This window comes from Scardinius erythrophthalmus, assembly GCF_964197995.2.
Source record: "Scardinius erythrophthalmus genome assembly, chromosome: 8".
NCBI classification, from domain to species: domain Eukaryota; kingdom Metazoa; phylum Chordata; class Actinopteri; order Cypriniformes; family Leuciscidae; genus Scardinius; species Scardinius erythrophthalmus.
This window is the reverse complement of record NC_138228.1, coordinates 16,912,567-16,983,464: the sequence shown is the minus strand read 5'-3', so window position 1 is coordinate 16,983,464 and position 70,898 is coordinate 16,912,567. Positions and strand designations below refer to the sequence as shown.

The following is a 70,898-nucleotide window of genomic DNA, read 5'->3' as shown; positions in this document are numbered from 1 at the left end:
TGTGTGTGTGTGTGTGTGTGTGTGTGTGTGTGTGTGTGTGTGTGTGTGTGTGTGTGTGTGTGTGTGTGTGTGTGTGTGTGTGTGTGTGTGTGTGTTGGATTTTTAAATGTTTTTGAAACAAGTCCCTTATGCTCACCCCACCCAGCCTGCATTTATTTGATTAAAATATATAGCCTGGGCTATAAACAACAGTAATAGGCCTACTGTGATATATTATTACAATTTTAAATAACAGTTTCTATTTGGACATATATTAAAAGTAGCCTACTTGTTTGTTTGTTTTTTTCTCCTGATTTCTAATTTTAACGATCTCATAGCTTTATTTATGCAATTGTAAATGCAGTGAAAATATATTAATGCCAGATCTGATGCCACTTCTGTGTCACCTATATATATGCACTGCAAAGATGGATTTTCATTTAATGATTTAATTTGACTGGTAACAGTGGTATTGTGTAATTATTCTAATAGAATTTAGTCTTTTCTCTCTGTTTTGCGTGCGTCATCATAATCATTGGTGTTGTTATTATTATTATTATTATTATTTATTTATTTATTTATTTATTTATTTAATTAATTAATTAATTTTTTGCCTCTGTCACAGTGTATTCTTAACCTGAATTAGCACTGTTCATAGAGGTACGGTAGGCAACACCAGTAGGTATCATGTAACACAAAATAAACATATTTTTTCTTCATGGATACATCATCTTAGTTTGGTTTTTATTTTGTTACCATTAGATCTGCAGACATCACTGGGTTTTAATTTGAGGTATAAAAACCTGACGATACCACATATTGAAACATACAAATTCATATAACATAAATTGCCTGTCATTTTCTTAATTTCTAAGTCAATAAAGTTAAATGAATAAATGTAGTGTAATGAAACAAACTATACCATTCAAAAGTATGGGGTCAGTAGTTTTTCAAAACAAATTAATACTTTCATTCAACAAGGAAGCATTAAATTGATCAAAACTGACAGTAAAGACTTTAACATTGTAACAACAACAACAACAACAACAACAACAACAACAACAACAACAACAACAAAAATCTATTTAAAAAATGTATATGAATATGAACTTTCTGTTCAAAGAATCCTTTAAAAAATGATCACAGTTTCCCCAAAAATATGAAGCAGCACAACTGATTTCAACATTGATAATAATAATAATAGGCCTAATAATGATTGTTTCTTGAGCAGCAAGTCAGCATATAAAGAATGATTTCTAAGGATCACGTGACACTGAAGATTGGAGTAATGATGCTGAAAATGCATCTTTGCATCACAGAAAAAAAAAACAAAAAAAAAAAAAACCCTTTTATGTCCAAATAGAAACTGTTATTTAAAATTGTAATAATACATAACAATACTGTTGTTTATACTACATTTTAATCATCAAATAAATGCAGGCTGGGTAAGCATAAGAGACTTATTTCAAAAAACATTAAAAAAATCCAACTGACCGCAGGGTAATAACGCGCGGTCAAGATCTACGGGTAATAACGGAGAAATTTGGATGCTTCTCACTAGATCTCGCAGCGAAGTTATAATTTCTGTGGCGAATTCACATGCTTTCTTTAGCCTATATCTTTGTGTAGTAACAGTGTCGCTTGATCAAGATCGGCTCGCGCTGCACTGACGTTGGTCCAAACTGATAAACTGTCAGTGAAGCAGAAGCGCAAATGATTATCGCATGCATGATTGAGTTTGCCATTTGATGTTGGGCAGCGTTTGTTGTGTTCCCGCCAGCGCGACTGCTATCTAAACTTTGGTCGGCAGGACCGAGCCGAAAGCCAACAACGGTTCAATACGAATATATAATTATAATTTATTTCTGTGATCAAAGCTGAATTTTCAGCATCATTAGTCCAGTCTTCAGTGTCACGTGATCCTTCAGAAATCATTCTAATATGATATATGAATAATGGTCAAAAAGCATTCGTTCCTATTATCAATGTTGAAAACAGTTATTTACATTTTTTTAGGATTCTTTGATGAATAGAAAGATCTTTTTATTTATTTTTTTGTAGAAAGCCATTCTTTAAAGTGAATTTCGTTTTGTATAAATTGTATCTTAATTTTAATCAGTGTTTCATCAACCAGTTGCCTGGATTTAATAAATTAGAAGGCAAATATAGCAGATAATCTAATCATGGAGGCGCCAGCGCGATTGCATTGCTTGTGAACTGAAGAACTGAAGCTCGTGCACTGAAGCTCGCGTCTCGACGTGCAGATTCTAAATATTTTAAATGATTGAGTGGTTTTATTGTGTTTTAATGTTATATGAAATGTTACCAATAGTTATTTTCTCATTTTATGTCATTATCATGAAAAAAAAAAAAAAAAAAAAAGAAAGATTCGAATTCAGGCTGTTAGAAGGTGCTCGGCGGGCGACTGAGACTCCATGCGGGCTAGCAGGTGCCCGCGGGCACCCACCATGTTGGAGACCACTGGTGTTGTACAGTATAAATTTCTTGGACTATTTAAATAAACCAAAAAGGTCATCGAGCTGCGATGGCAGCACACTCAACCCAGATCAGCCGACCCATCTAGCGATCAATGGGGAGACGCCAGCCTGCCCGCTCTCAACGACAAATACTGAGAGCGCGCGGCGGCTATTTATATGGCAGACTCGACCTGTCTTTCTCTTCGACGGTAACTGGAAATTCAAACTGCGATTTTTCTCACGTTTTAATATACTCGCGCGATCAAATATAGATGTGTTAAACACGATAAGAACACAAATTCTACGTTTATTCGTTAAAACAGTCGGTATTTCCCACATAATGCTTCTGCTTTGCAGCTGCTATTGGCGCACGTCACGATTTCTAAGCGCTGCTATTGGCGTACGTAATGTTTAGGTCACGATTATTAAGTATGTAAGGCGAACGGAACGGAACAGTTAAATTAACAATAAATTAACATTGTGAGTTACATTTAATAAACAATATTGTCAATATTGTTTGTTTTCCCTCTATTTTGCTGACGAGAATTTCAAAATAAAGCCATACCAGAGTCTCAATGCAACAGACAGCGGTTGAACCGAACCGTGAATTTTCTGAACCGTCGCATAATCCTATATAGTTCTACACTCAATTGTTATAATATTTCACAACATTGCTATTGGTTGTTGTATTTTTCAAAACTTGAAACGTATGCGTGTGTGTGTGTGTGTGTGTGTGTGTGTGTGTGTGTGTGTGTGTGTGTGTGTGTGTGTGTGTGTGTGTGTGTGTGTGTGTGTGTGTGTGTGTGTGTGTGTGTGTGTGTGTGTGTTGGATTTTTAAATGTTTTTGAAACAAGTCCCTTATGCTCACCCCACCCAGCCTGCATTTATTTGATTAAAATATATAGCCTGGGCTATAAACAACAGTAATAGGCCTACTGTGATATATTATTACAATTTTAAATAACAGTTTCTATTTGGACATATATTAAAAGTAGCCTACTTGTTTGTTTGTTTTTTTCTCCTGATTTCTAATTTTAACGATCTCATAGCTTTATTTATGCAATTGTAAATGCAGTGAAAATATATTAATGCCAGATCTGATGCCACTTCTGTGTCACCTATATATATGCACTGCAAAGATGGATTTTCATTTAATGATTTAATTTGACTGGTAACAGTGGTATTGTGTAATTATTCTAATAGAATTTAGTCTTTTCTCTCTGTTTTGCGTGCGTCATCATAATCATTGGTGTTGTTATTATTATTATTATTATTATTTATTTATTTATTTATTTATTTATTTAATTAATTAATTAATTTTTTGCCTCTGTCACAGTGTATTCTTAACCTGAATTAGCACTGTTCATAGAGGTACGGTAGGCAACACCAGTAGGTATCATGTAACACAAAATAAACATATTTTTTCTTCATGGATACATCATCTTAGTTTGGTTTTTATTTTGTTACCATTAGATCTGCAGACATCACTGGGTTTTAATTTGAGGTATAAAAACCTGACGATACCACATATTGAAACATACAAATTCATATAACATAAATTGCCTGTCATTTTCTTAATTTCTAAGTCAATAAAGTTAAATGAATAAATGTAGTGTAATGAAACAAACTATACCATTCAAAAGTATGGGGTCAGTAGTTTTTCAAAACAAATTAATACTTTCATTCAACAAGGAAGCATTAAATTGATCAAAACTGACAGTAAAGACTTTAACATTGTAACAACAACAACAACAACAACAACAACAACAACAACAACAACAAAAATCTATTTAAAAAATGTATATGAATATGAACTTTCTGTTCAAAGAATCCTTTAAAAAATGATCACAGTTTCCCCAAAAATATGAAGCAGCACAACTGATTTCAACATTGATAATAATAATAATAGGCCTAATAATGATTGTTTCTTGAGCAGCAAGTCAGCATATAAAGAATGATTTCTAAGGATCACGTGACACTGAAGATTGGAGTAATGATGCTGAAAATGCATCTTTGCATCACAGAAAAAAAAAACAAAAAAAAAAAAAACCCTTTTATGTCCAAATAGAAACTGTTATTTAAAATTGTAATAATACATAACAATACTGTTGTTTATACTACATTTTAATCATCAAATAAATGCAGGCTGGGTAAGCATAAGAGACTTATTTCAAAAAACATTAAAAAAATCCAACTGACCGCAGGGTAATAACGCGCGGTCAAGATCTACGGGTAATAACGGAGAAATTTGGATGCTTCTCACTAGATCTCGCAGCGAAGTTATAATTTCTGTGGCGAATTCACATGCTTTCTTTAGCCTATATCTTTGTGTAGTAACAGTGTCGCTTGATCAAGATCGGCTCGCGCTGCACTGACGTTGGTCCAAACTGATAAACTGTCAGTGAAGCAGAAGCGCAAATGATTATCGCATGCATGATTGAGTTTGCCATTTGATGTTGGGCAGCGTTTGTTGTGTTCCCGCCAGCGCGACTGCTATCTAAACTTTGGTCGGCAGGACCGAGCCGAAAGCCAACAACGGTTCAATACGAATATATAATTATAATTTATTTCTGTGATCAAAGCTGAATTTTCAGCATCATTAGTCCAGTCTTCAGTGTCACGTGATCCTTCAGAAATCATTCTAATATGATATATGAATAATGGTCAAAAAGCATTCGTTCCTATTATCAATGTTGAAAACAGTTATTTACATTTTTTTAGGATTCTTTGATGAATAGAAAGATCTTTTTATTTATTTTTTTGTAGAAAGCCATTCTTTAAAGTGAATTTCGTTTTGTATAAATTGTATCTTAATTTTAATCAGTGTTTCATCAACCAGTTGCCTGGATTTAATAAATTAGAAGGCAAATATAGCAGATAATCTAATCATGGAGGCGCCAGCGCGATTGCATTGCTTGTGAACTGAAGAACTGAAGCTCGTGCACTGAAGCTCGCGTCTCGACGTGCAGATTCTAAATATTTTAAATGATTGAGTGGTTTTATTGTGTTTTAATGTTATATGAAATGTTACCAATAGTTATTTTCTCATTTTATGTCATTATCATGAAAAAAAAAAAAAAAAAAAAAGAAAGATTCGAATTCAGGCTGTTAGAAGGTGCTCGGCGGGCGACTGAGACTCCATGCGGGCTAGCAGGTGCCCGCGGGCACCCACCATGTTGGAGACCACTGGTGTTGTACAGTATAAATTTCTTGGACTATTTAAATAAACCAAAAAGGTCATCGAGCTGCGATGGCAGCACACTCAACCCAGATCAGCCGACCCATCTAGCGATCAATGGGGAGACGCCAGCCTGCCCGCTCTCAACGACAAATACTGAGAGCGCGCGGCGGCTATTTATATGGCAGACTCGACCTGTCTTTCTCTTCGACGGTAACTGGAAATTCAAACTGCGATTTTTCTCACGTTTTAATATACTCGCGCGATCAAATATAGATGTGTTAAACACGATAAGAACACAAATTCTACGTTTATTCGTTAAAACAGTCGGTATTTCCCACATAATGCTTCTGCTTTGCAGCTGCTATTGGCGCACGTCACGATTTCTAAGCGCTGCTATTGGCGTACGTAATGTTTAGGTCACGATTATTAAGTATGTAAGGCGAACGGAACGGAACAGTTAAATTAACAATAAATTAACATTGTGAGTTACATTTAATAAACAATATTGTCAATATTGTTTGTTTTCCCTCTATTTTGCTGACGAGAATTTCAAAATAAAGCCATACCAGAGTCTCAATGCAACAGACAGCGGTTGAACCGAACCGTGAATTTTCTGAACCGTCGCATAATCCTATATAGTTCTACACTCAATTGTTATAATATTTCACAACATTGCTATTGGTTGTTGTATTTTTCAAAACTTGAAACGTATGCGTGTGTGTGTGTGTGTGTGTTGGATTTTTAAATGTTTTTGAAACAAGTCCCTTATGCTCACCCCACCCAGCCTGCATTTATTTGATTAAAATATATAGCCTGGGCTATAAACAACAGTAATAGGCCTACTGTGATATATTATTACAATTTTAAATAACAGTTTCTATTTGGACATATATTAAAAGTAGCCTACTTGTTTGTTTGTTTTTTTCTCCTGATTTCTAATTTTAACGATCTCATAGCTTTATTTATGCAATTGTAAATGCAGTGAAAATATATTAATGCCAGATCTGATGCCACTTCTGTGTCACCTATATATATGCACTGCAAAGATGGATTTTCATTTAATGATTTAATTTGACTGGTAACAGTGGTATTGTGTAATTATTCTAATAGAATTTAGTCTTTTCTCTCTGTTTTGCGTGCGTCATCATAATCATTGGTGTTGTTATTATTATTATTATTATTATTTATTTATTTATTTATTTATTTATTTAATTAATTAATTAATTTTTTGCCTCTGTCACAGTGTATTCTTAACCTGAATTAGCACTGTTCATAGAGGTACGGTAGGCAACACCAGTAGGTATCATGTGACACAAAATAAACATATTTTTTCTTCATGGATACATCATCTTAGTTTGGTTTTTATTTTGTTACCATTAGATCTGCAGACATCACTGGGTTTTAATTTGAGGTATAAAAACCTGACGATACCACATATTGAAACATACAAATTCATATAACATAAATTGCCTGTCATTTTCTTAATTTCTAAGTCAATAAAGTTAAATGAATAAATGTAGTGTAATGAAACAAACTATACCATTCAAAAGTATGGGGTCAGTAGTTTTTCAAAACAAATTAATACTTTCATTCAACAAGGAAGCATTAAATTGATCAAAACTGACAGTAAAGACTTTAACATTGTAACAACAACAACAACAACAACAACAACAACAAAAATCTATTTAAAAAATGTATATGAATATGAACTTTCTGTTCAAAGAATCCTTTAAAAAATGATCACAGTTTCCCCAAAAATATGAAGCAGCACAACTGATTTCAACATTGATAATAATAATAATAGGCCTAATAATGATTGTTTCTTGAGCAGCAAGTCAGCATATAAAGAATGATTTCTAAGGATCACGTGACACTGAAGATTGGAGTAATGATGCTGAAAATGCATCTTTGCATCACAGAAAAAAAAAAAAAAAAAAAAAAAAACCTTTTATGTCCAAATAGAAACTGTTATTTAAAATTGTAATAATACATAACAATACTGTTGTTTATACTACATTTTAATCATCAAATAAATGCAGGCTGGGTAAGCATAAGAGACTTATTTCAAAAAACATTAAAAAAATCCAACTGACCGCAGGGTAATAACGCGCGGTCAAGATCTACGGGTAATAACGGAGAAATTTGGATGCTTCTCACTAGATCTCGCAGCGAAGTTATAATTTCTGTGGCGAATTCACATGCTTTCTTTAGCCTATATCTTTGTGTAGTAACAGTGTCGCTTGATCAAGATCGGCTCGCGCTGCACTGACGTTGGTCCAAACTGATAAACTGTCAGTGAAGCAGAAGCGCAAATGATTATCGCATGCATGATTGAGTTTGCCATTTGATGTTGGGCAGCGTTTGTTGTGTTCCCGCCAGCGCGACTGCTATCTAAACTTTGGTCGGCAGGACCGAGCCGAAAGCCAACAACGGTTCAATACGAATATATAATTATAATTTATTTCTGTGATCAAAGCTGAATTTTCAGCATCATTAGTCCAGTCTTCAGTGTCACGTGATCCTTCAGAAATCATTCTAATATGATATATGAATAATGGTCAAAAAGCATTCGTTCCTATTATCAATGTTGAAAACAGTTATTTACATTTTTTTAGGATTCTTTGATGAATAGAAAGATCTTTTTATTTATTTTTTTGTAGAAAGCCATTCTTTAAAGTGAATTTCGTTTTGTATAAATTGTATCTTAATTTTAATCAGTGTTTCATCAACCAGTTGCCTGGATTTAATAAATTAGAAGGCAAATATAGCAGATAATCTAATCATGGAGGCGCCAGCGCGATTGCATTGCTTGTGAACTGAAGAACTGAAGCTCGTGCACTGAAGCTCGCGTCTCGACGTGCAGATTCTAAATATTTTAAATGATTGAGTGGTTTTATTGTGTTTTAATGTTATATGAAATGTTACCAATAGTTATTTTCTCATTTTATGTCATTATCATGAAAAAAAAAAAAAAAAAAAAAAGAAAGATTCGAATTCAGGCTGTTAGAAGGTGCTCGGCGGGCGACTGAGACTCCATGCGGGCTAGCAGGTGCCCGCGGGCACCCACCATGTTGGAGACCACTGGTGTTGTACAGTATAAATTTCTTGGACTATTTAAATAAACCAAAAAGGTCATCGAGCTGCGATGGCAGCACACTCAACCCAGATCAGCCGACCCATCTAGCGATCAATGGGGAGACGCCAGCCTGCCCGCTCTCAACGACAAATACTGAGAGCGCGCGGCGGCTATTTATATGGCAGACTCGACCTGTCTTTCTCTTCGACGGTAACTGGAAATTCAAACTGCGATTTTTCTCACGTTTTAATATACTCGCGCGATCAAATATAGATGTGTTAAACACGATAAGAACACAAATTCTACGTTTATTCGTTAAAACAGTCGGTATTTCCCACATAATGCTTCTGCTTTGCAGCTGCTATTGGCGCACGTCACGATTTCTAAGCGCTGCTATTGGCGTACGTAATGTTTAGGTCACGATTATTAAGTATGTAAGGCGAACGGAACGGAACAGTTAAATTAACAATAAATTAACATTGTGAGTTACATTTAATAAACAATATTGTCAATATTGTTTGTTTTCCCTCTATTTTGCTGACGAGAATTTCAAAATAAAGCCATACCAGAGTCTCAATGCAACAGACAGCGGTTGAACCGAACCGTGAATTTTCTGAACCGTCGCATAATCCTATATAGTTCTACACTCAATTGTTATAATATTTCACAACATTGCTATTGGTTGTTGTATTTTTCAAAACTTGAAACGTATGCGTGTGTGTGTGTGTGTGTGTTGGATTTTTAAATGTTTTTGAAACAAGTCCCTTATGCTCACCCCACCCAGCCTGCATTTATTTGATTAAAATATATAGCCTGGGCTATAAACAACAGTAATAGGCCTACTGTGATATATTATTACAATTTTAAATAACAGTTTCTATTTGGACATATATTAAAAGTAGCCTACTTGTTTGTTTGTTTTTTTCTCCTGATTTCTAATTTTAACGATCTCATAGCTTTATTTATGCAATTGTAAATGCAGTGAAAATATATTAATGCCAGATCTGATGCCACTTCTGTGTCACCTATATATATGCACTGCAAAGATGGATTTTCATTTAATGATTTAATTTGACTGGTAACAGTGGTATTGTGTAATTATTCTAATAGAATTTAGTCTTTTCTCTCTGTTTTGCGTGCGTCATCATAATCATTGGTGTTGTTATTATTATTATTATTATTATTTATTTATTTATTTATTTATTTATTTAATTAATTAATTAATTTTTTGCCTCTGTCACAGTGTATTCTTAACCTGAATTAGCACTGTTCATAGAGGTACGGTAGGCAACACCAGTAGGTATCATGTGACACAAAATAAACATATTTTTTCTTCATGGATACATCATCTTAGTTTGGTTTTTATTTTGTTACCATTAGATCTGCAGACATCACTGGGTTTTAATTTGAGGTATAAAAACCTGACGATACCACATATTGAAACATACAAATTCATATAACATAAATTGCCTGTCATTTTCTTAATTTCTAAGTCAATAAAGTTAAATGAATAAATGTAGTGTAATGAAACAAACTATACCATTCAAAAGTATGGGGTCAGTAGTTTTTCAAAACAAATTAATACTTTCATTCAACAAGGAAGCATTAAATTGATCAAAACTGACAGTAAAGACTTTAACATTGTAACAACAACAACAACAACAACAACAACAACAACAAAAATCTATTTAAAAAATGTATATGAATATGAACTTTCTGTTCAAAGAATCCTTTAAAAAATGATCACAGTTTCCCCAAAAATATGAAGCAGCACAACTGATTTCAACATTGATAATAATAATAATAGGCCTAATAATGATTGTTTCTTGAGCAGCAAGTCAGCATATAAAGAATGATTTCTAAGGATCACGTGACACTGAAGATTGGAGTAATGATGCTGAAAATGCATCTTTGCATCACAGAAAAAAAAAAAAAAAAAAAAAAAAACCTTTTATGTCCAAATAGAAACTGTTATTTAAAATTGTAATAATACATAACAATACTGTTGTTTATACTACATTTTAATCATCAAATAAATGCAGGCTGGGTAAGCATAAGAGACTTATTTCAAAAAACATTAAAAAAATCCAACTGACCGCAGGGTAATAACGCGCGGTCAAGATCTACGGGTAATAACGGAGAAATTTGGATGCTTCTCACTAGATCTCGCAGCGAAGTTATAATTTCTGTGGCGAATTCACATGCTTTCTTTAGCCTATATCTTTGTGTAGTAACAGTGTCGCTTGATCAAGATCGGCTCGCGCTGCACTGACGTTGGTCCAAACTGATAAACTGTCAGTGAAGCAGAAGCGCAAATGATTATCGCATGCATGATTGAGTTTGCCATTTGATGTTGGGCAGCGTTTGTTGTGTTCCCGCCAGCGCGACTGCTATCTAAACTTTGGTCGGCAGGACCGAGCCGAAAGCCAACAACGGTTCAATACGAATATATAATTATAATTTATTTCTGTGATCAAAGCTGAATTTTCAGCATCATTAGTCCAGTCTTCAGTGTCACGTGATCCTTCAGAAATCATTCTAATATGATATATGAATAATGGTCAAAAAGCATTCGTTCCTATTATCAATGTTGAAAACAGTTATTTACATTTTTTTAGGATTCTTTGATGAATAGAAAGATCTTTTTATTTATTTTTTTGTAGAAAGCCATTCTTTAAAGTGAATTTCGTTTTGTATAAATTGTATCTTAATTTTAATCAGTGTTTCATCAACCAGTTGCCTGGATTTAATAAATTAGAAGGCAAATATAGCAGATAATCTAATCATGGAGGCGCCAGCGCGATTGCATTGCTTGTGAACTGAAGAACTGAAGCTCGTGCACTGAAGCTCGCGTCTCGACGTGCAGATTCTAAATATTTTAAATGATTGAGTGGTTTTATTGTGTTTTAATGTTATATGAAATGTTACCAATAGTTATTTTCTCATTTTATGTCATTATCATGAAAAAAAAAAAAAAAAAAAAAAGAAAGATTCGAATTCAGGCTGTTAGAAGGTGCTCGGCGGGCGACTGAGACTCCATGCGGGCTAGCAGGTGCCCGCGGGCACCCACCATGTTGGAGACCACTGGTGTTGTACAGTATAAATTTCTTGGACTATTTAAATAAACCAAAAAGGTCATCGAGCTGCGATGGCAGCACACTCAACCCAGATCAGCCGACCCATCTAGCGATCAATGGGGAGACGCCAGCCTGCCCGCTCTCAACGACAAATACTGAGAGCGCGCGGCGGCTATTTATATGGCAGACTCGACCTGTCTTTCTCTTCGACGGTAACTGGAAATTCAAACTGCGATTTTTCTCACGTTTTAATATACTCGCGCGATCAAATATAGATGTGTTAAACACGATAAGAACACAAATTCTACGTTTATTCGTTAAAACAGTCGGTATTTCCCACATAATGCTTCTGCTTTGCAGCTGCTATTGGCGCACGTCACGATTTCTAAGCGCTGCTATTGGCGTACGTAATGTTTAGGTCACGATTATTAAGTATGTAAGGCGAACGGAACGGAACAGTTAAATTAACAATAAATTAACATTGTGAGTTACATTTAATAAACAATATTGTCAATATTGTTTGTTTTCCCTCTATTTTGCTGACGAGAATTTCAAAATAAAGCCATACCAGAGTCTCAATGCAACAGACAGCGGTTGAACCGAACCGTGAATTTTCTGAACCGTCGCATAATCCTATATAGTTCTACACTCAATTGTTATAATATTTCACAACATTGCTATTGGTTGTTGTATTTTTCAAAACTTGAAACGTATGCGTGTGTGTGTGTGTGTGTGTGTGTGTGTTGGATTTTTAAATGTTTTTGAAACAAGTCCCTTATGCTCACCCCACCCAGCCTGCATTTATTTGATTAAAATATATAGCCTGGGCTATAAACAACAGTAATAGGCCTACTGTGATATATTATTACAATTTTAAATAACAGTTTCTATTTGGACATATATTAAAAGTAGCCTACTTGTTTGTTTGTTTTTTTCTCCTGATTTCTAATTTTAACGATCTCATAGCTTTATTTATGCAATTGTAAATGCAGTGAAAATATATTAATGCCAGATCTGATGCCACTTCTGTGTCACCTATATATATGCACTGCAAAGATGGATTTTCATTTAATGATTTAATTTGACTGGTAACAGTGGTATTGTGTAATTATTCTAATAGAATTTAGTCTTTTCTCTCTGTTTTGCGTGCGTCATCATAATCATTAGTGTTGTTATTATTATTATTATTATTATTTATTTATTTATTTATTTATTTAATTAATTAATTAATTTTTTGCCTCTGTCACAGTGTATTCTTAACCTGAATTAGCACTGTTCATAGAGGTACGGTAGGCAACACCAGTAGGTATCATGTAACACAAAATAAACATATTTTTTCTTCATGGATACATCATCTTAGTTTGGTTTTTATTTTGTTACCATTAGATCTGCAGACATCACTGGGTTTTAATTTGAGGTATAAAAACCTGACGATACCACATATTGAAACATACAAATTCATATAACATAAATTGCCTGTCATTTTCTTAATTTCTAAGTCAATAAAGTTAAATGAATAAATGTAGTGTAATGAAACAAACTATACCATTCAAAAGTATGGGGTCAGTAGTTTTTCAAAACAAATTAATACTTTCATTCAACAAGGAAGCATTAAATTGATCAAAACTGACAGTAAAGACTTTAACATTGTAACAACAACAACAACAACAACAACAACAACAACAAAAATCTATTTAAAAAATGTATATGAATATGAACTTTCTGTTCAAAGAATCCTTTAAAAAATGATCACAGTTTCCCCAAAAATATGAAGCAGCACAACTGATTTCAACATTGATAATAATAATAATAGGCCTAATAATGATTGTTTCTTGAGCAGCAAGTCAGCATATAAAGAATGATTTCTAAGGATCACGTGACACTGAAGATTGGAGTAATGATGCTGAAAATGCATCTTTGCATCACAGAAAAAAAAAAAAAAAAAAAAAAAAAAAACCTTTTATGTCCAAATAGAAACTGTTATTTAAAATTGTAATAATACATAACAATACTGTTGTTTATACTATATTTTAATCATCAAATAAATGCAGGCTGGGTAAGCATAAGAGACTTATTTCAAAAAACATTAAAAAAATCCAACTGACCGCAGGGTAATAACGCGCGGTCAAGATCTACGGGTAATAACGGAGAAATTTGGATGCTTCTCACTAGATCTCGCAGCGAAGTTATAATTTCTGTGGCGAATTCACATGCTTTCTTTAGCCTATATCTTTGTGTAGTAACAGAGTGTCGCTTGATCAAGATCGGCTCGCGCTGCACTGACGTTGGTCCAAACTGATAAACTGTCAGTGAAGCAGAAGCGCAAATGATTATCGCATGCATGATTGAGTTTGCCATTTGATGTTGGGCAGCGTTTGTTGTGTTCCCGCCAGCGCGACTGCTATCTAAACTTTGGTCGGCAGGACCGAGCCGAAAGCCAACAACGGTTCAATACGAATATATAATTATAATTTATTTCTGTGATCAAAGCTGAATTTTCAGCATCATTAGTCCAGTCTTCAGTGTCACGTGATCCTTCAGAAATCATTCTAATATGATATATGAATAATGGTCAAAAAGCATTCGTTGCTATTATCAATGTTGAAAACAGTTATTTACATTTTTTTAGGATTCTTTGATGAATAGAAAGATCTTTTTATTTATTTTTTTGTAGAAAGCCATTCTTTAAAGTGAATTTCGTTTTGTATAAATTGTATCTTAATTTTAATCAGTGTTTCATCAACCAGTTGCCTGGATTTAATAAATTAGAGGGCAAATATAGCAGATAATCTAATCATGGAGGCGCCGGCGCGATTGCATTGCTTGTGAACTGAAGAACTGAAGCTCGTGCACTGAAGCTCGCGTCTCGACGTGCAGATTCTAAATATTTTAAATGATTGAGTGGTTTTATTGTGTTTTAATGTTATATGAAATGTTACCAATAGTTATTTTCTCATTTTATGTCATTATCATGAAAAAAAAAAAAAAAAAAAAAAAGAAAGATTCGAATTCAGGCTGTTTATAGAAGGTGCTCGGCGGGCGACTGAGACTCCATGCGGGCTAGCAGGTGCCCGCGGGCACCCACCATGTTGGAGACCACTGGTGTTGTACAGTATAAATTTCTTGGACTATTTAAATAAACAAAAAAATAAACCAAAAAGGTCATCGAGCTGCGATGGCAGCACACTCTACCCAGATCAGCCGACCCATCTAGCGATCAATGGGGAGACGCCAGCCTGCCCGCTCTCAACGACAAATACTGAGAGCGCGCGGCGGCTATTTATATGGCAGACTCGACCTGTCTTTCTCTTCGACGGTAACTGGAAATTCAAACTGCGATTTTTCTCACGTTTTAATATACTCGCGCGATCAAATATAGATGTGTTAAACACGATAAGAACACAAATTCTACGTTTATTCGTTAAAACAGTCGGTATTTCCCACATAATGCTTCTGCTTTGCAGCTGCTATTGGCGCACGTCACGATTTCTAAGCGCTGCTATTGGCGTACGTAATGTTTAGGTCACGATTATTAAGTATGTAAGGCGAACGGAACGGAACAGTTAAATTAACAATAAATTAACATTGTGAGTTACATTTAATAAACAATATTGTCAATATTGTTTGTTTTCCCTCTATTTTGCTGACGAGAATTTCAAAATAAAGCCATACCAGAGTCTCAATGCAACAGACAGCGGTTGAACCGAACCGTGAATTTTCTGAACCGTCGCATAATCCTATATAGTTCTACACTCAATTGTTATAATATTTCACAACATTGCTATTGGTTGTTGTATTTTTCAAAACTTGAAACGTATGCGTGTGTGTGTGTGTGTGTGTGTGTTGGATTTTTAAATGTTTTTGAAACAAGTCCCTTATGCTCACCCCACCCAGCCTGCATTTATTTGATTAAAATATATAGCCTGGGCTATAAACAACAGTAATAGGCCTACTGTGATATATTATTACAATTTTAAATAACAGTTTCTATTTGGACATATATTAAAAGTAGCCTACTTGTTTGTTTGTTTTTTCTCCTGATTTCTAATTTTAACGATCTCATAGCTTTATTTATGCAATTGTAAATGCAGTGAAAATATATTAATGCCAGATCTGATGCCACTTCTGTGTCACCTATATATATGCACTGCAAAGATGGATTTTCATTTAATGATTTAATTTGACTGGTAACAGTGGTATTGTGTAATTATTCTAATAGAATTTAGTCTTTTCTCTCTGTTTTGCGTGCGTCATCATAATCATTAGTGTTGTTATTATTATTATTATTATTATTATTATTTATTTATTTATTTATTTAATTAATTAATTATTTTTTTGCCTCTGTCACAGTGTATTCTTAACCTGAATTAGCACTGTTCATAGAGGTACGGTAGGCAACACCAGTAGGTATCATGTAACACAAAATAAACATATTTTTTCTTCATGGATACATCATCTTAGTTTGGTTTTTATTTTGTTACCATTAGATCTGCAGACATCACTGGGTTTTAATTTGAGGTATAAAAACCTGACGATACCACATATTGAAACATACAAATTCATATAACATAAATTGCCTGTCATTTTCTTAATTTCTAAGTCAATAAAGTTAAATGAATAGTGTAATGAAACAAACTATACCATTCAAAAGTATGGGGTCAGTAGTTTTTCAAAACAAATTAATACTTTCATTCAACAAGGAAGCATTAAATTGATTAAAACTGACAGTAAAGACTTTAACATTGTAACAACAACAACAACAACAACAACAACAAAAATCTATTTAAAAAATGTATATGAATATGAACTTTCTGTTCAAAGAATCCTTTAAAAAATGATCACAGTTTCCCCAAAAATATGAAGCAGCACAACTGATTTCAACATTGATAATAATAATAATAGGCCTAATAATGATTGTTTCTTGAGCAGCAAGTCAGCATATAAAGAATGATTTCTAAGGATCACGTGACACTGAAGATTGGAGTAATGATGCTGAAAATGCATCTTTGCATCACAGAAAAAAAAAAAAAAAAAAAAAAAAAAAAGAAAAAAAAACCTTTTATGTCCAAATAGAAACTGTTATTTAAAATTGTAATAATACATAACAATACTGTTGTTTATACTATATTTTAATCATCAAATAAATGCAGGCTGGGTAAGCATAAGAGACTTATTTCAAAAAACATTAAAAAAATCCAACTGACCGCAGGGTAATAACGCGCGGTCAAGATCTACGGGTAATAACGGAGAAATTTGGATGCTTCTCACTAGATCTCGCAGCGAAGTTATAATTTCTGTGGCGAATTCACATGCTTTCTTTAGCCTATATCTTTGTGTAGTAACAGAGTGTCGCTTGATCAAGATCGGCTCGCGCTGCACTGACGTTGGTCCAAACTGATAAACTGTCAGTGAAGCAGAAGCGCAAATGATTATCGCATGCATGATTGAGTTTGCCATTTGATGTTGGGCAGCGTTTGTTGTGTTCCCGCCAGCGCGACTGCTATCTAAACTTTGGTCGGCAGGACCGAGCCGAAAGCCAACAACGGTTCAATACGAATATATAATTATAATTTATTTCTGTGATCAAAGCTGAATTTTCAGCATCATTAGTCCAGTCTTCAGTGTCACGTGATCCTTCAGAAATCATTCTAATATGATATATGAATAATGGTCAAAAAGCATTCGTTGCTATTATCAATGTTGAAAACAGTTATTTACATTTTTTTAGGATTCTTTGATGAATAGAAAGATCTTTTTATTTATTTTTTTGTAGAAAGCCATTCTTTAAAGTGAATTTCGTTTTGTATAAATTGTATCTTAATTTTAATCAGTGTTTCATCAACCAGTTGCCTGGATTTAATAAATTAGAAGGCAAATATAGCAGATAATCTAATCATGGAGGCGCCGATGTTGTGCCGAATTTCGACTCCCTGCCAAATTATTACCCCCCTCGTTGAAGTCAGTAGCCTACCTGATTGCCTAATCCTAACCCCTCCCCTAATTCTAACCCCTCCCCCACAACTAATCCTAAACCTACCAATACTAGGGGGGTAATAATTTTGGTGGGGGTCGAAATTCGGCACAACACCGGCAGATTTGAAATAATACGGCCACCATAGGAGTTAAAACGCCCTCGGAATGGGAGGGGCTAGAAAGGTAATATTCAGATATACAATTTCACCGCTAGATGGGAGAAAATCCTACACAGTGTAGCTTTAAGGCTGTCAGTATCCAGATCTAAGCTTTTAAAACACTTCAGGTTACATGGACACGGACACTCATATCCATATATATATTTCCTTACTGCCCATGCACTTTTAAAACACGGAATGCGTTGTGGTCCCTCGAAACTTGTGGCCACCCTTGGCCACCCTTGGCCGACTCCTGGCCACCCCACTGGCCACCCCGCTGGCCAGTATAAATTTTAGTAGCATCAGTTATGCATTTCATCCCTAATGCACAGCCAGGCAGGCCGCTCTAGACCTTCGATCACACACAGTAGCCAGTACTCCCCCGGGACCCCCGCCCATAGACTGTAAAAAAATAGCCCCCGCCCCTCCGTCAATGCCGCTGTTGCGCGCTCAGACAGCAACAGCTCAGTGCGTGCCCGTCAGTCAACAATTTCAAAAGAAGTTAAGAAGACGAAGAAGACTACCGCGTCAGTTTGGGTGACAAAGTCATCTGAAGTCATTCCATAGCTTAATGTGAGGGACTGAAGTCTATTTACATCATTTAAGTTTATGGAAACTCGTTTTCCCTCCTCTGTGGCGGTCAATCATTCTCCATTCAGTATTCAAACAGCGCGCGCGCCTCTGCCGGTTGGATGCACGGTAAAACTCTCTCCATTATGATATATTCACATTATAATGCATTATCTGTAGATAAAAGGTTGTGGATTTGCATAAAATGACTTTATTTTGTTGGGGTTTGTTGCTGTTTTTAAACGACTTACTACCGTGTGCTTGTTAGATCACACACATCACAAGGACTATGAATCGGCATCAAACGCACAATAACTGGAATTTAAAACTGTGAAACAAATGATCAATAAACTGTTGGATAGATAGACACTAGGATTTGTGTGCTCGACATTTCTTTGCTTTGTGCCGTGAACTTTTAAATGCTCACTTGTTCAGCGCAGCGCTGCACACTGTGACTCCATGTTGCTTTGAGCACATCATTCTGCACCCGCGATGCGCATACACGCTTTGTGCGCTCTGTTTTGAAGCATTTCATATTATCATGGTTTTGCGCACTGAAAGATTATTAAAAGCCTATATTTTATATACCTAGCCTGCTCAATACATTTAAAATAAGCGTCATTTAATTGTATATTATTTCTTTGTAGTGTAGGCTATATAAATATATACACTTCTGAATTCTTGACATTAATATATAAATATAATATATTTGTATCTGCTTTTCCCCAGTAACTGTTTTGTTTGCAATAAATGTACACCTTATGCCAAATATAATTGCAAAATAAAACAGAATTGTTGTGTAACTCAAAATGTTAACTGTACTGTTATTAGTCTAAGCATATTATATCATTAGTAACATTAAATATAACACAATAAACCATCATATAGTATATCAGTAGGAGTTTCCTTAAGTCTTTCTGATAGTTTTCTACAGGCAGGTTTACTACAACAGTAGAAAAAAATTCTGAAATTATGGTTTATAGTTTTGGTGTGCCACCCCAAGATTTTAAGTGGCCCCATCTGGCCACCCCTATGAAAAATTTCTGGAGGCGCCACTGCTTATCGGGGTCAGCCCGATGTTCCCACAGCCCTGTGTTCCCACATTTCTAAGATTTTTTTTTTTTCGATTTGTCTAAATCCCAGTTACGAGTAGGGGTGGGGTCAGCTTATCGAAGATTTGCGGTTCATGTTCGTTTGTAATAATTTTTTATGTCTGTAAGTGCTGTTAAAGAAATACTGTAAGTGTTGGTGTATGATAATATTGTAAAGACTGTCACAAATTTAACAGCAACCAACCTGATTTGTCCTTTTTGATCATTTCTGAACCCAGCTCCTCAAAATTTTAAAAAAGACAGGAGGAACAACGGCACAGAAGATCAGAAGCATCAGTTATGGATGTAAATTCATCATCAGTTTAAATCTGACAATAATTCACTATAGATTCAAAGAATTTTCACCCAAAGATGAAAATTCAGTCATTATTTACTCAGCTTCATGTCACTGAATCTCTTTTGTTTTTTGCTTTTCTGAATTAAAAAGGTGAATTATGGCCAGTTTGTCCTGCTCATTTCTTCCCATTCAATAAAAGTCAATGGTCAGTTCTTGTTCTGAAGCTTCAAAAGTCACATGGAATTGTTTGATGCTATATTGAACCTTCAGAAGAAGAACTTTGACTGTCATTGTAATGACAGAAACGAGCAGGAAAAACAGGTCAACATTCTATTTCCTAGGAAGAAAAAAAGACTTTGGGAGTTTGAATAACATAAGGATAACTTAGTTTACTTGTACTGGTTCTCTGAATTTTGGGGCCTTCACAGATGCAGATAATACATTTTTTGGCTCTTGTAGAAATAACAGTGGGATAATTTGTTAATTCTTCTGGACACTGCTATTTGTCTCATTGTTCAGAATGACACCACTGGAAAAAGGACGTGAATGTATCCTGAAAGCACTTGCCGTTAACTGGATGAGGGCCCCTCAAACCTTGTGAAAGGAGTGCATGGTACATTTTTTACATTATTATTTACTATAAAAACTATTGTATGTTTCTCTAAAACCGCAACTCCCCCTTTCACACCTGATCTGTTGTTAATTGTTTCTTTTTGTATTTGACTTTTTTAGGATGTTGAACATGATGAAACCCTAACCTCGATTTGCAAGACCAGGAATCTATGTGGTCAGACATGAGAAGGGGCAGAGGCTACAGATCCTAACAAAGATCTTGGCATCATGATTTAAGGCATCTAAATACAGGAAAACTTGAACAATGTGTGTTCTTCGATGCTTGGTCTTATTTACGCCTGAAAAATAAACTCCTGTAATCTGAGGTCAGGACCATTTCTCCTTTTTCCATAACGTTGAACTGGCTGTTACAGTAGGCTATTCAATATCAACCATGTTACTATACGTTCAGTAAAACACCGAAATCAATAGCAAGTAAAAAGGATGTTTATTGATAATCAAGTCGGCAGAATAGTCATGAGTGGCCAGGTGATGCAAGTGCCCGGGAATAGTAGCTCTTGGCAGCGCAGGGACACCGATGAACAACCCGATCCTCCGTGTGGTAGAAAGTATAATGAATGTCCAACACGATCTCCGAAGCCGACTCAGGAACTAGAAGATAATCCTCCGTGGAAGAAGGCAGAACATGCCGAAAACGTGCCGAATTTCGACCCCCGCCAAATTATTTCCCCCCTAGTATTGGTAGGTTTAGGATTAGTTATGGGGGAGGGGTTAGGATTAGGCAATCAGGTAGCCTTGCTGACTTTAACGAGGGGGGTAATAATTTGGCAGGGGATCGAAACTCGGCATAACACCTGTTCTGGTCCACATAATCCAGGGTGCAAACACGGGGACCTCGGAGACATCCACAACGATCTGACAAACACAAGACGAAAACTGTGAGTATAAATAGGCGCCGCTGATAAGATGCCGCTGGTCAGCAGAAGTGATCAGCGACCATGCCCATACGCACACACAACACACAGTGCGAGAAAGAGTCAGTGAATTCAAGAACGGTGACAGACACATATTGAACTAAAATAATGCTATAAACATTAACTAAACAGAATATGATGTAACACACCAATGTAAAATACATAGTCTTTAATAAATAAACATAACCTAGATAAATATTCTAGAAAAGAATATTCGTTTTTAAATAAAATGTAAGCAAATATAATGGTAGCAAAAATAATATAATTTTCAGGCGTAGCCTACTTCTAAAAAAAACACTTCTTCGGATAGCCTACTTAAAGTGAAATCACATAAAGGCTATATTACAAATATTATTTTTATTGTATATAGTCCAGTTACTTTAGTTAACTAATTATTAGATTTTACTGTAACATTGTACTTTTCAACATATAATATATTGTGCTTTTTTGTACTGTGTGTTAAATTAACTACACTTCCCACTTATTGTAGTTGTGTGTTAGAACTGACCATTCAGCGCCCTGGCTTTAAGGGGGCGGTACTTAGAAATGGGTCGCGTTGCCGCAGTATCCAAATCTGATTGGTTAAAAAAAATTGTCAATCTTCTAAAGTCTCTCTGCATTCTGCAATGTCTACGCTAACGGCTGACTTCAGAAGGAAGTAGTGGAAGTTATAGTGCGGAGATATTTAATTAACAGCCTTTACAGTTTGTTACTACGTCTGTGTAGTTAATGTAACATTTAAGGAATGGTAAAGTGGAAAAATAGCTATTGATTTTTCTGATATTTTTAATCCAACGGCTGTTTCTCTTGCCGTAAACGCAGTTCTGATATCGCGAGCGATTATATGTTTCATTGTGCGCTCGTGACAGTGGTGCATGTGCATTTATCAAGCTCAATGAATGCTGCTTCTGGGGCGGTTCGGTGTCCTTGGTTATAACGTTAGCGGTTCGGTTCTCTCACTCTCTTTAAGGAGCATTGGGTTTCTAGCACGTAAGACTATGAATTCGGGCCAAAAAGTGAAATGCATGAGTGATGGTGCTGGCAATGTAGGCAGATGCGTTAAAGATGACGCGGATTCGGACAGACCTGCTGGCGCAGACTTTCTGATGGTGGCCGAAGAGAGACATCCGAGAACCGGCAGTCCGCGCGGCACTAACGGGGATGATGACTCTGAAGCGGAGTCACACATGGACGGGCGTAACGTGGATGTGGACCCGGATACTAAAAGGAGGGCGTTCACCTGGTGCCGAGACTTTCTGTCCGGGTCTTGGAAGGCTATATCAGAACATGACTTTCGGATCAAAATAGTAAGGTAATAAACCTGTTATGAAAGTTCATATAGCCTAAGTATTTAAGATTCTAAATAATCATATGTCCTAAGCAAGAGCATTTCATATTTACCCTTGCCTATATTTATAATACATATGTGTATTATCTTTTGATCCATGAAATCAGTAGTGATCCACTATTTATTCTTATTAAATATCGACCTTATATAAACTGTGTGAATAGGAATAAAGTATGATACTGCTTTTGTTTGTGCCTGCAGTGGAGGACTCAGTAACCTGCTGTATATGTGCAGTTTACCAAACGATGTTCAGCCTGCCGGGACTGAACCTGGAAGAGTTCTGCTCCGGATCTATGGGGCCATTCTGCAGGTGGGCCACCCTGATCACATTCAGTAGACCAAAAATACAGTTGCAAAAGCAAGCTGATAGGAGTCTATATCTTAGGGAAGATCTTTATTGCCCAATGTTGTCGATTCACTCTTATATAACTAATGGATATCTAATTAATTGTTCATATGCACACACAGGGAGTGGATTCTCTTGTTTTGGAAAGTGTGATGTTTGCCATTTTAGCAGAGAGAGAGTTGGGCCCACGGCTCTATGGCATTTTCCCAGAAGGCCGTCTTGAGCAGTACTTGCCTGTGAGTCTTACACCAAAATCCCAGATCCTACATGCATGTTTTAAAATGAATCTTTAAACACAGCAACTCTTGAATAATGCAGTCATTCTATGGAGTGATTTTCAAACCTTAATCATAGATCAAACATTTTACATTCTACATATTTCTGCATTGTAAGAGTGATAAGTCAGATCTGCTTCTTTTCCACAGAGTGATCGTTTGCGTACGGAGCAGTTGGGGTTCCCAGAGATCTCAGCTGAAATAGCCAGTAAGGTGGCACGATTCCACGGCATGGAGATGCCATTCAACAAGGAACCCAAATGGCTGTTTGGAACCATTGACAGGTAAAAGTCTTAAGGCCTGGTGTACTTAATTTTCCGCATTCCGCTCCAAGTATACTCCTTTGGCCGTGAGCGCAGAGAGACACATTCAGCACTGTCTAGTGCACTTTGTTTTCACGCGCTCAAGCTTAACTATCTGTTTGGCTGATTCGGGAAAGATGTTTTAAACAGACACATTTTGTTGAAATTTTAACACTGAAAATGAACACTTTAAATTCTTAGTTTACCTGAAGAATAACAAAAAAATGCCCTAGAAAATTTAATTAAGCTAATGGAAGAAATTTGTCTTAAAGGGCTCTGTTTAAGTTTTGGTTCTTTAAAACCTGCCTTCCACAAAGCATTGACTTCTTTGATTGGTCAGCCAGACACAGTCTGTTGTAATTGTTATAGCAGTAACATATAATCATAAAAGTTCAAGCCCAAGTCACCTTTGCAAGCAAATACTTTATTTTAGGTATTTTTAGGTAATTCTTTATTTTAAATAAATACTGTAACATTTCAGATGTGATATTATGACTGTCATTTCTCTACATCACAGTGAAAACTGAATGTCCATATAACACACTGACCTGCTTCAAACTGCATGGGTTGTTAGAAAAATGGTGAAAACACAACAAAAGGTTGTGGTTGTACTGCTGAGGAATAGTGTCATAAATTTATTTTAACCACTGATTCTTTAATTCCTTTGCCTTTTAGAAGTCCATGTGATGATGTTTTGCCCTCGTAGTGAACATTTTTTTCTTTTCTTGGCATAGTGATAAACTATTCCTGGCCTTATAACTACCTTTGTTTGAGGGCGAGCCAAAGCAGGCAAGCGCATTCAATTGCGTTACATAGTGACGTCACCACGTTATGGAAATAATAGCAGACTATTATAATTGTTTAACTGCTATATTACACACTAAAGGAAAGGTAAAAATGAAAAAAAAAAGCATAATATTTTACAAATTATGTTTAAATTAAACAGATTGTGGTTTATTATGTTTGCTGTGTACTGTATGTTTAAATTGGCATCAGTTTTAAATGACTGTTTATGTTAAATTATTGTTTTTGTCCCTCTGAACAGGTACATGGAGCAAGTTAAAACAATACAATTTGTGCGTGAAGCTCACATTAAGAAATTTAAAAAGCTGATGAAGTATGATCTTCCTGCAGAACTGGAGAGTCTGAGGTAAGAAATATGACATGTGAATAGAAAGAGCAGAGAGGTTGAATGAAAAGCATTTTGTGATATTAAACTTCCAGTTAACAGTAAACGTTCAAAGTCATTGAATGCATGAAGCAGCTAAAAGTTTTCCGTTCTAAAAGTTTGAATTTCTTATTATTATCAATGTTGAAAACAGCCATTCTGCTTAATATGTTTGTGGAAACATTTATAATAAAAAATCTGGATTTTTAGTGAATAGAGAGTTCAAAAGAACAGCATTTATTTGAAATGGAAATCTTTTGTATAATTATAAATATCTTTACTATCACTTTTGATCAATTAAATGCATCCTTGCTGAACAAAAGTATTAATTTCTTTCAAAGAAAAAAAAAACCGTACTGACCCCAAACATTTGAACGGCTTTGTTGTATGCCAGCACCCTTAGCCCAGTTCCAGGCATCACTGATTAGGCACTCTTACAGGAAGCTGCATTCTGTGCATACTCAGCTTGCTTTGTCAATCACACACACACGCACACTTGATTGTGTAACTTTTATCTGAATGAAATGCTTACCTACTGCTCTGTATGTGTGTGTGTGTGTGTGTTCCTGCCCATTGCTGCACATTTTGTTCAATGGGCTTTTAAACACCGAAAACAATCATTTTAAAAGCAGGTTTATAAGAGCAATGTGAAAAAATAGCACTTAATCATGTGCCGTCTCTCTCTCTCTGTCAGGTCACTGCTGGCAGCTACTCCTTCTCCTGTTGTGTTCTGCCATAATGATGTACAGGAAGGTAAAAGATCACACATTTGCATTCATACACGCATACTAGTGTTTAATCTGGTAATCTGATACGGGTCTATCAGTCACTGTTACGCTGTACCATTATGTAACATCTGCCCTTTCACCTATAAAATCATACTCTGTTTTTCAGGGAATATCCTCATGCTGGATGGGCGAGAGAATTCATCTGACAAACTAATGCTTATTGATTTTGAATACAGCAGCTATAACTACAGGTAAATCTACCATATATAGCACACATCTGCATACTACTTTATAGTTTATGATAAATGCAGCTCTAAAGAACTCTGATTTTGATCTGTTCTGAGTGCAGAGGCTTTGATTTTGGGAATCATTTCTGTGAATGGATATATGACTACACATATGACCAGTGGCCCTTCTTCAAGGCAAAGGTTGAGAATTACCCTGACAGACAACAGCAGGTGAGTCACTAACTGCCCACCCACACGTTACAGCCTAATCATTATTTGTCTTGATATTACAAAAGATTAGACGAGCAAAAAACACAAAAAAGGTTGACTTGTAGACTGACAAGCTGTCAGCTGAAAAACAAAATTACAATTTCATTTTCATTTTCTTTAGATGTTGCGTACAATCACTCCAAAGCATCTATACGAGTAGTAAAAGTAAAATTAAGAACATTATAAAATAACTAGGTACAGCATTTAAAAAAAAAAAACATGCTTTGTATCAAGCATTTTGATTAAAGGAAAAGATGAAGAAACATGAGTTAAATGTTAATTGTTATATTCACTTAATTGTGAATAAAAGTTGTGAATGTAATGTTATCCAGTATATTAAGGAATAATTTATGGGGACATAAAAGTGTAAAAAAAAAAAAAACTGAAACCTTAGAATGATTCTATGCCAGATTTATTGTTGTTGTTTTTTTTCCGCTGTTTTTGTTGCACACACAGTACAGCATCATCATAAATTATATAATTGACATTATTTTGCTGCTTGATATTTGTCCATCTTTGTCAAGTAGTTGTAAGAAATCATTTGTGTTGGACATGATTTGGATATTATTTTGTGACTCTACCATCTAGTGGAATGTTTTGGAACTGATGTGACATAAAAAGTGTGTCAAAGGTTATCACAATAACTTTTACATGCAGAGGTCAGCAGCCTGACTCGCACAATATTAATATTTAACAGCATAATATTTAATTGTCCAAGATTTTAATCCTGACTCAAAGTCATTCGAAATTAGGTAAATTGTGTCATGAAGCAGGGGACAATGTCAATCCTTTTAAAATATCTGTAACACAATAAAAAATAAATAAAATAAAAGATATTCCTATAGATAGTATTTTAAGAGTCTTTGTTTTTCAGTTACATTTTATCAGACACTATCTGTCAGAAAGAGGAGGAACTGCACCTGCAGACCAAGCCAGGATAGAGGAGGACATGATCATTGAGGCGAACCGGTATGAAACGCATTTACTATCAAACTTTTATTGACATAACCTGGAAAGAACATCACTGTGTACTGTTTGATGAATTTTCCCCTCCACCTAGTAACCTTTCTATCTGGTTGTCTTCCAATCTCTCAAAAACAATCACACGCGCACAAACAGGTTTGCCCTTGCGTCTCATTTCCTCTGGGGTCTGTGGTCCATTATTCAAGCCAAGATCTCCAAAATCGAGTTTGGATACATGGTAAAATATACAAACTGTATCACAACACACAGGTTATAAACCTCATAAACATTTTTCTAATCCTTGTACAATCCTTGATTTATTTAGGACTGTCAGTGTATTTAAATTGTAATGGAATTGCTTGATGCCCTAACTGATCACGTTAATTGCATTATCAGTGGTGACCAGTACATCACCTGAAAATATAAATATTCACTTATAATTCATTTTAAGATTGTAGTTCATGTACCGTAAATGGATAAGTAATCCTTGATTCTGAGAGCTCAAACAGCATCATAGTTATGTATACAGTAAACATAGCAGTGTGTACAGAACAAATCCCCTCTGTTTGTCACTGATCTGAAGCCATGTGAAACTTCACCTCATTTCTGTCTCTATCTCTTTCTGTTTCTGTTTTTCTCTAAAGGACTACGCACAGCACAGGTTTGACACATACTTCAAACAGAAGAAGCTCATTTCCTAAATGGCACTCACAGAGTGTGCTTCAGGATATCATTTTGCATCACCTACTGTTTAGGTATTGATTTATTTTTTTCAACCATTCAAGGAAGGGCACAGTACAAAACGATTAAGACTGTTAAAGAACGGTTAAACCTGGGGAACATACTAATTATTATATTATGAAAAAGTCCAAAGATATCCTGCCTTAAACTCATTTTGTAGGGCTTTATAGTTGTTTGGTCCCTTCCAAAAATATGAAGTTACAAATGATCTGCAACTTATTGGAAAAAAATGGTTTGATTAAATCCTAGATATAATTCATTCACTGTTGGTGCCACTTCATTATACAAGGCAAACTGTAAATTCATTTGGTCAGTTTATTTATAATCTAGCTGCATTTTTAATATATTTTATGTGTTTACATTTTATCTAACATATATGTGGTCAACATTATCTATTAAGAATCAATCTGTCCATCATTAATACTGTGTAAACTACAGGGTCCAAATTATGTCTGTGTCCTCGTCTCATATTGTTTGTCCTGTCATCTTAAGAAACGGTTTAGTAGCTTGTTTATTTTTCCTCCTCCAGAATTTAAAAATATTACAAAATGATGTTGCATCCTTATTTATATACTGTGAAATACATTGCACATCTTTTTTTAAGCAAGCTCAGGAGTCCATGATAATTTCTGAATGTCACATAAGCTGGCTGCTACTGCTTCTTTGTCATGATTTTGAATGGCTGTATTTCATATAACAATTTCAGCTAATAATAATAATAATTGGAAATAATTGTTTTGAGCTCTGCTTTTTTGTTTTACTTTTAATTGTCACTTTTTAATTGTTAAATCTCTGCTTTTCCATATTAATATGTAGCAATAGCTATACAACCATCTTGTATACATTTCTGAACTGCACTTTAAGGAATAAGGAAGTGTAAGTACTAAACTGACAAATGCCGTTGTCATGTTTCTAAACACAAAGTTCTTGTAACTGTTGATGTGTTTTTCTGTTTTAATTGTTTTATGCCTATTTATGATTTACATGTCCAAAGCAAGTATACTTTGTTCAGTTCAACCAAATGGGAAATTTATCTCTGTTTGAGTCTTCAATCAAAAATTGGTGGCAGAGAAACAACACAAATGCAGTATAGTACTATTATACAGTGAATTGGAGGGATCATCATCATCGTAATAGCTTTGTTAGAATCATATTGGGAGTGTTTATATGGACACACTTATGCTGTTGTTTTTGTCATTGTCCATAAATTAATTTATCTGTATCATTTTCACTTATGTAGTAAACTTATGCAAACATCGAGGGACCATGAGAGTATTGGGCTTGGCCACTTTCACATGCTCCTTATATCATTGTTAATATTGAATCTGTAATTTGTAATATTGAGTTGAGAAGCAATAGCACTGTAAGAACAAATGTTTAATTCTACAATTGCTTTGGCTAATCTAAGTTACATTTTAGACTTGTCTCTCTATTTCTGTTTGTTCCTTCGCACTGCAGTTATCCATACATTTTTCTCATAAAAAAAAAAACATGCAGACATTGGTGTGATTGTCGTATTCAAAATTGGTGGCGGTATCTTAAAGGTTAAAAGATCAGAGCTGTTAGCATAAGGGTTATGGATACAATTTCAAGTACTGGTGAGCAATGAATTGTAGAGATGTTTTGGATTTGTTAATGTCTGCCATAATATGTCATATCTTTCATACAATATATTGATAAAAAAAAATGCACTATTCAAAATACATATACACTATATACAACTTTGAGAAATGTACCAGTAAAAAAAAAAAACTGCGTTTTAATAAAAAAACATGAATATATACTGTACATTCTATTGTAATCAAGCATCAGCAGTTCCCAACATGGTTCAAGTGTTGTGTAATTCAGTAGACTGAACAGAGTGGCCCACCAGATTTTGTTTCCTGATCCAGCGATTCCTTAAAATAGCTCTACTGCTTTTGCTCTGGCACACGGGCGCCATATTGAGCCTTGAAGACAACCATGCATGTTCTACCAAAAAAAGCAGGCTGGATTTATCCTCCATCCACCATGGAATGACATGTCCTTGGCTGGGATTGTGAGTCATATTTTCTTTAGAATCATAGACTAGAATAGTTCCAAATACAATATTTTAATTCAAATTGCAGCTGAAGAGGTATACAAAATCTGTAAATCCTACAAATATCAAAGAGTATTCTACCTAAATGGGAACATGGCTAATCTATGGCAGATTATAGTTGTGGCCTTGATGTATTTTTGCACATGGATAAAAAGACGTTTAGAACAGATACAGAGGTTTTTGTGCTTCAAAAATAGTTTAAACTGGGTTCAGTTTGGACAAGCAGATTCTCATGTTGTTGAAGAGAAGTCTGATAACCTACTGTCAGATGTCTGGAGAACAAATCAAGACTACAGAACCTATCGGCACCAGAGCAACGGGCCAATGGTGATGGTGCAAACCAGCACACATACTTTCCATGTGAGTATCTACATAAGCAAACATAAACCACAGACTGTAAAAATCTTGGCCCACAAATGCAAGATGTCATGCTTCTTGGCACTTCCAGGTGGATCTGGAGAAGCTTGCAGATTGCAGTGAGTATTTCAAGGCTCTGTCCCACTCCTCCATGAGAGAGACATCTGAATGGCTGGTGCACCTTGAACATGTTCCCTCTCCAGTCTTCCACAACCTTCTAGAATTTTGCTTTCGACAGTGGTTTTGTGTTCCTGAAGATCTCCTTGGGGAACACCTACGGGTAAGCACATACCTGTTGGCTTCTGGGTTCACAGATCGTCTACTGATGGCCCTCTCTCAGGCCCTGACGGAGTGCACCTGCTTGGGCTATCTACAGCTGGCTGAGGAACTCTGCTGTGTGGAGCTCCAAGAGACTGTCCTAACCTACCTAAGCAAGTATCTGCTGGAGCTTCCACACCTGAGCAAGGGATTGGAACCACACCATAAAGTGGAGCTTCTCACATTAAGGTCAAAGGGAAGTCCACGCTTATGCTGCTTGAGAAAAGAGAACTTGACCTCAAGGAATGACCTGGAAACCGAGGCTGCTCGAAGTCTCTTTAGGCTTGAGGGAGACGGGGATGATGGGAAATGGAGTTCTCCCACAGATTTGCCTTTTTGTGCTGATAAGTGGTGCTTCACCACAGCGGTTCTCTATAATTACCTCTATCTCATAGGGGGTTATAGACACCGTGTAAAGAAGGGTTATGAATTCAAGATGGCTTCTTTCCGGTACAACCCTTTTACCAATCAATGGGTATCAACAGCTCCTCTGATTAAGGTATGAACTTTAGAACATTCGCGTTCCATAGGATACTCATCAAACTCATCTATAAGGTTTCAAGGTGGCTTAAGTAGTTGACCTGCTGAATTTCAAGCTGGTTAGGTCCAACAGACTAACTTTGACCAGCAACAAACCGGTTTACCATGTTCCAACTTTATATCTTAAAGATAGTATAGCGAAGCATGGGCAGATTTCTGTCTGGAACTGATTGTCCTTAAAGATCTCATTCCCAAAACCCAAGTTTCACTTTTAAGTATCAGAAATACATGAATAAATGTCAAATTTCAAATGTGACTATCCATGATCCCTCTCAGCACAGGCGTCACTTCAGTGCAGCAGTGTGTGAAGGGAGAATCTTTGCTGTGGGCGGCTGGTATCTGGATTCCCTTGTGACTCCCGACTCCAGCACAAGTGTCTACACTGCTGTTGAGAGGTATGATCCATGGACGGACACCTGGGCATTCGTTTCCTCTCTCCCTCTGACGGACTTCCAGTTCAGTCTGTCTCTTTCCCATGATTCCCCACTCACAACCAGCCTGGGACACTGCGTCTATGTACTGGGGAACATCCAGAGAACCGGAGAGAAACTGGTGCTGCGCTACGATTCAAGACAAGGTACAACTGTAGCCTAGAGATTAAAGATAGGTTTGGAAACATTCAGGGTTCATCTATGAGCTGTTGCCAGTGAGATGCATTTAGAAAGTAGACTCTTTCTCTTCCTCTCAGATTGCTGGTGTGAACTGCTCCCCACTCTAACCCGCACCAATGCAGAGCTCCCCATCTTGCACTTCCTGGGTGCTAACAAAAGTCATTTGGTTGTAATTGGTGGGAACAATTCTAAAACCATGGTGACATCTTTCTGCGTGGACTCTCAGAAGTGGGGCCGTGTCAGGGCAATGGAAAAGACCACTTTAATCGGCCAGGGCACCATTCTGCATAACGAGGTCTACATGTCTGGGACGAAGGACAATTCTGTTGTTAAACTGAACCTGGATTCCCTGTCTCTCTGTCCTCTTCCTTCACTTCCTTTCTCTACCAGCTATGAGAGCATTTTCCACCTCTACATCTGACCTTAAAATTGCAATAATATATAACAACATTTCTCAAATTCACAAAATGTATCAACTTGTCTGAATGTTGAGAAAACCTGTTATTGTGGCATAACCTTTCTGTAATAATAACACATTTAGTGCTGCTTGCTAAGACAAGACCATTAGTTTTGTACATATTTTGGATTAAAGTTGTTCAGAATGTTTTTTTTTTGTTTGTTTTTTTGCATGTAAATTGTCCTTAACTGTTTATGCTGTGGACATAACAGCTCAACATTCCTCAAATCTTGCAGCTTGTTGAGGAGAGGCATGCCATTACTTTTCTAGGTAATCAAAATTATGATTTTCACTGGATAGTCAATAATCTGGGAAGAAGAAAAAAAACCTATAGATTTACATTTGAGGAACCAATGAGCATAGAAACTTTTGGGGTGGACTTGACTCAGAAAGCTACATTAAAATACACTAAAAACACTCAGAACACCTTAGCAATCACATTACAACAGCTGGCATCGTGGCAGCACAGGTTTCGGACAGGTAAGCACCATTCACTTTTCACAAAAGTACTTTACAAATGTACAGTGCTATTGTGAAAAAGTTCCTTTTCAATATTAAAGAAGCGTGCGTTTTAAATGCCTGACCTATTATATAACACATTCGCAAGCCTCATTTCATGGATATTTTACAAATACACATCCCTACATGTACATAAGGTCTCTCTCTGTCTCTGACTGTCGTCAGAGTGTTCTGGCATGCTGCCGTGGGATATTTCCAGCTGCACAAGATTTGGGCCTGAGATTGATAATATAGTGTGTACTTAGTGTACATCCACCAGTTTAACTCTGCCTCAGAGGATCCGGTTACACATACACAGAAGGAAAGAGAGCATTTATGCGGGCTATTAGTAACAGGTAGTTTAGAGCATACTAGAAGAAAGCAAACACTCACAGAAAACAGGCAACTCGCAAAATAAACGAAAACAGAGAGGGAGGGCGAGGAGAAAGTTTGAGTAGAAGAGGAGATAACTAGTCACTGAGCTACAGACTTCCAGAGTGCACGAGGAGTCGACTGAAGGGCACAAGAGTTAAGAACAGACTTCCATCGAGGACATTCCAGCCCTACTGAGAGACAATTGGATCTTTTTATCCACTGAATTTCATCTGACTCACTCTGTTTTGCTGTCACATTGCATTGCAGGTAATGTAAATCCAGTATATTTCTTATTAAAACTTTAGAGACACTCTGAATCATTCTGTTTGATAATGCCTCAAACTGAGTTTTGTGTAGTTGTATCAGAGTCTGTCTAATTGTCTCTATAAAATATTACAGCTTTACTAGATTTTTGATCACTTCCAAGTATGATTTGTTATTTTGGTGATAACATAAATATTTTATATGTAGTAAATATTTAGGCACTGTTAAAAGTTAACTAAGGTACACCTTTTTAAACATGCTTTTTATTGTTATAATATGCTTGTGTTAAAAAATTACATATTGTTTATATTATCATATTATGTCTTGGACAAAATTTACTGTTCACAAAAATAGCAAAGTATTGGTTGAAAAGTTCTGTCAAATTTAATATCAAAACATATTTTTATAATATAACATGCTGCATATTCTATAAAAAAAATCTCATCATCTACTCAGTCATGCGTCAGATGTCACGTGTGTTTTGGCCAGTGTCACTGAAGCCCTCTCAGATGTCCTACTATGTTATTTCTGACTATTCAACTTTGCCCCACTTCTTCTGGCTGAAGTCATATGACATGGAAAAAGAAACATAAGCTTGACAGTGTCACAGCATAACTGAACTCTGTGACTTCACAGCGATACATGTCCTTTATAAGTTTCTATAGGTTCTAATAAACCCATTTTTGTCGTTTATCAGAATCTTTGAGGAAACTTATTAAAGGCACATTCTCCCTGTAGCAACATGAGGTGAAATGGCACAGTGGTGATGGATTTTAATAATTATCCAGTTCATAAATTCCCCTGCCAGGTTTCAACCTCAGGCCCTCAAGGACATACATTTATAATTTAATGAGTTTAAGAAGTTATTTTGAACTATTATTAAGTTATATGTTTGTTTCCACAGTGACTTACATCCTGAGGTCAAGTGTCACAGTGGTGATAATACATCGGTCACCCTTAGCTTAACCTTTCCCTTAGTAGCCCAGATCTTTCCACTAGACTACTACACCATCCGAGCTAAAATAGCACATAAACATTGCAGTGTTTGCAAAATATATTTGAATAGGGCCTGTCTTGTTCCTCAGGCTGTGCTTTAAGCCTGTATAATGGCAGAGGCTCATCAGGCGGTGGCATTTCAGTTTACCGTCACACCAGATGGCATCGACCTACAGTTGAGCCGTGAGGTGCTCAAACACATCTACATATCTGGAGTGACATCATGGAAGAAGCGTGCAATCCGCTTCAAGGTAAATCAATCAATCAATCAATCAATCAATCAATCAATCAATCAATCAATCAATCAATCAGTCAGTCAGTCAGTCAGTCAGTCAGTCAGTCAGTCAGTCAGTCAGTCAGTCAGTCTGTCTATCTATCTATCTATCTATCTATCTATCTATCTATCTATCTATCTATCTATCTATCTATCTATCTATCTATCTATCTATCTATCTATCTATCTATCTATCTATCTATCTATCTATCTATCTATCTATCTATCTATCTATCTATCTAATAAAAGTTATATTTTTCTTTGTCTCGAGTAGAACGGTGTTCTCACAGGTGTGTACCCCGCCAGTCCTTCCAGCTGGCTAATCGTAGTCATTGCGATTATGAGCACCATGTATGCCAGGATTGACCCATCCATGGGTATGATTGACAGGATCAAGACATCTCTACCAGTGAGGTAACATACTAACACATTTGTGGAAACTTCAGGTATGGTTATATATAAACACAGATGCATAAATCGAAGCCGCATGACTAAAGCAGCTTAAAGCAACAGTCATGAAGAAATACTTGCCCTGTGTAGATGGTACGCAAATGATCTTTTTGGTTTTGAATATAACATTTCCTGATGATGTGAAAGCATTTTGGTATTAGCAGTGTTTTACCAATGCACAATTTAATCAAATCAAATCTTGCTCCACAGAATGTTGTCTGATAAGGCTGAACAAAAACAGAATATTCATTAAATATACAGTATATATATATATATATATATATATATATATATATATATATATATATATATATATATATATATATTCTTAAAATGTACATTAATATTCCAAACTTTCCCTTGTAGTGAATTTATGACCGTTCAGACTCAGATGGTGTTGAGTGCCATCCTGTTTGCCACCGGCCTGTGGTTATCCTTCATCTTCCTTCTGCGGTACATCCTGAAAGCTCTCCTGTCCTATCATGGCTGGATCTTTGAGTCTCATGGCAAAATGAGCTTCTCTACTAAAGTCTGGCTGGTGCGTCTCTCATGACATAAAATTTAAATATAGTACAGTTTAAAAAGCGGTTCGATTAATGAATTATTCGGTCTGTTTTAGAGTCTTGTAAAGCTGTTGTCTGGTCGACGGCCGTTGCTCTACAGCTTTCAGGGATCTCTGCCCCATCTGCCAGTACCGAGCATTGAGGACACAATCAGCAGGGTAAAATATCATTAGATGTCATGAGTCTAGTAAATATAATGTTATCAAGAGTTAATGCTGGTTTTTACTTTTAACTTATGCTTATTTTAAATTAAATATATATATATCATTGTGCATAAATTAAACCAGTAAAACAAATATTATTATTTTGGAATATTACATGATTTCTTTGAGCTTCACTTGTCCATGTTCTGTGTATAATTAAACATTGCACTCTGTTTTGGCTATTTTCCTTTATATGATTGGTTCTCTTCATTGTTTTAGTATCTAGAATCAGTTCGACCTCTTCTGGATGATGATCAATATAAACAGATGGAGATTGTTGCTAATGACTTCAAAAAGGACCCTGCCCCCAAATTCCAAAAACACCTTAAACTCAAATCCTGGTGGGCCACAAATTACGTAAGTAAACGAAGATAGAGATCTTCTACATGAGTGGACTATAAATCAGAGGAAAACCCTCTTATAAATGCTGGCTAACTAACAGATATGGCATTGTGTGTATTAACAGGTGAGTGACTGGTGGGAGGAGTATATCTACCTGAGAGGACGCGACCCCATCATGGTCAATAGCAACTTTTACACAATGGTGAGTATGCAATGAAATCGCCCTTGAAATGGCTTGGACGAGTACAGTTTTCTTTCCTGTGTTGACGTAGGTCTACTTCCTAATGAAACAGGAAGTTGGGGTGGTACATATCAAAAGACAACTTTCTTTATTTTTATTTAATAACCTTTCATTTACATCAAGGCCGTGAAGCATGATTTGCTACATGCCATTACCAGTCAGACACAGGTGGGTTTAATTGGACATAATCATTTAATTGGACTGAAATTGGTATTATTTTTATTTGTTTTCCTAGAAAAGAAAAACTGTTCATTTTGAATCATTATAAGTTTGTTAAAAGTTTATTTTGTCAATTTAAGGAGTACACCAGCATACAAGACATAAAAGACCCACAAAAAGTTCATGTGATTTTTTTTAAGGTGACAAAATAAATGGCAACTCAAACAGGTACTTATACATTTTGGTTACACTTTATTTTGATGGTCCAGTTATACCAACTATACCAACATTATACCAACTATAAGTAACTTTGCAACAACATGTCAACTAACTCTCATTAGAGTATTAGTAGTTAGAGGTTTAGGTGTTAGGGTTCATGTTAGTAGAATAAGTTGACGTACTTGCAAAGTTACTTAGTAGAATGTCTGTTGGGGACCATCAAAATAAAGTGTTAGCAGATATTAAAGCCACACAGTCTACTAATGAGAGTTGCAAAGTTACTTGTAGTTAGTAGAATGTATAAAGTGTACAATCGAAGTACAAATTTCAAGTATAAACTAAACATTCGACTGTTGAAATTCATATCAAATTAAATACAATGGCACCACCTACTGACTAACTATGAAAAAAATGGAGCGTTATAAACATTAAAGTTGTTTGTTTGCGGTTGAGTTTTGTTGTTTTTTATAGCCTTATTTAATAAAACTGTCTATATCCATTACTCTCACTCTCCGTCCGTCAGGATTTCCTCTATGTGATCCCAACACACAGACAGGCTGCACGAGCTGGAAATGTAGTTCATGCCATGCTGCAGTATCGCCGGAAACTGGAGCGAGGAGAACTTACCCCGGTACACACACATACAACACATACAAATAGTTTTTCCATCCACTACATTGCATGAATACATGCAAAAATAAATATAAGAAAGGTTCCCATCATGCCCGCTGTTCTCCCTTCTCAGCTGAGAGCTCTTGGGATTGTCCCAATGTGCTCTTTTCAGTATGAGAGGATGTTCAACACCACTCGTATCCCTGGCATTGAGACTGGTAAGGACATTTATCATTTATGTTTTAAATACTATTTGACTATAGATGATAGGCGTAAAGATTCATGGATGCCTGTTTCAAACCGTCTCATGATGGTTGCTCACCCGCCTTTGTTTATGCTCAGATTTTGTGCAGCATCTGAAGGACAGGAAGCACTTGGTGGTGTACCATCGAGGCCGTTTCTTTAAGGTGTGGTTGTACTATGGTGGTCGCCACCTTTGGCCCTCAGAGCTCGAGTTGCAGTTTCAACGTATCCTGGATGACAAATCTGAACCACAACCTGGAGAGTTCAAGCTCCCTTCACTGACTGCTGGAAACAGGTGAAAAAGACCTCATAATGTAGTCTTAAGGCTGTGTGCTAAACCAGGGGTTTTCAAACAGTTCAAAGAAAAATATTTAATAATAAAAAAACATTTAAATAATAATAATAGTTTATAATAACATTGTAAGAACATGACAATTATTGTAAATCAAATTAAATTAAATAAAAAAACAGGAAAAAAAAGATAGAAATCTTTTAAAAACTTAATAGAAACCTTCCCCTTTAACACACACATGCAGGGTTCCTTGGGCCAGGGCACGTTTAAAGTACTTCAGGGAGGGTGTCAACCGGGCGTCTCTGGAGGCCATTGAGACAGCTGCGTTTTTCCTGACCCTGGACGATGAGGCGCATGGATATGATCCTGAGAACTTAAGATCCCTGGACCTCTACGCTAAATCTCTACTGCATGGAAAGTGCTATGACAGGTAGAAACCAGTGTTATTTCAGTATCATTTAATATATTTTTAGTTTAAGTTTTAGTAATTTTGTAATGTGCTTTTGGCATTTTTTGTATTTTAGATTTCATTTATTGGGCCAGTTTTTATTTTTATTTTAGCTTTAGTTTAAGTAATTTTAGTACTTCAACTTCAACTTATTTCAGTTAGTTGCCAACTACATTCAATTGTTTTTGTTTTAGTTAACAATAACACTTCTGTCATGACAACTGTTAATGTATTTGGTCTGGGTGGAATAGATCTGCTGCTGTTGATTATTGCTGCTGCTAATGCAGAGCAACATTGCTGTTACAGTGAGCATGTAAGACATGCTGCTGCTGCTCCACATATAGGATATATGAAATAACCCCTTTAGCAGATCTATACAGGTGGAGCTGGGGAAGAAGGACGGTTTCTGAAAGTGCGCTGCAGACTGCTATCAGCAAACAATGCCAAGTATTTGAAATGTTAAGCAGCAAGCTCATTGGCTGCTGATGCAATAGCAACCAATCAGCTGTGCTATTTGGCTAAAGATGTGATCGCTAACAAATTGAGTTACCTATCAGCCTGCGCCATCTAGAGTTTCAATACAAAGTTTGTATTTGTAGCAACACTTTTTTTGTCTTATTACCAGGTAGTTCTTATTGGTGGTGACCATGACCAGGACATCTGCACACATTCAAACCACATAAACTCATACAAATGTACATTAACTGATTTATCTTCTTACACCTGTCAGGTGGTTTGATAAATCCTTCACTTTGATCGTCTACAAGAACGGTAAAATGGGCGTCAACACTGAGCATTCATGGGCGGACTCCCCTATCATTGGACATATGTGGGAGGTAAACAAAGAATAATAGTAATTCTAAATATATTTATTTTTAAATGACACACTAATCAGCTGTAATAAATAACATCCATTACAACTTTCTGTTTAGTATGTTTCGGCCACAGATTGTTTCCACCTGGGATATACTGCAGAGGGACATTGCAAAGGAGACATCAACAAAAGCCTGGCGCCCCCTACCAGACTACAGTGGGATATCCCAAAAGCGGTATGAATTACCCTTCCATCTTAGGTCTTGACATGGCTTTTCATTTTAAAGATGAATAGATTGAACAAATTTTAATTTTATGCAAGATGATTCATTATACATCCTGATAATTATATTTCTACATTGATAACTGATTACAGCTCCTTGTGTCTCTCTCAGTGCCAGGAGATTATTAAAGGTTCTTATATGATTGCAAAGGGAATTGCTGACGATGTGGATTTCCACGACTGCTTATTTAATGAGTTTGGAAAGGGCCTGATAAAGAAATGCAGAACAAGTCCGGATGCTTTTATCCAGCTAGCACTGCAACTAGCTCAATACAGGGTACAAGCCACACTTATATGTCCCTCTGCAAAAATGTGTCTGTATATTGTGAACAAACCGTTTAATGAAGTTTATTTTTGTTTTTGTTGGTGTAGGACAAGGGTGAATTCTGTCTGACTTATGAATCATCCATGACGCGCATGTTCCGCGAGGGCCGGACGGAAACCGTTCGCTCATGCACCTGCGAGTCTACAGCGTTTGTAAAAGCAATGGACGACGAGAGCAAAACGGTGAGAGCAATATATTTACAGACCCAACCCAGGGGTCATATTTAGTAAGTAACAGGGCCATTTTAAAAGTTAAAATTAACATTTCTGTAACTGAAAACATTTGTTTTTGTGTCATGCCAGCCCGATCTCATGAAAGTGCGTATCTACTGTATACCACAAATTTTATTTCTCGTGCCATTTATATGCCAAAAATAGTTTTTGCGTGTATATGATACGCAGTTTTCAACCCCAACCCCAAGGGGTTTACAGTGCGTAGCATATGCACACGAAAACCATTTTTGCCGTATAAATGGCACGAGAAATTAAATTTGTGGTATAGATACGCACTTTCATGAGATCGTGTTGCTAATGCTGCATCCACACTTTGTCAGTCCACTGTTGAAACATCCGGTGGAACTTAAAAAATGACTTTTACATCAGCACATATAAGCTTTGATTTGGAAAAAGAAATCTGCTTTTGTTTTAATCTTCCTAAAGATATTGTTATTAACATGTCTGACCTTTTCTTGTTTACCAGAATGAGCAGAGGTTAGCGCTCTTCAAAAAAGCTGCTGAGAAACATCAGAACATGTACCGTCTGGCAATGACAGGAGCCGGGATCGACCGGCATCTCTTCTGCCTCTACATTGTGTCCAAAGTAATGGGAATAGACTCACCCTTCCTCAAACAGGTGAGTGCAAGTCTGTTTCATGATCATAAAATATGACCTACCTGTTTAATTTAGCTAAAGTCTCAAGGACACCTTCTTTTGAAAGGTTTTGTCTGAGCCCTGGCGTCTCTCCACCAGTCAGACCCCTCAACAGCAGCTCAATCTCATCGACATTCAGAAGTTTCCCAAATATGTGGGTGCAGGAGGCGGCTTTGGGCCTGTGAGTGTCTCCTCCTACTGCACACGTCTTTGCAGCGAGTTTAGTAAATGAATATACCCATATATTTGACCAGTTTTTATTTACATTTCTTTATATGCAGGTTGCTGATGACGGTTATGGTGTTTCTTACATCATTGTCGGCGAGAATCTCATTACATTCCACATTTCCAGCAAGTTCTCCAGCCCTGAGACGGTAAGAAATTTTAAAACTCTTAAAAAAAAAAATCTGAACTCATTTTACAACCACTTTGAGAACAGATACATAAAGGCCACACACTATTCAGATAAAGACCCTTGTTATGGCTTCGTTCACACCAAGAATCATAACTATATCAATAAATATTAGCTTCCACACACCAATGGACGATAACCTTGTTTATGTAAGCGCAAGCAAGTTTCTGTTACGTGCTGGCAGCGCATGCGTCAAAATAGAAAGGATTTTTTTTGATTGACTGTCAATGTCTCAGAAAGAGAAGAAATATCACTTTAAAAGTCACTATCGTTCGTCTTTGTTGTTATCGTTATATTTGGGTTATGAACTCTGCTAATCTCTTTTTAAAACTACAGTTCTTTATAATTCCCGTTATATTTTGTTTGATTTGAGCATTTGATTCATCAGTTGGAATTGTTTAAACTTTGTTATTTGAACACTGAAATATATTTAAAATTTTGACAGGGTTATATTGTATTGATAATGAAAATAAAATATATATAAAATCTATTTCATTTCATTTTTGTTATAGTTTATACTTAAAGGTGCTCTAAGCGATGTTGGGTGACGTCATTTCTTGTTGACGTTCGAAGTATTGTCAAACAAAACGACCCTCCCCCTCCCTTCCGTGCTTCCTGAAACAGTCATGAACCATTTAGAAAAAACAAACTGGATTTACCCACCTCTCCAGCAAAAACAGAGCCACCTGAATGTCGGATTGGAAGCCCTTCTGCCGGCGGTGTTCTCGCCATCTTTTGAACGCTTTTCCGATGTAAATTCGGGACTTCGCGTTCCTTCTCCTTTTCCCTATTCTTTGTTATTTCTTCATCGGAACGTCGTCTCTTTGGTCGTGTGTCGGCCATATCAAAATTCTCAAGAATATAAAATTTTAACGTTAGTTGTTGTTAGGGCATCTCTCTTCTAGCTAACTTCCCTCTTCATGCTTCTCTCTCTTCCACTCCCCAGTCCCACACCCCCCTTCATGTGCACGCGCACTAACCCCCATCCCCAAATCATTCTTGTCGGTTATTGGCTGGAACACTGTTATGTTTCGTGGTCCAGGCTGGGACAGTTTGTTTTTGTTGCTATTTGTGGAGCCTGGGCTGTCTATAGAGACCGCGTTTTTTTACAGTGTGTTCAGGGGACAGGCAGCTAGCGGATAGTGAGGAGATGTTTGCTGTATGTGACAAAAATGTTTTGGCCTAAAAAACGTGTGACATTGCTTAGAGCACCTTTAATCAACTGAGAAAATAATGCATTGAGCATTTGATTTGATCTGCCATTCTGAGAATTTGATTTATCATTTTAAGTTAGGAAAAAACTTCCAGTTTTTTGAGTGAACAGGCCTTAATGTAATAACCAAAAGTTCAGATGTGGACCAAATGGGTAAAAAAAATTAAAATAAAATTACAGTGATCCAGTTTATCTGAAAATTCATTAAAAAATTGTTTCAAAAAAATGAAAATTCAGTCATTTTTTCATCCTCATCACTTTCTAAACCCAAGCAATTTTTTGTATATATAATTCTTTAAAAAGCAATATTCTGAATGGTACATCTGATGATTTACTTTCACTATATCACACTTCTGACTTGTGCTCCTTATCTTCTCCTCCCTGTCCTCAGGACTCGTTCCGCTTTGGCCAGAATATCAGACAGGCCATGCTGGACATAAGAGCTCTATTCAACCAGAAAGAGAAGATGTGACTCCTAAAAACAGGAATTTCAACTTCCTGACCCAAGTTGAAAGCACCAGTTTTACAATAATCTGAACAAACATCACTACAAGCAAATATTAGGTTACGTTAATATGAAATAAACTTGTAAATATATTGTAGTTATTTATAGCAAGAACATGTTTAGTGAAATAGTGCACCTAGATATTTAGAGCAGAAGGGATTAATGATGGGTGAAAAAATAATTGTACAAATTTCTATTGTATTTAATTGTAAATATTTTAGTATGTAGTCTTTGGCAAATGACTGTAAATATTAAATTGGTGCATATTTACTTTTAAAATATTGAATTTACCCTGCACTTGATTAAACAGAAAAGCTGTACACAAAAAAATCCCGGTCTTTCCATCCAACACACACACAATCAGATACACGTCTTTTCAAGAATTTAAAAAAAGATCTGAGATTTATTGGAGGGGTTTCAAGGCATATATATGATGAATAGCAAATATGAGAGACGGCAAGAAATTATGACCTTTGTACAGAATATAAAAACATCTCTACCACAGAACAGAACTAATGATGTTCATGTGAAACAGGAAATATCATACAATTCAAACTGCATCTCCAACGTTTAGCACATTCTTTGAGGAAAGACAGCGGTGCGTTTCCCAGAATACGAGGTCTTGATTTATCAGAGAGGTATTACCTTTGATTCCTTCAGTCCAACAATGTTTCCACCGAACAGTGAGGGAGGGTTATTTTATCCGACGCACGAGGGATAATACAAAAGTAAAAAAAGAAATCCTTCCCGGACACGCCCTTCCTCGTCACTGCAGCTTCATTAACTATTGTTCGAGGCAAAGATTATGATGTGAACTACCGCATGGGTTGTGCATACTAACAGGAAAGGCTAAAACACACCATAGCTATGTATGAGACCGCAGGTGATGTGCGAGCAGAAGATATTTGGAAGTAATCAACAGTATCAGATAAGAATTATACTATTAATTATACGTTCTACTTGGAAGCTGCCTCACAATCAGGTGCATGGCCAGTTAATGTAACAGAAAACTATAGACATAAAAAGGCAATTGAATTTTCTTCGTTAAATGTTCTTCTGCTTTATAACCGTGTCCATGTAGAATCTGCCTGAAGGCCAAGGTGGGCAGATGTTGTATATATCATTACTGATATATATTCAGGTGAGGCTAGAGTACGCTAGCTGTTTGGGCCGCTCAGATTTAAGATGTGGCTCCTGGGGTGGTGTTGACATTCTGTGTGGCCACCTGCGGCGCGACTTCGATGATGCGGGGTTTGTCGATGATGCGTGCTGTGCGGTTGCCTTTCTCTACAATGCCGATGATCCACGCCTGGTGACCTTCGCCGTATTTAGGAGATTTGATCTCGGCACAAAAACGGGCAGCTTGCTCGCGTGGAAGACAGATCAGCAAACCTCCTACAGAAAAATAAGAGAGATAAATGCAAGATTCAGATTGCTGCTTTTTGCAAGGCTAAATAAGTGAAATATGTAATAATAGCGTATTAAGTAGACTAAAATACAGGGAGTTATAAAAATAAACATACTCTAAATACTTAATAGCTCTAAACATCAGAGACCATATTGAAAACTTGGAAATAAACATTGAAAACATTTTCCCATTTTAGCTTAAACATAATTCTGAAAGGAAAAAGAAAGGTTATGACATGAAGAAACAACTATTTAAAATGCTGTTGTTTTGAACTTTCTATTAATTAAAGAATCCTGAAATTATCATCATGGTTTCCTGAAATAGCAAAAATCTGAAATGTTTCTTGAGCACCAAATCAGCATATTAGAATGATTTCTGAAGGGTCATGTGACACTGAAAACTGAAGTAATGATCCTGAAAATTCAGCTTTGAATCACAGGAATAAATGACATTTTAAAATATATTCAAATAAAAAACGGCCCTTTTAAATTGTAATAATATTTCACAATATTAGTTTTTACTGTATTTTTTTTATCAAATAAATGCAGTCTTGGTGAGCATAAGACTTATTTTAAAAACATTTTTTTTTTTAAATCTCCCTGACCCCAAACTTTTGAATAGAGGTGTATTACTAAATTTTCTATAATTTCTACATTATTTTTTATTAATATATTTTAGATTTGTTTTTTACCTATTTGATTGATTCCATTTTTATTATTATTACTTTTTCATATTTAAAATGCAGATGATTTATATAAAATTAGTAGTTAAATTATATTATTATTACATTTTCTTCACATGTAAAATGGTAATAATTGTAAATAATTGTAAAAAAAAAAAAAAAAGTCAGAATTTTAGACACCTCAGAACACTTTCCTGACACAAGGGGGGAAAAAGTGCACTGCAGATCAGATCTTATACCTGAGGTCTCTGGGCAGGTGCCGTGCATAAGGCCGAACATGTTCCCACAAGCTTTGCTGACGGCAGCCATTTTGGCGAGAACTGGCAAGTTGTGAATGACGAAAGACACCTCTGTGCGCTGCTGCCGTGCCAGGTTCTGAGCATGGCCCAGGATCCCAAACCCTGTGATGTCAGTCGCTGCATGTGCGTTGAAGGTGTGCATCAGCCCGGCAGCTGGACGGAGAGAAACAGATAAGTGTCAAACGTCTGCTGCAAACTTACTTATGAGCCGCACTCATGTGACATGCACTGACCTGTTCGGTTGAGTCGAGCCATGTTTAACATGGCCTCCTGATACGCCAGTTCAACATCCTCCTGAGTGACGACCAACTTTATCTTATTCCATTTCTCTGGCTGAGACAGAAAGAAAGATAGCAAGCAGTTAAACCCTGTTCAAGCTATAATACAAAGTTACAAAATGTCTAAAACACTCACAATGTCCAGCCACTGGTGCACTGCGACCGCCACTTGTGTTCCTAGTGGTTTGGTAAGAACCAGCACATCCCCTGGTACTGCATTATCTGGCCTAGAACATGCATAAACACACATGCACAAAATTACAGAAATGGACAGACCTATTAGCTGAGCATGTAACAATAACTCCAAGAGTACATCAAATTAGAGATACTTACATAATGAACTCATTCGGTTGGCACACTGTTGTGGCCACGCCTCCCAGGACTATCCAAGGATTTATAACAGTCTGACCACCTGTAACGGAGGTTCCCGCCTCCTCGGATGCATCCTTAAACCCCTGGATGACCAGTGGCATGACCTTATCACGCTCCTACAAAACCATACAACCATATTTATTAATCCTGAATTTTTCTGAAATAGAAGTTTATTGAACTTTAGACCAAATCTAAAAAATAAACTAATGAAAAAAGGCTTTTCATATGATACATCAGGCTTTTATGGCTTATATAGTATGATATAGCAGAATATGGCACTCACATTTGAGGAGGAAAAAAGTTTATTCAGAGTCCCAATCTGAACCAAAATATTCAATTTGGTGCTGATATTTAATATGGCCAAACTGTTAGATTTAATTCTGATAGATTGTAATGTAATCAATGTGGATTTTAATAACACTATAGAAGACAACTTACATAAAAGGCATTTAAATATCAGTTGTAATTCTAAATATGATATTTAAATGCTTAGTTTGATCAAAGCTCTCTAGTTTTCATTGTGGGGGGCAAATCATATAATGCAATACAATACAATGATGATTATTAAGGCAAGAGTTGTACAAGTAAATGTTCCTCAAAAGCCTGATGTATATTTGTAACATGATTTTTCTAAAAAAATGAAGTATGGTAATCAAGCAAACCTAAGTTGCTTCAGTCTAGTAAGTGTTCATCTTAAAATATTACTAACAAAGTAAAAGCTATTCTTAAAGTTATTCACAGGTTTCAGGTTTTTAGAATTATATAGAATAAACAGATTATGTACAACAGGTTTTTTATCAAAGTTTTGATTCTGTTGATCATTTAGAGGCCTTAGAAATATGCTTATCAAATATTATACAGTTATTAAAGTATATCTACCCCAAAACTATAATTTACTCACAGGAGAAATGATGACTTAGTATTTTTAGGCAAACCATTCCTTAAAATAACTACACCCTGCCTGAACATTTACAGATCAGTTTCACATCTCAGTAACACAAAAGGCTTTTTCCTCAGCCTCACCTTCTCTGTGAGTTTGTTGCTGACACCAAGAAGCATCAGCATGTTATCGCATTCTGTTACACCCATGGCGTACAGGTCACTCAGCACATTGGCACAAGCAATTCTCCCCTAGAAGACAAGAGAATTCATACAGAAAAACACATTTTCAGTCTGTGATGCATGACATCTTTAATGTTATTTTAAAGTGAGTATTACCATCATATATGGATCGTCCACTATGGGGTAGATATAATCTGTGGTCTGCACAAGTGACAAGCCTCCATGTCTCAGCGGAATCACACAAGTGTCCATACCAATGCCTATTGGAAGTAAATTGTTATTTCAAACAGGGTTAATGATTTTCCTGAAGTTTTAAGAAGTGTTGAAAGTTAAAAAAAATAATAGCTCATGCAAAAATGAAAATTCTGTTTTGTCATTTAAGATTTAGAAACTATGAAAGTCTCAATAAAGAGTATATAATGACAAATGTTCCTCTTTTTTGAGAACCATTCCTTTAAGATTTTTTTTTTCTCTGAGCAGACTAATAAAATCATTTCTAGCTATACGTGTGAGTGGTCCAGGTAAACTGTACGTTATGGGGACAAAATGTCCACACAAAGATGGCAATATCCAAAATCCTTGTCAGGACATGTTTAGTCCCCATAAGGGAAAACAGCTTATAAATCATACTAAGTGAAGTTTTTTGAAAATGTAAAAATGCAGAAAGCTTTCTGTGATGGGTAGGTTTAGGGGTTGGGTTTAGTGAAGGGGGATAGCATATACAGTTTGTACAGTATAAAAATCATTCTATATATGAAAAGTCCCCACAAAACATGTGTGTGTGTGTGTGTCTACCTAGTCTGGGCATTACAGCCCCAAGGAACTGCTCATCTTCTTGATAATGGTTTTCCTGCAAGGATTCCAGCAGTTTCTGGAGCACATCTTGAGGGACTTTACAACCTGTTCCCTTAAGCTCTGTGAAGCGTGTTAGTCTGAAGTTCTTGTCCAGATCATAACTCTCTGGGTTAAAAGATTCCCGCACCGACATGTTTAAAAAACAAAACGTTACTCGCACGCACAATGGCTTACAAACCTCCTTTAAACTATGGCAAATGCAATCTGAAAAAGAAAGAAACAAATATTAAAATGTGTAAAGATACAAAATTAAGACATTAAAAGAGATCATTCAAACAAGCAAACAACTAATGATAATAATAAATATTGCATTTTACTGTTTCACCCCAAATATGAAACAAAATAATGCAACAGTTTTGTACAAATGTATTTGCACTGATGCTCTGAGGTGATCCTCCCCTTTAAATACATCAGCTCTTTTTAAAACTCTTGCTGAGCTGAAATATACTGTCCATCCTCCTTTGTTTACATGGCAACATTTTTCTCTCCCTCTGAATTGCTGTCCAACAGCCCCGCTCATAACAAAAAAAAAAAAAAAACACTCAACCTTACGGACTTAACACATTCTGCACTTTATTTAGACTTTATTTCCTGTGATAAATAATTGGTTCTTTAAAATCAGACCATGCAAGGCATTTTATGTACAGATATATGGGTGCATGCTGATGTTGTGATCTCTTGGATCCGATAGTTCGAACTGCACTGATGTATGTGGCGCGCACTCTCTGTCCAAGACTGATTCATTTAGTGATTCGATTCGTTCGAAGGGTTCTTTTCAATGAACCAGCGGAAACATGATTTGACTCGTTTTTATTCATCACCCAAATATTCCCAAAGTTCTCCGCGCAACTTTTTTTTTTAGCACAACAAATATATTACATTTATAATGTCGATTCAGACACCAACTAATACAGTAAAGACAGCAAACAGATACCAATAGTACAATTTAGTTGCGCAAACAAATTAAAGATATATATTTTTTAAAAAATCAGTTTGCTGAATTGTTACTCTTTAATTTTTTTACTTAAGCTAGATAATTACCAATATAGTCTTTAAAGCAGCGGAAATAAGATTTTGCCTTCATAGGTTTCCATTTATAAATTCAAAGATGTTAAAGAATCAACAATAAAAGATACAGGCGCTTGCAAACGGCTTGAATGAGTCATTTAAAAAAAAAAAGAATCATGTCAACCGAACAATTCGCTCATGAATCACTAATACAGCTGCACGCGCTGATCCAATGCAACGCCTCTCGCTGCTTGATCACATTTCATAGCATCTAATATACAGTATAACTTATGCACGCTAAGAAAACGTTTAAAAAGTCAGATGATCCACACTTATAACAGAAGCAAGCCGGCCGAAATGTTTCTAAAAATGTCGGCGGTGGAAAAAATTAACCCTTAAAGCGCCCGCGCCATGATTGCAGTGTGCACAACAGAGAAATAATAAAGAATTAAAATTATTTGACCCACTTTACACAAATTCCGCTGAATATGCCTTCTACTGGAATAAATTAGATAGCTCTCCTCACACTTAATGCATTGTGGCACAGTTATATTCGTGCCCCATTTCCCCTTTAATTGTGCTGTTCAGTTTGTGCTTACCGGTTTCGCTCGATACAAGAGACGCGACGCTCCCGCAATGCACCGCGCGCAGAAAGGGCGCCTCGAAAATGTGCCTGAAAAGACTGACACTGAATTCAATACTCTATTTCTCGGCGAACAGTGCCATATTCTTGATGTGTACAAGATTATTTTAACTGTTCAGGTGATGATACATTAATCCCGAACATCAATTCAAGCTAATAAGTGTTCTGAGGAGATATTTTAATTAAAAAGTCGAAGTTCTACAAGGGTCCTTCTTTCCCGCGTGACGTAATCACCTCCCCTTTAAAGGAGATCGGAGTGCGGCAACAAAAAATGTCCACATTAGTTTGTACCTTTAAACTTACTGTGGTCTTGCCAGTTTATGAGTATTTACAGATTTTTGTCTTTGCTTTATATATGTATTCTTTTTGGTTACAAAATAAACTATAATTTCAAAGATGATAATTGTTTTATTAGACATTTAATATTGTTTTTGTAAATTCTACATCCACAAATGCAAATATAGCCTACCAATTTTAATCTTCACAGTTTTATGAAATAAATATATATACGATTGCAACAAAAGCATTACAAACATTTTAAATATATGCTTTTTATGTCCTTTAAGTGTTGCGGTTTTGTTTCTTCAGTGTGACAGAAATTTTACTTGATGAATTTTTGAATATGGACACATGACTGTATGGTGGGGGAAAACAAGCATATTTTAAACAGGTTTAGATCAACCATTTAGGACACAGCCATAGTATTTATTTGACGCCAAACAACTTTCCACTAATAAACGTAAAATTGAGCTTTTTTTTTTTTTTTACAACAGGCATATTAAAAAAGAGAAACAGACATAATATCTGTGCGCTTAAAGGAATAGTCACGCTTAAGCGTTTTCAACCGCATCTGCAGCATTCATTTTGAGTTATATCTCAGTTTGGGAAAGCAAACATCAGTCTGAGGTGACAGTTGTGCACTTACAGTGGACGTCTAAGGGACAAATGTGCAATGTAACTGCATTTCTGTGCATTTAAAACTGCTTTTAAAAACAGACATGACTCGAGCCACAGATGCTGTCCAAAAAGCTTAACTAGTATTTAAACCAGATATTAGTTATTCAAGCATTTGACCATGAGGTAAAAACCCTTTGTTACACAGACGCAGGACAATGTTCATATTCACTCATTTGTACACATTCAAAAGACACTAAATCCTCTTACACAGGAAGTCAAACAGTTACATTTCTACATAACCAGTCTGCCAGATTATATAACCAACGACACATTAGTAAGACTATGTGCAGCAAATGTGACATTAAGTACAATTAATATAGAAACTGCAACATATTTCACCAGAAAGTGTCAATAAACAGCACAACCGTGAAATGACATCAGTTTGTTGCTTGGCATGGCAGAGTGAATTAAAGGCACAGTCATGTTTTTTCAGCAGTTCTGCTGATATCTGTTGGTGAAGCATTTGGATGAAGCTGAAAAACTACAAACACTTCCATATATTAATTGAACACAACTAGTGACATCTGGGACGACCCACTTTAAAATGATTAAGTGAGAGTACTTGAGTTACAAAAGTGTGTCCGTAGTTGTCGGGAGGGGTCCTACTGATCAGCCAAATGTTGCCCTTTCTTTCCACACAAACATTCTGTCTGTTACACAGCTGACCATGAGAATTTCAAAGCCATATCTGTCGACACGTGCTACAGTCTATATGGACAAAACTATTAAAAATGACTCCTTTGTGGGGGTAGGAGATTGCATTTTGTTGAAAACAATCTCTTCTCAGGCAGTGTCCATAGCAACTAGACATTCTGTTCTCTCATAAACAGCACCTGCGGTACAAAAGAAAGTGTTACTTAAGAATAATGGCACTTTTTGAAAGTGATATGTTAAAGGTGTGTATTGCTGTACCATTTTGCATCACAGTTTCCACCTTATCAACAGTTTTCTCTGAAAAATAACATACAAAAAGGAATAAAGATGACACAATACTAGTGGGAATAGTATTCCAATGGATTTTTCCCTCTAAAGTTATTTAAGAAAAGTTGTTATCTTTAACTCGTGGACATAACCAGTCTAATAAATCATTTGGTATTGCAAAGAATGCTGGGATATTGTGAGGTGAAGGACACTCATCAATCTGAAGTGCTTTCATTCATGCAGTGTGTGTGGGTTTGGGTCAGTGTCTGAGTACCTGTTTTGTGCTGAATATCACTACTGTCTGAGGTTGTCTCTGCTGCAAATCATTAAAAATAAATCAAATAAATGATACCATTTGATAAATTCACTTTTTAATGATCAATTCATTATTTTAATAGGACTCAACTAGCAAACATCAATCATGAAGCAGCAGCATTGTTACAACAGCATTGCTCTCTCTCTTTCTTTTTCCCTTGCCCTGTCTTTTTAATGTCTCATGCCATCTATTTCTCTTTCTCACGTTCTCACCTCTTTTTAAGCGTCGACGGGCAAGTTTAATCTGGTCTTGCAGAATCTGGACCCAGTCTCTAGGGCCGGGAAGCTTCTCAATTCCATTGGCAGTGCAATACTTTTCTGTGAACACTAGATTCATACACACAGAAAAAAATTACAGATTAAAAACATCATATATACATTTTATTACAGATTTTATTTACATATACATACATACACATACACTCATAGGCCACTTTATTAGGTACACCTGTTCAACCGCTCGTTAATGCAAATATCTACTCAGCCAATCACGTGGCAAAAACATTAATGTAGACATGGTCAAGACAATCTGCTGAGCTGATAGAAATTCAAGTATACAACCGAGGTCTGCAGAAGAGCATCTCTGAACACACAACATGTTGAACCTTGAAGCAGAGGAGCTACAGCAGCAGAAGACAATCTGGTGTCAGTCCTGTCAGCCAAGAACAGGAAACTGAGGCTACAATTCACACAGGCTCACCAAAATTGGACAATAGAAAATTGGAAAAACGTTGCCTGGTCTGATGAGTCTCAATTTCTGCTGCGACATTCAGATGGTAGGGTAAGAATTAGGCATAAACGGCATGAAAGCATGGATCCATCCTGACTTGAATAAGCGGTTGAGGCTGGTGCTGGTGTTGTAATGGTGTCGGGGATATTTTCTTGGCACACTTTGGGTCCCTTTCTACCAATTGAGTATTGTTTAAATGCCACAGCCTACCTAAGTATTATTGCTGACCATGTCCATCCCTTCATGACCACAGTGTACACATCTTCTGATGGCTATTCTAGCAGGATGTGTCGTCACAAAGCTCAAATCATCTCGAACTGGTTTCTTGAACATGACAATGAGTTCACTATACTCAAATGGCCTCCACAGTCACCAGATCTCAATCCAATAGAGCACCTTTGGAATGTGATGGAATGGGAGATTCGCATCATTGGATGTGCAACTGACAAATCTACAGTGCTATGCATAAGTTTAGACACCCATGCTAAAGTTGACTAAAAAGAGGAATAAAAAATCATCTTTTGGAAATTGAACTTAATGCCTTAATTTAAAAAATGAGGAAAAATCCAACCTTTAAGGACACAAATTTTCTTTGTGAATGAATAATGTATGGTAAATAAATAAATGTTCTTCCTTAAAATACAGGGTGCATAAGTTTGGACACCCCTATATTAAATTCCCATAGAGGCAGGCAGATTTTTATTTTTAAAGGCCAGTTACTTCGCGGATCCAGGATACTATGCATCCTGATAAAGTTCCCTTGGCCTTTGGAATTAAAATAGCCCCACATCATCACATAGCCTTTACCATACCTAGAGATTGGCATGGTTTAATTTCAGTTAGCCTAATCGCTAGTTTGATTTGCATTGAGAGATGATCTTATGGAAAGTACTCCATGCCAATCTCTAGGTATGGTGAAGGCTATGTGATGATGTTGGGCTATTTTAATTCCAAAGGCCAAGGGAACTTTATCAGGATGCATAGTATCCTGGATCCATGAAGTAACTGATGATTAAAAAAAATAAAAATCTATGGGAATTTAACATAGGGGTGTCCAAACTTATGCACCCTATATTTTAAGGAAGAACATTTATTTATTTACCATACATTATTCATTCACAAAGAAAATTGGTGTCCTTAAAGGTTGGATTTTTCCTCATTTTTTAAATTAAGGCATTAAGTTCAGTTTCCAAAAGATGATTTTTTATTCCTCTTTTTAGTCAACTTTAGCATGGGTGTCTAAACTTATTCATAGCACTGTATATCATGTCAATATAGACCAAAATCTCTAAGGAATGTTTCACCTTGTTAAATCTATGCCACAAATAATTAAGGCAGTTCTGAAGGCAAAAGTACTAGCAAGGTGTACCTAATAGTATATATATATATGTATATATATGTATATGTATATATGTGTGTGTGTGTGTGTATATATACAAAAGTTTTCCTGTGAAATGTTTTGCATGTGTGCACCACATGGTTTAATATTTGATTATCTAAAGCAATGACATTTTTAAGTGTCCAAAAATGTTTTTTTTTAGAGCTACTGTATAGATTCATCATAATGTTCTCTACATTGATGTTGAGTAAGTTCAGGTCTGGTTTATTTATTTTCACACACCTTTAATGGCTCCAACTATGTTTTGATCGAGTCCTTTCCTGGTGTCATTCAGACCTCTCTTCCTCTTGCCGTTGGGCAGTGAATTCGCCAGAATTGTATCATCAAAGAACGCACACACCAGTTTCCTGAAGAGCAGGCTGCCAGAGCGTGTGTAGTTCAGTAAGATAGAGTCCAACTGTGCTTTAGGAATAAATATGTCATAATCCTCGGCCAACTGTACCTCCGGCTGGGAGAGACAGACGGGCGAGATATTAATAAAAGTCATTAATACACAGTCACCTTTAGATGGATGAGACAAAAATAGAAGAAAAAAACAAACAGTCATTTCTAAGTCATGTACATTACTCATTATATACACAATTGTCAGTACGAACACAAAGCCTAAAGAGTTGTGAAACTGTACTTATGCACTCATCCCTTCATTTTTTTATAGCACTTACTCATTCTGTTTAGAAAGAAAGACATGGCCATAATCTGATGGGTGCAAACATGGTCCAAAACAAATAACTTGCCAAGAGTAAAAATGTGGGTTGGCAAGTAAATACAACTGGCTAACTGGTGCTTCTGAAACATGCCAGGGTTAATTCTAAGAAGAGGAATGAGGAACGAGGAAAGCTTCCTGAGGTATCATGAGCAAGATTACGCAGGTGTATCCTTCCTTCACATCATAATGCCAGTGACACACTTAACAACTAGCTGAAACATCCTAAGACTGAACTGAACACACTTACAGACTGTTTCCAATGACTGGAGCAGATTTTAAACACCGACTGTGAACACCGACTGAACGCGACTCGGTGTGTTTGGGCATGATCAGTCGTAAGTATCAAATTACATTTATAATCGGCCTTACAGTCGTTAAGTGTGAAAGGTTGTGGAGCTAAGACGCAAGGAAAGGAAACATGGATGCACAAATATTATATTATATTATATTATATTATATTATATTATATTATATTATATTATATTATATTATATTATATTATATTATATTATATTATATTATATTATATTATATTATATTATATATTTTAAAAAGTAACTTTTGATGACAAACAATTTTTCACAATTCACCAATCCCTTGGTAGTACAAAAAATGTATTCACTCCCACACACATTCACAGCGGTGTACCTCTGTGGTGCATTGGCCTCTGGTGACGCTGTAGTGAGAGGGAGGTGTCTTCACACTGGGAATGGGATCTGGGATAAATGTTGCCACTGTGGAGGGTGTGTCCTCTCTGGACTGATTAATCTCAGTAACAGTATCGACCTCAGCAGGTGGAGACAGATGTGTGCTTTTTTTAGTGGCTGCGGTCAGAAGTGTCACTCTGTGACCTGGCCTCCTCTTTCGAGTCCTCCTCCTGGAGATAGAGGCTCGGGACGAGGAAAGTGAGACCTGGGAGACCTGCTTGTCCTGGGTCCCTGAGAGTGCAGCAGAACACGGGTAAATGCGGCTGTACGTGCGTTCAGATGAGTTTAGCAGATGAGTTTACCTCTCTGAGTTTGGATCAGTTTCCTCATGGTACGTAACTCCAGCAGAATGGCCTGCAGGGTGCTCTTGCAGTTACACATACAGCAGCTGGGCTCAGTTGCCATGGCAGCAGGCGCAGGGGGCAAGGCCGTGTCTGAATCAGAACACAGATGCATCGTCAACACAACGCCCATCACTGATGATGTCTCACACCCAGAGGCTCCAAGCACCCGGCACAAAAGCCACCTGACTCTCTGACTCCAGACTAACAGTGAGAGAGTTATTGTTTCTTTTTGTGTGTACAGAAGAAAGACATTACGTGTTTGCTGTGTTATCCAAAGCTGTCTAGACAGTTGCTGCTGCGGTGCCAGACAGTACATCTTTCTACAGCCAACAGTCACATAATACAACTTCCCCTGGTAAGAATCCCAAGGGGGGTTCATGTAATATCTTCCTATGTTTTCCTATGTGAAGCCCTTCAAACTCATGATAAACTGCAATAACTATAGAGGTTAAGATAAGTGGTGTGGTAGTGGCAAAAATCTGGAAAATGATAAATACAAAAATTCAATAAAATGCACTAAAAAATTAAATGTACTAAAATCAAATCAAATATATCATTATAAAATTAATCATATTTAGTAATGTCTCAATGTTATTGAATTAGATTATGACATGTCCAAGTAGCATGAGCAACCAAATAATGCCAACTTCAGTTTTCTACATAAAGTAACCAGGTGTAGGTCATTATATTAACCCTTGACATTCACAAAGTATACTTTTTTCTTAATTTTGAACCATATATTGATTGTCTTACCTGGTAATGCACTGTTTTTAATGCCTAAACTAATAAAATGTTTAGCTCAAATGCAATGTAAGTCACTTCGGATAAAAATGCTAAATGTCAAAATTTAAGGCAAACTTATTTTTTTGTGAAAAGTTTTCCTGAAAATGTGCTTGTGCTATATTTCTTAAAAATAAATGCTACTTTTTTATCATTTGTCATCTAATGCAATGAAATTCATATCACTGTAAAAAAATAAAAAATAAAATAAATGCTGCCTTGTTTTTTTTTTTTACAATCAACTTGTTTAAGTCATTTTAAGTTAAATTACATTAAACTGACAAATTTAATTTTTGAACAAAATTTGTTGAATCTTGTATAACTTATAAAAAAAGTTAAAATAAAATAGCCCAATTTATAGTGATGAGTTAAAGCAATGCAAAAACATATGTTGTCGTAACTTATTGATCATATAATTTTTTACAGTGTACATTTTTAAGTGTGACTTAAATGTCCAAATACTTTTTGGGGCCATACAAATACCATCATAGTGTAATATACATACCTAAACATGGTTCTGTTTTGCATTGGATATAGATTTTTCTCACTTAACAAATCTTCTGAAGATTACAAAATCTCTGGATTAGAGACTCACCATTAGTTTTCAAGTGGTTGAGCATCCTCTGGGTTTTGGAGCGTGTGCCGTACTGGCCGTGAGCCAGAGGCAGGACTGAGCTCCAGCCGTCCTGGAGATGTTCAGGAGCTGGGCTCTGTGCCACGGGCAGGCTGAGAGCCTCTTCCTGTGGCTCTTGTTTCAGGGTCTCTCCCTCTCGTCCAACTCGCTGGTACACTCGTCCTGTCTTGTCACTCAGCAAGCGCATCATGCCTGTTATCTGTTTCTTTATCTCCATCCCTTCGTCACCTAACCAGACTGAGAGACACAGTTAACACAGAGATTCTGTACATGTCATGAAGTGTGTGATGAACCATAGTATACCTTCACTCTCAGAAGCTGCTTCTCCTTCAGTGTCGTTCTGGTCTACATCATCCATTTCATGGCTAAAATCTAAACGAATCACAGAAGAGTTTTTGTTTTAGTCTTTTAAGAGATTGGAGAAAAACAGAAAAGCTGAGGGAAAGACAAGAAAAGTATGATCCATCCATCCATCCATCCATCCATCCATCCATCCATCCATCCATCCATCCATCCATCCATCCATCTATCTATCTATCTATCTATCTATCTATCTATCTATCTATCTATCTATCTATCTATCTATCTATCTATCTATCTATCTATCTATCTATCTATCTATCTATCTATCTATCTATCTATCTATCTATCTATCTAGGCCTTTTGTTCTATCTATCTAAGATCATGCCAAACATTTCATGTTTCATGAGAAACTTTTCTTATTCTTATAAGAACTAACTAAACAAAATGACACATTCAAATAATGTCCAAAATTGTACATTACTTGTGTTTGGTGTCCACAGCTATACATAACAGATATGCATAAATATACATGAAATGAATGACATAAAAATGCAATGAAAACTGACATGAATAATTAAACGATCTGTCTTGTACACACTGTATAACTGCACTTAATCATTATTATCGAGTATATATCTGTCTCCCATGAAGTATAAAGAGTATAAACATCACATAATAAATATAATAAATTATATACCATAGATTAATAATATCCATATCCGTTTTATATCACATACTTGTTTTTTTCCAGCTATATCCACATTTTTGAAAGTGCAATGAGGCTGAGTTTTGATTAGAACAGAGATAATCTTTTTTTTTAAATAAAAATAAAAGCATTCACATAAAACATTGAGGTCTCTAGGACATTAAACATAAAACCAGTAAATGCAATGTGTTTCAGCATATTTTTTAAAAGTCCTACAGTAAATGAATTAAAAAAATACAAGAATAAAAATAGACTATTGCATACAGGCTGTCTGAATTAGTTGTTAAAAACTGCATGCAGGATTAAAACCAATCTAGTTTTAGATTAAGTGCAGCAGCACGTTGATTGACATGCCACGCACTCTTGCTGTGATGTCACTCTCCACAGCAGCTGTATGCGTGACGTGTGTGCGGTGCAGATGTGATGAAGTGATGCTGCAGGACCACCTGTAGGCTGCGTGACTGTGAACATCTTCATCCACACCATCATCACATTCACGCATGCAGCAAACAGACCTTTATTCTATTCTATCACGCTTGAAGAAGAGCACATGGACAAACTATACAAATAATTGACTATGAGCGCCGCTGAAAAACACGCGATTAAATCTAACGAAGAAGCCAAACGAAGCGTCTGACATTGCGATGATGCGAGGACAATGAGGGAATGATACATTGTCTCACAGGTGCATTCCAGAGTGCTGACGTAACGCCTCCGCGATGTGCCCTATTGTCTGCTGTCATCTCCCAGGACTGAATGTCCGCTTACCTGCATCATTCACCAGTTTAAAGCTCTGAGATTTCCTGCTCCGCTTCCTCTCCACAAACTCCATTTTAAGGGCAGAGCGGTGAAGAGGCAGAATCCAGCCCAGTTCATCAGCACACAGGCTCTTTAATCACTGACAAACTCATTAAGTCCAGCTGATGAAGAGTGAAGCGAATGAGCTTTAATAATAATCGCGCGTCTCTGTGGACCGATGATGATGATGATGATGAATGGTGGTGGTGAGGAGGAGGAGGATGATGGACAGGACGCGTTTACATTCTCCTGCGGGGCTGCTCGTTTATGATGTAAATAAATAAACCTCTTAATTCTTTCAGAATTCGTCACGTCTATTCCTTTGCGCCACCTGATGGTCGCTAATATTTGTAGGGCGCAAATATGAGGGTCCAGACTTCCATCAGACAGACTGGGGGGAAATGAGTTCTGTTGTCAAGAGTAGAAGAAACTTTGAGTTTTGGCAGTCTGTGACTAGCCTACTCCCACAATGCGTTGAAATCACTGTAAAAAATGACATGACCAATAAGTTACGACATTATGTTTTGTTCAACTAAAAGATTCAAATAATTCGGTTTAATGTAATTTTAGTCGAAATGACTTAAATATCCAAGTTGATTATACTTAAAAATTAAAGGCAGCAAATTAGAGTAAACTTTTTTCTTTTTTTATGTTGTATTTTTTATGCTTATACTAAATGAGAGATTAGTGAAAAGGGAATAGGGGAAATTAAAAAGAAAAAAAATACTAAGATATTAAATATTTTAATTTATAAAATATATTTAAATAAATAAAATGAGCCTAAAATGTATCGATTTATAATAAATCTGGAACATCATCATAAAATAATGTAGTGAACAACTGTTGTTTAATTAACGAGCAATATAAGTAAAAAAAACACACACACACACACACACACACACACACACACACACACACACACACACACACACACACACACACACACACACACACACACACACACACACACACACATACACACACACACACACACACACACACACACACACACACACACACACACACACACACACACACACACACCATATTCAACATTTAGTGTACAATTTGAAAATGCTCTGGATCAATGTTTCATGCAACTGATAAAGGCCTACTATACAAATGCAAGGTAGATATGTTTAATATATTAAATGAAGAAGACCGCTTCTCCACAGATTTTATTCAGAATGTTTAAAAAAAGATAAAAATACAAACTGTGTTCTTTATATTGCGATCACATGAACTCGGTGATTCCAAGCACCGATCAAACTTTTTCAGCGTCTGTCTCGGATTTATCCACTAGATGGCAGTGATGACTGAGATTGATCTCCAGCAGTCTGCACGAACGGAAGCAGTGCATGGAAGTGTAAACTGCTTCCCGTTGATTGTTTATGTGAAAAAAGTGACATATTTTGTCATACAATCTTAAGTATTTTTGTCATTTTGTGTATTTTTGTTGAGTTATGGACATCCTCAAAGCAGAGATCGCGAGGAAAAGAAAGCTTATAGAGGACAAAGATCTCATAGACGTGAGTATCGACTGTTCTAGAACGTTTTATAGTTCGACCCTTTACACAGCTGTGTTTTTAATGCAGTTGTGTACAGATATGTGGGTTTGTGTAATGATGTACTCTTGCTGTTTCCCCAGGACTCAAAGAAATACTTCAAAAGGGCTGATCTCGCGCGAAAGGAAGAGGAAGAATATTATAAGAGATGTGGATACAAGGTAACGTTACAAACGTCAGCTGTGAATATACGTTAGACAACTTACGAAAATTAACCATTATTTATTATAGTAAAAGTGTAGTAACCATGTTTTTTTGTCGGATTGATTAACATTTGTAGAACCGCAGCCAGGTTTACTACAAATACCATGCTTAAACAATGGTTAGTGTCGTAAAACATGGTTATTTTGTGGTTACCATGGTTTAACTATAGTAAACATGTTTTTGGTTCTGTGTGTAGTAATACAAATGGTTAATTTTAATTACATCATGAGTCATACTTCCATTAGCTGGTCACAGCTGAAAACTACGGAGCCCCTAAAGGGACCTTTGCAAAAATAAAAATATACAGACTTTCACGTGCGCACGAGAAACTATCGTGATAGTTTTCTCGTGCGCACGAGATACGTTTCTCGTGAGCACGTGAAAGTCTGTATATTTGTATTTTTGCAAAGGTCCCTTTAGGGGCTGGGTAGTAAATACCACATTGTATTTGTTATGTAATCCGTCCTGATAATATCTATAAGGAAATAACAGCTATAAGGAATTTTAAAAGACATTTTCATCTATAAAGAATCAATTTATACAGTGAAAAATGAATACTATAAATACGTAAAATATTTAGTTTCCATTGTTACCTTATTATGTGTTTTACTCAGTGTAGTTCTGTACTGTTAGATGTATTATTTAAATAAACTTTATTCATTATTTTAATATTTTTTACATTTATTTCAATACATTTATTTATTTAGTTTAATCTGATTACTTGTTATATTTTTACTCTGTTTTCGCAGACCCTAATTTTAAAGTGTTATTTTAGTTGTATTGTTTTATTAATTTTTAATTTGCTTTTATTTTTAGAATGATAATGATTTTCATGTTAATTTTAGTTTACTTTTTAGTCATTTCGTTATGTGCTTTTGTCATTTTATTAGTTTTTTATTTAGGATTAATTTATTTTTATGTCAGTTTTAGTTTGTATTTATTTCCAATAATTAATTGAATTGCTTTAACTTATTTCAGTCTATTGCCAAGGCAATATTTCTCATTTTTGTTTAGATTTGTTTTTCAAGTAATATTTATATTTGATTGTATTTAAGCTTTATTTCAATTAACAAAATGTTTTTAATAGTTAGCGACAAAGAAGGGTCGCTCACTTGCCTGTCAGTCATCCTCTGTAGATTTAAAAGAAATGAACTGTCCCATTTAAAATGTGTCTTCCCATACTTGTGCCTTCGCTCTTTCTCTCTAGTGTTCTCCTCCAGCAGCGTCTTCTGTCTGCTGTGTATCTTCTCATATTGTGTTTCCTGCTGTTTGTGTGTGTGTTCTGTGAGTTTAGGTTTCTAATGAGCAGCCTGTGAGACAGGTAGGGCTCAGGCAGACAGAATGCATGCTGCCAGAGAGAAATGTTTGACCGGGTTTCGGTTTCGGCATGACTGAAGAACATTTGTGTTTAATTGCCTTTGCTCCCAGTGTTGCACAAAGCTGAAGGCAGCACTATCCGAATTTTTAGCCCAGCCTGCATAATGACCGCAGTAAAATCATGTGACAGAGGTGCCTACCCCGGAGCAAATCACGAGTTGCTTAAATTCTAGATGTCTCTCGCCTGCTCTTTCATTTGTGCAATGCTCTTTTTGTTTTAACTTCCCTATTCGGTTTTGATTTAGCAGTGCACTGCATGCATGGTGTGTTAAATTCAAATCAGTGTCAAGAAATACAGCTTCAGTGTCAGATTCCTTGCTGTTCACCCATTGCATCTTGGGAGAATTATGTGCGCTCATACTTCTACAAGATTAGAAGAAGATTTAATCCAATTTAAAACATACATAGCTGCATGATTATATGGAGAAGTATCTGTTTTTGGCCTTTTTGCTGGAAAATCTGGCCAGGACAGTTTTTCCTTTTTGTTGTTTATTAATTATTATTTTGCAAGCTGCCCTTCTCAATCTTACATTTCTATGCTTTGCAGTGGAATCACCCTGATGTAACCGTAATAAAATGGAACAAAGAGACCATTTTCTTCTCTATCTCTCTCTATATGTTGAATTTTTTTTCCCAAGCTGGACAAGACTGAGGATGAGCAGCCTCCATCTACATCAGCCAATCCTGTGCTAGAACTAGAGCTCACGGAGGAGAAACTGCCAATGACGCTCTCTCGACAGGAGGTGGGTCAGCCAATCAGAGCTCACCGAATGGTACTCGTATACTGTGCTTGTTTTCTTGATGAATAATCAATCTTCTTGCTGCGTGTAGGCGGTCAGACGTCTGAGGGAACGAGGCGAGCCGGTCCGTCTGTTTGGCGAATCCGATTATGATGCTTTCCAGAGACTCCGCAAAATTGAAATTCTAGCACCAGAAGTAAACAAGGTAAGACCCAACTTTCCTCTCGCCATCTTGACACTCTTGTCGTGTGTAGAGTTTGTTTGTTTACCAGGAAACCACATTGAATTTTCCTGCAAGAGAAACTCGCTTTGCCAGAGCTTTCAAGTATATACTATATTATTGACTGACTCATGCTGAATACTCATTGACATACTTCTTATGGATTACCTTGTCTGTGTGTTTAGGGTTTGAGGAATGATCTGAAGGCTGCCATGGATAAGATCGATCAGCAGTATCTGAATGAGATTGTGGGTGGAGCAGAAGGTTCAGTTTTACTGGACACACAACACGACCTCAAAGTGCATGAAGAAAATACCACCATTGAGGAGCTGGAGGTAAACCCACACACACATAGAATCCACAACACTAACTTCAGCTAATTTATAGCAGGTCAATTCCAGAATCGGTAGAAAGATGTCTTATTAGGAGTATTTTAATCATGTTTCCGCTAGGTGGCACTATAGTCTTACATCTGCAATCAAATGTTCTCCATAACTGCAAAAACAAGTTCCCTATAATACTCCTCTTGAAAGGAATGAAAAATAAACATGAGAATCCATCAATATTGTCCACACTTTTGTGTCCTGAAGGACGCTGTTTATTCAATCTCAATTAGGAAATTATTGTCCCTAAAATATTTTTACAGTAGAACAGATAACAAAAATATAAGCTTGAGACTTTCAGACCTTTTTATTGATGTATAGTTTGTAAAGTTAATTATATTATTTTACTTTACAACGAACAGGACACCGGCGTCATGCAAATGTGTTGTTAAATCATTGAAATGTTAACCTTAAGTATCAGAGTAAACTTCAATTGAACCTTTTAGGTCAAAGGGGTTTGGCTGACCCTTATATAATTTGGCTGACCCTTAAATATTTTTGGGAAAAACTGAACTAATCTATTTACAATTATATGATATCTGGCTGTCTGGATACTAATGCATTTATGATTTCAGTAATTGTATAATATAAGATTTGGCTCATGTCTGATGCTACATTCATGTCTAATAACCTGTATAAAACAGGATCTGGGAGCGTCTCTTGGCACTGGTAATGATGTTCGAGACATGGACGTCATAAATAAAGTACTGAGGGTATGTATTTTTTAATTTACTGTGGTTTTACGTTTCTTTGAGGGTGAGTGTTTATCTTGAACTGATTTTTATAGAAATGCATTCAGCCAATATTCTAATTGATTAATTATTTAAATTAAGGATTAAAAATTAAGAAACATTAAAAATGTTTAGCCTGAATGTAAGGATGATCTTTTCACCACCCTGCTTGGACACACAAACTCCATGCGCTGACTGAATGTTGTGTTGTGTATGCATGTGCCCGCGTCCAATCACGTGATGACATTCTCCCGGAATCAGTTTGTCTGCTTATTCTGTGGTAATCACACCTCAAGACATTCTAAGTGTAATTTTCTTCCTAAATGAACAGGATAATGTACATATTACGGAAAATTTGGAGAATATGAAAAAAAAAAAAAAAATTAAAAATTACTTTTACTTATTAACAATCTGCTTTCTGTCTGCTGTTCGTTTCCAAGTCAGACATAATATTATCCTTTATTCATTCTGCCTTGGTAATAAATGTAAAATTTGTTTTATTTGCTTTATTTGCAGTCACACAGAAAACTTCACTGTAAAATGCAAAGAATGCTCATTAAAGATACTGTGCATTCTTGAATCACGCATTGAATTTGACATCATCCAAAATTGTTTGTTTTTCAAATAATACAAATTCTATTTTCAATATATTTTTGAAAAAAGGTTGTTTCAAAATAAACGGCTAACCTACCCATTCCTTTGCATGGCATGCAGAATTCGGCGTTTTTAGTCATTTTCACGGATCCGTGTGAACAGGGATCATTTTGAAGTCTGTAAGCGGAACTTTTCAAACGCACAATTATTAATACATCGTTGTCTTGTAAACACCCTAAATTATTAACAAGAAGCGATTGTCGATTAACCGTTAGCATCCCTAATTTAATTAAATAATGATTTAATAATCATCTAATGCATAATTTAAGCGTATAACCATTATCTTGTGTGCCTGTATATGCATATATGTTTCTGTAGTTCTTGCTGGGCGTGTGGGCGAAAGATCTAAACAGCCGAGAGGACCATGTGAAGCGCAGTGTCCAGGGCAAGCTCGCCAGTGCCACCCAAAAACAGACCGAATCTTACCTGGAACCTCTTTTCAGAAAACTACGCAAGAAGGTACGCTGTTCTCCATACAACGCTTATTAAGTGCTTGTTAAGCTATTAGATATAGATTCACAAGCCTTTTGTTTAACTCATTGTGTCTTCTGTATGTAGAATTTACCAGGAGACATTAAGGAGTCCATTACAGACATCATCAAGTTTATGCTGGAGAGGGAATATGTTAAGGTTTGTCTTACTAATTACAATACTTTGAATTTCTGTTCTTAATTAGTATATTTGTGAAGAACCCCGACTAACACACTGTGTGCACGCAGGCAAACGATGCTTATCTGCAGATGGCTATAGGAAACGCTCCATGGCCCATCGGTGTGACCATGGTGGGCATCCACGCTCGTACTGGACGTGAGAAGATCTTCTCCAAACACGTCGCTCATGTGCTCAATGACGAGACCCAAAGGAAATACATTCAGGTCTGAAATGACAGTGTGATATTACATAGTTACATTGTGTTGTTTATCAGGTCAGTGATCGTCTTTTTTCTTTTCATTTTTTCAGGGGCTGAAAAGATTAATGACAATCTGTCAGAAACATTTCCCAACAGATCCCTCAAAGTGTGTGGAGTACAACGCTCTGTGACGTACACATCGCAACATTCAAAGTCGTGTTGTAAATAACTTATTGATTGTAAATATACCCCAGTCTTGAGAACATATGGATTTCTATAGCAGTGGTTTTCAATCCTGGGACCCTCCGGTTTGCACGTTTGTGTCTCTCTTATATAACATGCCTGATTCAGATCATCAGATTATTTGGTGAGAGTTCCATGAGTGTTACTGAGTGTGTCAGATAAGACAAATGTGCAGAGCGGTGGGAACCCAGAACCAGGATTGAAAACCACTGCTACAGGATTGAAAACGCCACAGTGTTTTTCTTCTTTTTTAAAAAAATAAAAGCTGATGATACTGAAGTGATTATTTTTTCATTCCATTTATTGATTCTTGATGTATTTGCACTTAATTATACATTACTGTCAAAGTGGGCCGAACGCTATGGAAAGCGTTAATTAATTTCTCTAGAGTTGTACATCTGTTCTTTGAGAGAAAGATAAGACAGTCCTTTTAAGGATGAATATCAAGACGAGTTGCAATTTGATGTCATTTTCTGACCTGAGTTAAAGGAACTGCTGAGTCACAGGAAGAGTGGGTGACTTCCTCACACTGGGACCAAATCAGATTTAAAACATGAATAAGCCAAATTCGCACAACTTTGATTCTTGGATTTCCTGCTGACTTCCTGTCACTTTAAGATTTGGGAAGTCTGATTCATTTTAGCTATTTGGTTGACAGATTCAATTTAAAGATGCCAATCTCAGTGGTCTCTGTGCAGCAGGTTTTCCTAAACAGGATTGTGAGGGAACTGCAGAGGGTTTTTAAGAATGAAAAGCTAAATCATTTTTTCTCCAGTGTTTAATGTATGTTTGAGCATTCCAGTTTGATGCTATCACCCTAAAAGAGTTTCATTTCTTATGGGCATGGCATGTGACTCGCAGTAGTTTTACTGGTGAAAGGACTTCTCTCTTAACTAGTCCTCTGGTTATTAGTTACTTTGACATGTAAATCAATTCACCACAGTTTTTGTTTCTATGTGCCATAGTTTTGGTTGATCTTAACCAAATTATATCACTGTAATATCATTTGTTATTTGAAAAGACATGTACAATTGTACAGAAAACACTGAAAAGTCAAATCACAAGACAAGTTTTTTTTTTATTACCAATAAGATAAAAAAAATTATAGTGGTGCAATTTGGCTTAAAAAACAAAGCAAAAAAAAAACTGAAATGCAACTCATATGATTTTTTTTATGATATATTATATTTCTAATGATAGTGAATTTAAATATGGTATTTAAAAAAAATGAAGGTTGGGACTTGAGTATATCCATTGGGATTTGATTTGATCGTTGTCATTTGAGTTACAGGTTGTCCCTATATATGTATACACACACACACACACACACACACACACACACACACACACACACACACACACACACACACTTAAAATAATGTGCTATTGTTATGGCCCATGTAACCTATACAGATGTAACATGTGACCCTTTAGATACCTATGAAATTTCACAATTTTCGATTGATTCCAATTTCGATACCACAGCTAACTAACTAGCCAAACAAATATAAAGTTCAAACATTATTGAAGGCAGGTGAGTCTTCAGTAATAAAATGAGATGACAAATAAACAAATTACAATCAACAGCTCAAATAAATACAGTAGAACAAAGATGCAAATTAAATAGTGTTTTATTCAGAATAAAGCCTACAGAAATTAAATAATCAAACATAAAATAGCACTTCTCTTCATATTTTGTTGTTTGATTAACATTAATGTCACAGACGGCAGCAGGAATATTAGGCTGCTGTCACTTTAAGACCCAATGCATGGATCCAGTACTGTTGCACATGCATTATCTTTTTCCTCTGTTTACATTTAGTTAAGACATAACCGACTGTGTTTGCTTGAACACTCGCCAAGACAGGCGAGTTTTTTGTTGTGTGTATTTTTACATTGAAGCACAAGAAGACACAAATTATTTTTATTATTTAGATTACAAAAAAGTAATCAAGAGCTGTTTTGGCGTGCACACAGGGAACTGTCTGTGTGTGTGTGTGTGTGCATAGAACTGCGAACTGAAAAAACAGCGAGAGAGAAAAAACTCATGTCGTGCTTGTGCTTGAATCTGAATAGTTAAAATTGCTTAAATGTTTAAATTGACAAGACTTGTGCAAATTAAAAACTTTCATGATGATGTAGCAATGGGCCGGTCTGGCAAGAGACAATTCAAGATGGTCCTCGCGATTCTAGGGGCACCGTCTCTATAGCGCGTTTTACGTGAAGGTTGTGCATTTCCTATCGCAGAACTGAGGCATTCTGCTCCCGTACAGTGGGCATTAGCACACCGTTGAAATGGGGTAGTCTGCGAAAGAACTGAAGTGTTTAACTTATTTTTACTGATTTCAAAACCCACTCTGATACCCCTGGCAGCGCCTGCCATGCTTTTGTCAATTTTAACTCGCTGCTGAGGAGCAGGAAGTTTAAAGGGGTCATATGATTCATTGTTTTCCTTTTTCTTTAGTGTGTTATATAGACCCCTTTTGCGCCTACGTCACGGCGCTAGCTGGAGGCAAAACAAACGGAAAACTGGAGGCGGGCAATACAAACCAGCACAGATTCGGCTACATAATAAGGAGCTTAAATTATTATTTTTATTATTAAAAGTCATCTTGTTGTGTTCTTGGGTGCAAGAATCAATGAAAAATGATTAGCTGTAGGCTATCTGGAATTTTTATTTCTAGAAAATATTCATATCATTAAAATTGCACCGTAGTGTCACTCTTTACATTGTCGTCTTGGCGCTGGCTAGGCAGAACTGCGGATCGCACCACACAAGTCTTTACATGACCATTCAGCACATAGTTATATTATAGGCATCTAAATATATTTATATGTCCTCAGTTTCTCTTTACCCTCAGTTTCTCTATCGGGTAGGTGTAGAAGTCAGGCCACTCAACCGGGGGTAGCGTTAACGTTAATCCTGTCAGTTCGTCCATTGACTGAGCGTGTACGGTCATCTGGTTCCGTCCGTTAAAATTAACTTTTGCAAATAACAATCGGCATCCTGGACAGTGAGTGACCTTGCACATTAAGACAAAATCGGATTTTCTCCAGTCATTGTTAAAAAACAAGCTAACAAAACTTGCAAACTAACGTTAGTGAAGCGGCCAGAGGGATCTTTCTGCCTCCAGCTAAGCTCCGCCCCCACAAATACGTCACCGTGTTTACCAACTGTAAAAGGGTCTATAGCTGTTTGTGCATGTATAAGATCTGCAGTTACAAAGCTCAAAGTCTCAAACCCAAAGAGATATTCTTTGTAAAAGTTAAAGGGGTGGTTCAGGATTTTGGGCATCGGACCGTTGACTCGCACCGGCGAACTATGCAACTGGAAGGACTGGATGAAATTTTTTGAAAACTGTCTCCACTGATAAATAACACCCAGGCTAACTTGGAAATGAGGTCCGATGTCCAAAATCCTTAACCACCCCTTTAAGGCTCAGCCACGCCTTCCTAAAAGGCTTCGTTCAAATACGCCCCCACAAATCTACGTCAGTGTGTGGGGGCAGAGTTTCATAACACCGCCCACATGTATACGCAAAGAAAGAAGGCATAGCGTTTATTCTCGCTGTATTATTGTTGCCGCTGGCGCCGCCATGTCGTGGAGATGCTGTGTTTTCCGTTGCGAAAGCCAAACTACTTTGTTTGGCCTTCCAAAAGTGGACACAATTCTAAATTCTAAAAAGTGGTGCAATTCCATCTTTGCGAGTACAGTCTGGCGCTTCTGACTCACAGACACAGCCTGGAAGTATGTTTCATATTTTAAGAATTTGCTACTGACTATTCAAACGCGAGATTTGAGCAGAGTAGCACTTGTTTGTCGATCACAAATGCAGACATGGTTTTATGTTTACATTGTGTTCTCCCCCCGTAGCGTGGCGCGACGCGTAAAAAGACAGTATAAGTCATTATAATCAGTAATTATGTCCCCAATGAAATAAAACCTTACCAATCTGATACGTTCTGGTCCAGTCCCGCTGGCAAAGCTGATTGATCAGCTCGGTCATCTACATTTTCCGGATCAGATTCGGGCTCGAATTGATAGCTGTAGTACTGACATTATACATAGCGCAGTCCCTCTACAGATAAAGCATTGTCGGGATAATTCCGGTTCGCGTGGCTACGTAGAAGCGATAAAAATTCGGTATTATTAATTTTAAGGCCAGACAAGTAGTATGTTGAGGGTTGATTTGTAGGGAAGGACTACACGCCTGTCATTATTGCTTTAGGAGCTGGTGTTCCAAATATAGTAAAGGGTGTGACATTTCCATCTTACGCTTAAGTTATTCGGGCCAATCACAATGCACCGGATCACTGGCCAATCAGATCACACCACGCTTTTCGGAAACGATGAGCTTTGTTTCAGAAATGCGGGGCATAGAGGAGAAACAATGTACGGTAAGTGTAAAATAATTAATTTTTAAACCTAAAACCGCGTAAACACATTGCAGTAAACCAAATACACAAAATAATGTTCTTTTTAGAACTGTCAAATGACCCCTTTAATACCACGTGAGAGTGAGAAGAGGAGGAAAATCACTCTGATGTTGAGGTAAGTTTTTTTTTTTTTTACTTTATTGCACTGCATAGTGAAATACGCGTGGTGAATACACGGGGGAGCGAGCAGACTTCTGTGGCTCGTCTTTGGTGCTGGTTGCAAGATTTTATCCTCAGAGAGACAGCGTTAGGAACTTGGCTTTGTTTCCAGTGCCGGCCTGCTGTTCCTGTCAGGGCGAGGCCTCTGACTCTTCGAGCCACGATGACGCCTTGGCCACGGCTGTTTCGATCTGTTTTGACGGCTCATGCTCTCACCAAGCAGCAGCGGAGTTTAACATACCCCACTCGGTCAGCGCCGTCCAAAGAAGACGAGAGGGAGGATCCCGGATTGTGCACTCGACTTTGATATCTCGTCGTGCACCTCGGGGAAAAAGGGGCCGGTCCAGCTGGGAAGGCAGAGGTGCGTGGGCATTGATCCATATCAGAAGCTCATGACACCTTCCTCGGCTCGAAGGAGTCGGCAGAGGAAGAGCGCGGCAGGGTTTGTGGGGCGAGTTCATCGCTTTGGACGATGGCCACACGGAGCCTGAGAGTCCGGAGGCTCATATCTCCACAGCGGGGGCAGTCCGACCCCCAAGTACCCGCCTCTGTGTGGGCACGACCCAGGCAGAAGACACTGGTGGCCATCTGAAGGTTCGAATGGCTCTGCGCAGAAGAGGCAATCGCGAGAGGTCATCCTTATCCCAAGGCTCACAACAGGGGATGAGAA

At 36.7% G+C, this 70,898-nt stretch overlaps 6 protein-coding genes across 12 annotated transcripts; 4 read left to right on the top strand and 2 right to left on the bottom strand.

Moving 5' to 3' along the window:
* The first annotated feature begins 21,270 nt into the window (after nt 1–21,270).
* chkb (choline kinase beta) lies at nt 21,271–29,581 on the top strand. 3 transcript variants are annotated; one of them, XM_081372135.1, is made up of 12 exons: nt 21,271–21,391; nt 22,398–22,739; nt 22,977–23,085; nt 23,244–23,357; nt 23,547–23,680; nt 24,744–24,848; nt 25,561–25,619; nt 25,761–25,845; nt 25,944–26,052; nt 26,966–27,060; nt 27,211–27,292; nt 27,699–29,581. In XM_081372135.1, the coding sequence occupies exons 2-12, from the start codon at nt 22,426–22,428 to the stop codon at nt 27,753–27,755; spliced, it is 1,263 nt and encodes a 420-aa protein (XP_081228261.1). In that variant the 5' UTR covers nt 21,271–21,391; nt 22,398–22,425; the 3' UTR covers nt 27,756–29,581. The 3 variants fall into 3 exon arrangements, with proteins under 3 accessions (XP_081228261.1, XP_081228260.1, XP_081228262.1); XM_081372134.1 differs by lacking the exon at nt 21,271–21,391 and having other exon boundaries at nt 22,025–22,739; XM_081372136.1 differs by lacking the exon at nt 21,271–21,391 and having other exon boundaries at nt 22,436–22,734.
* Nucleotides 29,582–29,724: 143 nt separating this feature from the next.
* LOC308694317 (uncharacterized protein) lies at nt 29,725–32,307 on the top strand. The gene is made up of 4 exons (XM_081371799.1): nt 29,725–30,235; nt 30,324–31,049; nt 31,367–31,667; nt 31,779–32,307. The coding sequence occupies exons 1-4, from the start codon at nt 29,969–29,971 to the stop codon at nt 32,120–32,122; spliced, it is 1,638 nt and encodes a 545-aa protein (XP_081227925.1). The 5' UTR covers nt 29,725–29,968; the 3' UTR covers nt 32,123–32,307.
* A 527-nt stretch (nt 32,308–32,834) lies between these two features.
* On the top strand, nt 32,835–43,082 carry cpt1b (carnitine palmitoyltransferase 1B (muscle)). The gene is made up of 19 exons (XM_081371798.1): nt 32,835–33,298; nt 34,381–34,542; nt 34,840–34,979; nt 35,382–35,553; nt 35,635–35,736; nt 36,001–36,138; nt 36,248–36,325; nt 37,266–37,373; nt 37,488–37,572; nt 37,697–37,892; nt 38,134–38,319; nt 39,068–39,173; nt 39,270–39,386; nt 39,546–39,710; nt 39,806–39,940; nt 40,458–40,610; nt 40,696–40,809; nt 40,910–41,002; nt 42,645–43,082. The coding sequence occupies exons 2-19, from the start codon at nt 34,402–34,404 to the stop codon at nt 42,723–42,725; spliced, it is 2,310 nt and encodes a 769-aa protein (XP_081227924.1). The 5' UTR covers nt 32,835–33,298; nt 34,381–34,401; the 3' UTR covers nt 42,726–43,082.
* Nucleotides 43,083–43,141: 59 nt separating this feature from the next.
* sephs1 (selenophosphate synthetase 1) lies at nt 43,142–49,621 on the bottom strand. Of its 2 annotated transcripts, none has more exons than XM_081372596.1 (9): nt 49,322–49,621; nt 47,655–47,918; nt 47,016–47,119; nt 46,821–46,928; nt 45,759–45,913; nt 45,562–45,652; nt 45,381–45,480; nt 45,088–45,300; nt 43,142–44,153 (listed from the first exon to the last, which is right to left on the bottom strand). In XM_081372596.1, the coding sequence occupies exons 2-9, from the start codon at nt 47,845–47,847 to the stop codon at nt 43,939–43,941; spliced, it is 1,179 nt and encodes a 392-aa protein (XP_081228722.1). In that variant the 5' UTR covers nt 47,848–47,918; nt 49,322–49,621; the 3' UTR covers nt 43,142–43,938. The 2 variants fall into 2 exon arrangements, with proteins under 2 accessions (XP_081228722.1, XP_081228721.1); XM_081372595.1 differs by having other exon boundaries at nt 49,190–49,332.
* A 418-nt stretch (nt 49,622–50,039) lies between these two features.
* Nucleotides 50,040–58,987, bottom strand: bend7 (BEN domain containing 7). Its single transcript, XM_081372150.1, has 10 exons — nt 58,636–58,987; nt 57,162–57,230; nt 56,820–57,095; nt 55,403–55,534; nt 55,042–55,331; nt 53,910–54,135; nt 51,772–51,885; nt 51,518–51,559; nt 51,235–51,273; nt 50,040–51,155 (listed from the first exon to the last, which is right to left on the bottom strand). Exons 1-10 carry the CDS (start codon nt 58,697–58,699, stop codon nt 51,106–51,108), a joined length of 1,302 nt encoding a protein of 433 aa, XP_081228276.1. The 5' UTR covers nt 58,700–58,987; the 3' UTR covers nt 50,040–51,105.
* A 976-nt stretch (nt 58,988–59,963) lies between these two features.
* prpf18 (PRP18 pre-mRNA processing factor 18 homolog (yeast)) lies at nt 59,964–65,915 on the top strand. 4 transcript variants are annotated; one of them, XR_014030677.1, is made up of 12 exons: nt 60,003–60,194; nt 60,314–60,391; nt 61,729–61,755; nt 62,450–62,554; nt 62,643–62,756; nt 62,957–63,106; nt 63,799–63,867; nt 64,858–64,998; nt 65,098–65,169; nt 65,259–65,414; nt 65,500–65,642; nt 65,830–65,915. XR_014030677.1 is itself a non-coding variant. In XM_081373309.1 (11 exons), exons 1-11 carry the CDS (start codon nt 60,129–60,131, stop codon nt 65,578–65,580), a joined length of 1,059 nt encoding a protein of 352 aa, XP_081229435.1. In that variant the 5' UTR covers nt 60,009–60,128; the 3' UTR covers nt 65,581–65,915. The 4 variants fall into 4 exon arrangements, 2 of the variants coding, with proteins under 2 accessions (XP_081229436.1, XP_081229435.1); XR_014030676.1 differs by lacking the exon at nt 61,729–61,755 and having other exon boundaries at nt 59,964–60,194; XM_081373309.1 differs by having other exon boundaries at nt 60,009–60,194; nt 65,500–65,915.
* The last annotated feature ends 4,983 nt before the right edge of the window (nt 65,916–70,898 follow it).

Bases quoted from the DNA above. Each gene is read 5' to 3' on its own strand.
- chkb (XM_081372134.1), top strand. From the start codon at position 22,327: ATGCTGCTTCTGGGGCGGTTCGGTGTCCTTGGTTATAACGTTAGCGGT. The intron at 22,740-22,976 runs GTAATAAACCTG...TTGTGCCTGCAG, and splicing joins TTTCGGATCAAAATAGTAAG to TGGAGGACTCAGTAACCTGC. The intron at 26,053-26,965 runs GTGAGTCACTAA...TTTGTTTTTCAG, and splicing joins ACCCTGACAGACAACAGCAG to TTACATTTTATCAGACACTA.
- LOC308694317 (XM_081371799.1), top strand. From the start codon at position 29,969: ATGGCTAATCTATGGCAGATTATAGTTGTGGCCTTGATGTATTTTTGC. The intron at 30,236-30,323 runs GTGAGTATCTAC...TGGCACTTCCAG, and splicing joins CCAGCACACATACTTTCCAT to GTGGATCTGGAGAAGCTTGC. The intron at 31,050-31,366 runs GTATGAACTTTA...GATCCCTCTCAG, and splicing joins CAACAGCTCCTCTGATTAAG to CACAGGCGTCACTTCAGTGC.
- cpt1b (XM_081371798.1), top strand. From the start codon at position 34,402: ATGGCAGAGGCTCATCAGGCGGTGGCATTTCAGTTTACCGTCACACCA. The intron at 37,573-37,696 runs GTAAGGACATTT...GTTTATGCTCAG, and splicing joins TATCCCTGGCATTGAGACTG to ATTTTGTGCAGCATCTGAAG. The intron at 39,387-39,545 runs GTATGAATTACC...TGTCTCTCTCAG, and splicing joins AGTGGGATATCCCAAAAGCG to TGCCAGGAGATTATTAAAGG.
- sephs1 (XM_081372596.1), bottom strand. From the start codon at position 47,847: ATGTCGGTGCGGGAATCTTTTAACCCAGAGAGTTATGATCTGGACAAG. The intron at 45,653-45,758 runs GTAAGTATCTCT...TGCATGTTCTAG, and splicing joins CAACCGAATGAGTTCATTAT to GCCAGATAATGCAGTACCAG. The intron at 45,301-45,380 runs GTCAGTGCATGT...CTCTCCGTCCAG, and splicing joins GGCTCGACTCAACCGAACAG to CTGCCGGGCTGATGCACACC.
- bend7 (XM_081372150.1), bottom strand. From the start codon at position 58,699: ATGGAGTTTGTGGAGAGGAAGCGGAGCAGGAAATCTCAGAGCTTTAAA. The intron at 55,535-56,819 runs GTGAGTCTCTAA...GTTCTGATTCAG, and splicing joins CAACCACTTGAAAACTAATG to ACACGGCCTTGCCCCCTGCG. The intron at 51,274-51,517 runs GTACTCAGACAC...GTTATTTTTCAG, and splicing joins TGATATTCAGCACAAAACAG to AGAAAACTGTTGATAAGGTG.
- prpf18 (XM_081373309.1), top strand. From the start codon at position 60,129: ATGGACATCCTCAAAGCAGAGATCGCGAGGAAAAGAAAGCTTATAGAG. The intron at 64,999-65,097 runs GTACGCTGTTCT...TTCTGTATGTAG, and splicing joins TCAGAAAACTACGCAAGAAG to AATTTACCAGGAGACATTAA. The intron at 65,170-65,258 runs GTTTGTCTTACT...GTGTGCACGCAG, and splicing joins TGGAGAGGGAATATGTTAAG to GCAAACGATGCTTATCTGCA.